The sequence below is a fragment of the Telopea speciosissima genome, chromosome 1 (assembly GCF_018873765.1).
Source record: "Telopea speciosissima isolate NSW1024214 ecotype Mountain lineage chromosome 1, Tspe_v1, whole genome shotgun sequence".
Taxonomy (NCBI): domain Eukaryota; kingdom Viridiplantae; phylum Streptophyta; class Magnoliopsida; order Proteales; family Proteaceae; genus Telopea; species Telopea speciosissima.
Window position 1 is genome coordinate 27,545,798 of NC_057916.1, and position 71,942 is coordinate 27,617,739.

The 71,942-nt window shown below is 39.0% G+C and overlaps 4 protein-coding genes across 8 annotated transcripts in view; 1 reads left to right on the forward strand and 3 right to left on the reverse strand.

Moving 5' to 3' along the window:
- Positions 1–1,471: 1,471 nt before the first annotated feature.
- LOC122639229 lies at positions 1,472–44,046 on the reverse strand. 3 transcript variants are annotated; one of them, XM_043832059.1, is made up of 4 exons: positions 44,029–44,046; positions 18,167–18,751; positions 2,594–2,710; positions 1,472–2,414 (listed from the first exon to the last, which is right to left on the reverse strand). In XM_043832059.1, the coding sequence occupies exons 2-4, from the start codon at positions 18,737–18,739 to the stop codon at positions 1,725–1,727; spliced, it is 1,380 nt and encodes a 459-aa protein (XP_043687994.1). In that variant the 5' UTR covers positions 18,740–18,751; positions 44,029–44,046; the 3' UTR covers positions 1,472–1,724. The 3 variants fall into 3 exon arrangements, with proteins under 3 accessions (XP_043687994.1, XP_043687998.1, XP_043687988.1); XM_043832063.1 differs by lacking the exon at positions 44,029–44,046 and having other exon boundaries at positions 1,472–2,082; positions 2,278–2,414; positions 18,167–18,787; XM_043832053.1 differs by lacking the exon at positions 44,029–44,046 and having other exon boundaries at positions 18,167–18,787.
- LOC122639209 (ribonuclease II, chloroplastic/mitochondrial) lies at positions 29,063–41,393 on the reverse strand. 3 transcript variants are annotated; one of them, XM_043832038.1, is made up of 15 exons: positions 40,985–41,393; positions 40,513–40,672; positions 40,249–40,362; positions 40,063–40,140; positions 39,860–39,991; positions 37,555–37,776; positions 37,299–37,481; positions 36,953–37,015; positions 36,733–36,839; positions 36,487–36,636; positions 35,315–35,474; positions 33,856–34,251; positions 31,289–31,513; positions 30,129–30,314; positions 29,063–29,990 (listed from the first exon to the last, which is right to left on the reverse strand). In XM_043832038.1, exons 1-14 carry the CDS (start codon positions 41,245–41,247, stop codon positions 30,195–30,197), a joined length of 2,373 nt encoding a protein of 790 aa, XP_043687973.1. In that variant the 5' UTR covers positions 41,248–41,393; the 3' UTR covers positions 29,063–29,990; positions 30,129–30,194. The 3 variants fall into 3 exon arrangements, with proteins under 3 accessions (XP_043687973.1, XP_043687967.1, XP_043687979.1); XM_043832032.1 differs by having other exon boundaries at positions 40,249–40,365; XM_043832044.1 differs by lacking the exon at positions 29,063–29,990 and having other exon boundaries at positions 30,151–30,322; positions 40,249–40,365.
- A 750-nt stretch (positions 44,047–44,796) lies between the features above and the next one.
- LOC122639250 (RHOMBOID-like protein 1) lies at positions 44,797–55,675 on the reverse strand. Its single transcript, XM_043832070.1, has 6 exons — positions 55,212–55,675; positions 48,467–48,630; positions 46,512–46,675; positions 46,141–46,400; positions 45,440–45,566; positions 44,797–45,127 (listed from the first exon to the last, which is right to left on the reverse strand). The coding sequence occupies exons 1-6, from the start codon at positions 55,529–55,531 to the stop codon at positions 45,005–45,007; spliced, it is 1,158 nt and encodes a 385-aa protein (XP_043688005.1). The 5' UTR covers positions 55,532–55,675; the 3' UTR covers positions 44,797–45,004.
- Positions 55,676–71,860: 16,185 nt separating this feature from the next.
- LOC122657014 (respirasome Complex Assembly Factor 1-like) overlaps positions 71,861–71,942 on the forward strand; it is a 9,892-nt gene continuing 9,810 nt past the window's right edge. The window contains exon 1 of the mRNA XM_043851753.1: positions 71,861–71,942. This exon is cut by the window's right edge and continues 254 nt beyond it. The gene's annotated coding sequence lies outside the window, so the exon portion shown is untranslated.

Genomic DNA, 71,942 nt, shown 5'->3' on the forward strand with positions numbered 1-71,942 from the left:
GAGGGGGACAGATGAGTTTTTTCAAAAACCAAATGGTGACGTATAATGTACCCTAAACTAAATGACCCCAAGGCCGTACGTACCATGCTAGCTACAACGGACCCAATTGGAGGTGTTAACCCATGTAATCAGAAGGAGATGACTCAAACCATCCGAGTACATTTTGGAATTAAAGACACCTGCTCTGCTGGATTCGACCTCCACCACTGCGTACCCCTTCTTTACGCTACTGCAACCCCTAGAGCAAGACTCCTGACTTCGGCCTTGCTCTTGAGTCTTATCTCCTACTGCAACCCCATAACCAAGTCTGGGAAAACTAAACTGTCTTTGATGAACAATCAAACTTGTCCATCCAGTCTCAGAAGTGCCACTATCAAAAGAGGTCCACACAAACCACTGGAAGATCCAATACAAGTAAACTGAGAAACAAAGTCATTTGGTCTATAAAACCCATTGCATTAGTTTCTCATTATCTCTAAAGATTTACAAAATATTCCCAATACAAAATAATTCCATTTCCAAAGAAGTCTACTCAAATCCGATAATTTAATTTACTCATCATATTACAATCATCAACAGATTTCCAACTGGTAGACAGAAATTGCTTGGATCCAGAGTGGTACATCAAGGCAACCTGAAAATGAAAATCTTTCTTAAAAGATTGAAAAATATTTGCAGTCGATAAAATCTTGAGAAAAAAGACTAGAATCGAAACACTCTTTGATCAAGTTGGGTTTTTTTGGCGATTAATCCAAGTAAATGATGAACCCTACGATCTGATCTCTTCAAGGATAGAAAAATAACAGAATAGACCTCAAGTTTTGGCCAGAGAGAAACCTAGGGACAAAAGGATTATCTAATTTATCAACTGAATCAAAAACTTCATTGAAATCCCCAAAAATAACAAAAGGATCAGACTAAGCTGATGAGAAACACACAATCCTCCCTTTAACCCATTCATTCCCCCTCCACCCTCCCCCCTCCCCCCTCCCCAATGGCACCAATAGACTGAAATAATTGAAAAAAATTTAGGAAGCAGAGTGAAATGATGAGAAACACACTTCATTTCACAAAGAAGTATATATCAGGATTTTGTTTATGCACATTTTGAATTATACACCTCCTAGTCAAGGAGGAGTGAAGTCCCCTTATGTTTTAATCGAAAACAAGCATTGAGAGCAAGAAATCAACCTAGCACGAAACCAGAAGAAAGATCTGTTAAAAAAAACGAAGTCAACAAGGAAAACTATAGTATACAACCAAGACCAAGAAAAAATCACAGAACCAAAGTTCATCTGGAAGCCTTCAACAACCAATCCAAACTCATAACTTGAGGGGCTTACAACAAACCTTAAATTCAAAACACCAACCACTTTAGAGTGAGCAAGGGCAAGGAAGATTCGGAAGAAGAATAAAAACAATGGTTGGCATATACGAACTACACTGTCATAATTCATTGACCACCAGTACATTTTGCATTGTCCTACCAAAAAGTACCTGCATTGCACATCTAAGCTGAGTACCACACATTAACAACTACTTTCTTAAAGTCAAAAAGTCATTCAATTTGAGGTCAGGTCAAACTATGGCATATTTCGAGCTAATGCTGCTGGCCCAGATAATCGAGCAAACAGCGCCAAATAAAAGAAACCAACAACAGTATATAAACCCAAAAATCCAAGGACAATTAAGGATACAAAGTTTTCGCTAATCAAGTGCAAACCCTAATAACGATATAGGGGAGGTTGGGTTGGGGGAGCCACAAGCTGGTACGCAGGTGGTGGGGCCACAGAATACAATGAATCAGCATTGTACGGAGGAGGTTGCCTGTACACGCTGTAGCCATCACGATATTCAGTAATCTCCCGGCGTCTAGGCTCCAAGTCAAAAACCTGCTGACTATGATGCTCAGGGTGTGTCTCCCTCCTATAATAATCCATATCCAAAGGCCTCTCATGGGCATAGGGATGCTGCTGTGGTGGCAGCAGCAAAGGTGGTGGCAAGGCTTGAGGTGGATATGCTTCTCTTTCATACATGCTGGGGGGCTCCAGATACAGTGCGCTCCGACCCAATGGAGAGTGCCTCACTCTATATGCTTCCCTCTCATACATTCTGGGGCCCTCTGGGTACACTGAGTTTGCACCCAACGGAGGAGAGTGCTTTGGTCTATCATGACTTAGCCATCTACTTCTGCCTCGTTCTGGCGATGGAAATACCTCTCTTTCATACATGCGGGGGGCCTCTGGGTACGGAAAGTTCCGACCCAATGGAGAGCGCCTCACATCATCTTGACTTGGCCACCTACTTCTGCCCCTTTCCGCAATTGTGCGGGCTTCTCGTCTGCTAGGTCTACCAACTCGTTTTGACTTGGCGCCCTTGGTAGTAGCTCGGAAAAGCTTGCACAAGTTCTTCACCTATTGACCAACATATCATGAGGCTGCTCGAGATAAGAATTTTCATCAATGGAAAGCCCCTATTATGGGTCACCCATTATAACAAGTTTACTAGTGATATTAACTCTGGATATTAGTTATTTTATTTAATGAAGTTGCAGCAACGAAAAGCAACACAGAAAAGGAAACCAAAAACTGACCTGCTCAGAGTTCAGCTGGCAGTTGAATTTGTTCTTCCCATAGTAGTTATCCTTGATGATTTTTTTGAATTTTTCCTCCGGCAAGGGCAAGCAATCATCCAAAACAGTGAAACGAACCTGCATTGATGAGATTCCACTTTTAATTACTACCTCGCATAGTATAATTCCAGTAGTGCAAATCAAAAAACAAAATTGAGGTCAGCAAGAAGTAATAAAGCAAATTATATAAATAAAAATTAACTAAGAGATAAATAATGTAGAGCTAGGTCTCTAGTAGGTAACTATCAAGTATCAACCCTGTCCACAATAGGATCGTCCAACACTGATAGAAGTACAAAGAATCACTAGTTCCCAGAAAGTGAAACAAGAGAAAAACCTAGACAGTAGGGCTCTGTATGGTAACATTCTTTTTAAGCATTTTTAGTGTTTTTTCGCTTTTTTGGAATAGAAACACGCTAAAAACTGTATGGTAAGTCTGGTTCGTTTTTTTGTTTTTTTTAAACGAACCGGCACTTGACACACTTTCAGCACACATTTGCAAAACACCAAATTAGTGTTTCTCACTTGGTAGAAACACTTCTACCAATTTTCAGAGAAACAACAGTCCGACTTAAGTTAACGGGGGTAATATTGGAATTTGGTAGAAAAACATAACATTTGGTGAAACTAAACCTAAAATCGCAAAACACTCTCATTCTCACCTCTTCTGTGCAGGAACGACGACCATTGCCCTCACCCTCTCCATCTTCTCAACTCGCCCTCACCCTCTCCATCCTCTCTCTCTCTCTCTCTCTCTCTCTCCATCTTTTGAACTCACCCTCACCCTCTCCATCTTCTCTCTCGCGCACGACCCTTGCTGCACTTCGAGACTCTGCTCCTCATCCCAAGGTATGAATTAGAAGGGTTAATTTGTTTATGTTTTATTTCAACTCCATTGAATTGTAAGAGCAGAAAGCAGATGCTGTTACAGATTCTAATCGAACTCTGTTATGGGAGTGTGAAGTTCAACCAGAAAAGTTGTGTATTGTTTCTGATGAATTGATTGTTAGAGAAGTTTATCCATCTTGCAAATCTGATGAGATTGTAATAGAAACAGTAGGGGCCTCTTCAGGAAATAATGCAACAGCTCTGTCATCAATTGAACCACTAGATACCAGGTAAAACAAAGTGTAGAATGATCATTTATTCTTAGTATTTCACAATTTATCCTGATGTTGTTGTGTCAGCTGCCATACCCTTGAACCAATGTGTATATTTGTTGACAGTGCGCATCCGATGGCACAGCAGAGGCCATGTGGCACACATGGCCTCTGCTGTACCGTCGGATGTGCACTGCCACCCCGCCGGTACTGTAGAGGATTTTAATTTGCAGCTGTCCTTGTTTGGTGCACTGGTCACATGATATTTTGGTGTTGAGAGCCAGCTGGAAGGTGATTTACGCCTTTTCATTGATCTTTGTTTACTGGCCTTACCGTTTATGTTTCTCAGCCATGCTCTGCTGTAAGAATTTCTCTCCAGTTTATCTTATCTTTCTGTAGTTCTTCTATATTGTTTTACTATTCTTCCCTAAGCTTTTGTAATAGGACCAGGTTTTGTATTATTTTTTATGGAATGTCTGTTTCAGTGATCCTTGAAACTGGGACAAATACCGGAGTTTTTAAGAGAAAATTGAAAGACTGCTTCTTCCAAATATTCCAGAGTTATACACCTCCATTTCATGAGTTAATCATATCTTGTTACCTGCTTGTAGCAAAATTATAAGTACAAAAGCCATGGTGTAGGTGCCAATTACATAATTTTTGGTAAACAACAGAAATAATTCTGTTAAGTGCGATCCATACAGATTTCTGTTTCTTCTAAATTTCAGAAATGTTTTATTTTTTGGGGATACCATACAGCATTTCATGACTCAGAAACGCTCAAAAAACACAGAAACACATAAAAGTATACCGGACCCAAAAACACTAAAAAAAAAACAGAAGTGTTACCATACAAAGCCTAGGTAAACAGCAAAGGTACTGTGGTTATTCACAATGTCGAGCAGTGTCTTAAGATTATGCCAGCCACCATAGAATCAAACAACTTCAGTTCCAGGAAATAGATGGGCTGGAATGGATGACTTGATCTGGAGTTACAAGTCCCCGAGCTTTCTGTAGAAAATCTCCAGAACCAGAGAGCTGCTAGGAAGAAAAGTATGATCGGTAGGTCTCCTTAGCTAGGCTTGATGGACTGGTATTCAAACATGAACAGAAACTTGATAACGTCTACAGCACCTTTGAGTGCTTAATAGTTGCTTCATATTTGCAGACTCAACAAAATAGAAAGTAGAAATCAATGGAGGGTGTTAAAGTATGTACCACGGGGGTACATTAGTCATGTGTGTGAACATAACCACAATAAGGGGAGTGTCCCCATTGTGATCTGCATTAGGTGATAGATTTAGGTAGTAGTTAGTCTATCTAAGTGATGCAGCTAGGCATCGGAGAAATTAGAAATTATTTTATTTTCTTTATTTCAGCCATAAATAGAAGTAGAGTTTGAGTGAAAGTTTGTTTCAGTTGAGTCCATTTCTGTTTCAATTAGGATTTCTTTGTTTCAGTTTTAGAGTAGGAGTCTTCAATTGCTCCCTTTAAATACTTGGCTGTAACCAACGATTGAGATGGAGAATTTTGAATAAATTTTATTTTGGGTTTAACCTATGGCTGCCATTGGGTGTGCGTACCTCTCTCCCCTCTTCTGATTTTGTTCTTCTCCTCCTCCATCTTCTTTCTTCTTTTTTCACATCTTCTAAGACCTCTGGCTTTGATGCTAAAACCTGCAACAGATCAAGCATCAAAAGAGAGCCTTTCTGATTTATCAATCCTGGTCAATTGGCTCCAAAATCTGGATCGAAGGAAGCACATCTACTGGCGATGGTAGTCCCCGAATCTTGGCCCCAGATACTTCTCCCTTTGAAAGCTTCGAAGTCTAGTTCAGAATCTGTTTTACTGCCAGATCTGATTTCAGATCTCACCAATCAATTGCAAGCAGAATTTTGAGGCTATTTTCTCATTGAGATCAGCTGACCTTGGCACTGCGATTTGTTCCAGAAATTGCAAGGAGAATCCTCTTCATATGAGGGAGTTTCCTCTGCTGGAACGACTCCAGTTCACCGCCTCTATTTCTAGCGTGTTATTGCAAGGTTGAAGAAGACATAACAAGTCTTTAAAATTGCAAGGACAACTCATATTATTTACACAAAAACCACATGTTCTCTGATGCTATTCTGTTTATTCTCATCTTATGTGTCCCATTCCAAGTATACTCCTCTTATTAACACGTTATAGACCATTCACTTGTTTCTCTTTTTGTGGTAGATTCCATTAAATTACGGTTCTGCCACTCCTTTACAACATCAGATTAATTACAATAAGCCATCCTATTATAAAACCTCAAGTTATTTACTGTTTTGCCACTAGTGCTTGTGATTGAATTTATCTAACACTTGAGTGGGCCCATAAGCGATCCAATTAGGGTTTCCAACCCCTGGGATTGCATCACTAAGTTAGTCTTTTCTATTCCTTATCCAACTCTTCGCTATTGTAAACTCCTACTCCTATTCAGAATGTTTATCTATAAAAGTAATGTGGAAGGTAGGATACTCTATGGACTGTTTCTTCTATACCAGTGATAGTCCTCCTCTCTCTTGCCCTCCATTCTTCTTCTTGGTATCCTCCTCCTCCTTGATGTTAGTACTGGTTAACTTATTTTGATATTATCACATGGTATCAGAGCTCTCTTCATCAGTACTAGCATCCTCTCCACCAGTATTTTGATAGGCTCTCTGTAGGTTTCTCTTTTCAGGTGTGCAGCCACCCTTGCTGCAACTAATTGTTATGGAGGCCTAGTTTTATATCAATGGAAAAGGAGGTATTTTTTCGATTGGGATGATAACTGCCTGTTGTAGGCTCTTAATGAAGGATTTCATCTACAAAAGTTGGTTTCTATTCATATAAAAGTTATTGCCTGTTTCTATCATGCAAATTTGAGGATGAGAGTGATTGAGAGTAATTAGAAAATCTCAACTCAGGATAGAAATCTGGGAAGAACAATCAAACTGAAGTTAAATCCAACCAGATTCCCCCCAACTTCAGATCGGGATCTATCCTTAATATGTCCCATCAAACCCCCAAATATTGAAACAGATCAGATGTCTGATTAGGGAGTAATTAGATCAACAATAAACCTAAAACCTAAACTCAATAACCAAAACCCAGAAGACCCACCAAACCTGGATCGACTGCTATCCTAGGGATACTCTCTGATATCCAAAAGTTTAGGTGCAACTGGATGTATGGGAATTAGATTTAATTGATAGAACACTATATGATGAAATAGAGAACAAAACAGAGCATACGCAGGTTCAATAGAACTAAAATAAAACTCTGATTTTATCATACCCGATGTTAGGAATGTAATATGAGATGAAGGAGTAATCAACCCTCTTGGAATCAGGTAGCAAACACCAGCAGCAACTATAGATCAAAGTCAGAAATCAAGCACAAGGACCAGTTGGCAGTAAAACAGATAGGGGGAAGGAATCTCAAGATTGGTAGCCTATCACAGGCTTGGGTCTCTCGCCCACTGTGTCTCACAGCCGCTTAAGGCCAAAGGCAACTCAAAATTTCATTAATCAAATCATGAAAGAGGCTTAGCAGCCTTACATTGCTTAAATAGACTGAAATAAAAACTTCTAATCAAACTAGGAAAGCTGCAAATCAACTCCTATTATGAGTAGGAGTATTACAATGCTGCTGAATTTAAAAAATAACTAATAAGTAGCAATCCTAACAGTATTAGGAATAAACTAAAGCCACTAAAATAACTTAGAAATATTAAATAGCTCATGCGAGCTTGCATAACCAGCCGGCTGGCTCAAATAGGCCCAAAATTGGACCTCGGTTCAGCTGCTGCCCTCCTTCCCTTCTTCTGCAGCTATATTATAGCCCAGTGTGTGGATCTACATCATAGGATTCTTAAGATTAAATCCAAATTTCACAAAAATACAACGGCTGGTTTGCATAATCTCAAAAAAAAAGTGCTACATATGATCTTCTAGAAAGTAGGGTTCTAGTTGCAAGAAAATATAAAAATACTTAAATGTTAATGGATAAAAAAGATGATGGAATAATAAGAACAGCAGAAAATAACACCCGGGCATCACACCACAAGGTGGTTCAATTGGATCAAACACCAATCTACCTTGATCGCACACAAGGGGTTCCTTGATCAAAGACCAGGGATCTTCAATAGAGAAGAAAGCAGTAAAAGCAGCACATTTATTTATTAAATTTGTGTACAATGTTGGCCTTCCTTACAAACATAAAAATAGGCCCCTACACTAAAAAGGTTACCTAAATTGACTAATAAAATAATAAACGAAACAAACTCAAAACAGAACTGGACTTATAGAATCCTAATCCAGCCCAACTAAAACACTTAATAACAAAAACTTGCAACTTAAATTGAACAATATAGAACAGGTTCAATTGAATAAACCCAAAACAACTTAAAAATAAACTAAGTCCCAATAAAAGAACTTCCACATGCAATCTTACTACCCATGCTTTAGGCCCATAAAACGTGTATAAGAAGGTTGCTAAAGAGGTCCTAGCGGAATCGAAAGGAAAACGTCATGCCCCTAAGGAGATTTGGAGGTGGGAAGACGAGGTTCAAGCATCCATTAAGACTACGAATGCTAGTTTTAAGAAACAGCATAGGACTAAGAATGTAGAGGATAGGTATAAATTTGTAAAAAATGAAGCAAAGATGATTGTAGGGAAAACAAGGGCAAAGAAATATGAAGATCTTTATAACAACTTGAGCACAAAGGAAGGAGAAAAATCTATCTATAAGATAGAAAAAATGAGAGAGAGGAAAAGTAGGGATTTCGACCATGTTAGATGTATTAAAAGGGAAGATGGTAGAGTACTAATAAGGGATAAAGACATCAAGGAGAGCTAGAAAGAGTATTTCTACAGCCTACTAAATGAAGTCCTTTGGAGGGAGTAATAGTGTCATGGAAGACCGCACTACTTATCAAGATACCACATGTCATAATTATATACACAAAATTAGGGTGTTTGAACTCTGAAGTAAAAGAAGCTTTAAGAAAGATGAAAGTAGACAAGGCACCTGGCCTAGACGGATCCCAACAGAAGTGTGGAATATAGGAATCTGTGGTTTATATTGGCTAAACAAATTGTTTAATAAGATTATGAGCACAAGGAAAATGCCAAATGAATGGAGGAGAAGCATTATGGTTATCGATTCACATAAATAAAGATGATATTGCAACCATCATGGAAACAATCTCTCCATGAAGCGGGGGTAAGGCTGCTTACAGCAGTATTAAAAGGGAAGATGGTAGAGTACTAATAAGGGATAAAGACATCAAGGAGAGCTAGAAAGAGTATTTCTACAGCCTACTAAATGAAGTCCTTTGGAGGGAGTAATAGTGTCATGGAAGACCGCACTACTTATCAAGATGCCACATGTCATAATTATATACACAAAATTAGGGTGTTTGAACTCTGAAGTAAACGAAGCTTTAAGAAAGATGAAAGTAGACAGGGCACCTGGCCTAGACGGATCCCAACAGAAGTGTGGAATATAGGAATATGTGGTTTATCTTGGCTAAACAAGTTGTTTAATAAGATTATGAGCACAAGGAAAATGCCAAATGAATGGAGGAGAAGCATTATGGTTACCGATTCACATAAATAAAGATGATATTGCAACCATCATGGAAACAATCTCTCCATGAAGCGGGGGTAAGGCTGCTTACAGCAGTAGCAGGAGCCTCACACACTAGCAATAACAATAGCGGCATAAAACTAAAGACCCATACTATAAATTTATGGGAGATGATTATTGAAACCTACTTGAGAAAAGAGACTACTAAGTCATAACACCAATTTGGTTTTATGCCAGGAAGATCCACGATGGATGTAATTTTCTTATTTACGAGGCTCATGGAAAGATGTAGAAAGGATAAGAAGGATCTCCATATGGCCTTTATTAACCGAGAAAAAGCCTACGACAGAGTCCCTAGAGATTTAATCTGGCATATATTAGAGAAGAGAAGGATTTCAAGTAAATATATGGACATAATTAAAGATATGTATGATAGGGTGGTGATGGAGATTCATCACCGAAATAATCTTGTTTTATTAAGAATAAGTCTAGGATTGGGTTCTATACATGTTGGGCCTTTGATCCCATGGATTTCCAATGTAATAGGTAACTTTTATGGACCTAAGGTATGGGTAATAGGGTTGCATACGTGATTAGTTGTTTTAGTTCCATACTTAGTTTGGGTTGGGTTCTATACATGTTGGGCCTTTGATCCCATGGGTTTCCAATGTAATAGGTCACTTTTATGGACCTAAAGAGTTATAGGGTTGCATATTGGATTTGTTGTTTTAGTTCTATAAGTTTTATTTTGGTGTTTTTGTTCATAAATTGGACCGGTTCAACCAATGGTGATGCAGACCCGGGTTGGAATAACCCTTATTGGGTGGCTTGAGGGCCTACCCAAGAAAAGAAACACTCAAATGCAAGGTTTAGTGGCAGAATAGTAACTAACTCAATGTCCAAAAGGAGGGTGGCAATTCCGTAAATAGATGGAAGTTTAAACATGAGAGAAAAGAAAATAGGGACAAACAGAAATAAGGATGGAAGGGGTATTTATGGAAATTGGGTAAATAAAATAAAAGCACAAGAATCGTGAGAAAAGGGGAAAGAAAGTACCGTCTCCTACCTCTAACACAAACCAGAGGCGGAAAACCAGATTTGATTTTAAGGAACTCACTCGATTGGCTTCAGTATACCTTGAGACTTCAATCGATGAATCATAACTCAAGACCTTTCTGAATCCCAGTAATATCAGACCTATTCCAAGAAGGATTGGCTGAAACAGATCTGGCTGAAAGCTTAGATTCAGATTTGATTTCTGATTAGAACTTCAAACATATAGCAAACTCTCAAGGCTGTGAAGAGTGAATCATTTCTATCGCAGGGATGTTTTTTTACAACCTCAAACTGTTCTGAAAAAAACAGTAGAGATCGATGTCAACACCTGGGCTGAGATCAGCATAATAGGGTATCTTTTAATGAAGGTAATTAATATGAAATTAAAGGGAAGTAGAAGAAGAAAGAAGACGAAAGAGGAGAAGAGGGGCTCATACGAGCAGTCAAACCACAAGAAGTTTCAACCAAACGAATTAATTTCATTCTTCAAAATCTGATTATTGTTTGATTACATGATAAACTCACTAATAAAAACCGTATCAAATAAATAAATTAAATAACCTACTGAACCCGTAGACCCAGTTGGACCCGGTTCATCTTCAAATGGATACCCAAATGGGTTTGGGTCGGTCAAAGGCAGTGCACCTGCATCAAATGGTTCAATTTAAGTGATTTTAGTAGTTTCTTTTAAGTGTTTAGTAGGGCTAGATTAGGACTCTGTTTTGAGTCTATTTCAGTTTCCTAGTCAGTTAAGTTACCTAATAGGTTAAGGATTGGATTAGGCCTTTTCTTTTTTGTGTAGGAGCCTATTTTTGAGTCTTTTATATAAGGTTGCAAAGGGGGCAAGTATTGAACACCAATTTTGATAATGAAAACGATTTTTGCTACTCTTTATTGAAGATTTGTCTTGTGTTTGATCAATGCTTGTGGGATAGGTGTTTGATCCGATTGATACCTTACAGTGAGAAGCCTGGGTAATTCGCTGAAGGAATCGATGCTTGATCCGATTGACACCTTGTGGCGGAAAACCCAGGTGTTTGTTTTGGTTCTCTTTTGAAGCTCTCCATTATTGTTCTACTTGATTTTGAATCTATGGTTGAGGTTTGCGGTAATTCTTCTACTAACAAAATCTATGATTTATTTTATTACCCCATCCCTAACCTAATATATTTTGGTTCCCATTGTTCTCTTGGTTTCACAATGTGTTATATAAATTTATGTCCCACTGTTCTCCTGGTTTTATCCTAAAACTGAGTCACCTTTTGACAAAGAATTAGTAAACCTAATACCTAACCTAAAAACCCTAGAAACCCTAACTCTAAATTAGCTATTTTTCTCCTGTTTTAACCCTTAAAAAAATCATCTTTTGGTAAAAGATCCTGATTTGGCTCCTAGTTTGAGTATTTAAATCTGGGACTACATTAGGTGGTGACTAGTGTATGAACTGTGGGAGGGTTAAGGTAGCAAATTCCCAAATTAAAATTAGGTTACATCAAGGATCAGCCCTTATTTCTTAGCGGTTATCATGCATGATCTAACCAAAGACATCCAAGATGAGGTTCTCTAGTGTATGTTTTTCGTTGACAAGACAAAAGCAGAGATTAACGCCAAGTTAGAGTTATGGAGATCAAACTTCGAATCAAAAGATTTTAAGATCGGTAGAACAAAGACAGAGTATACAGTGTGCAACTTTAGTTGCACTAGTGACTATTTTAGGTATCTGAGTTCAATCATAAATAAAGAAGGTGACATAACGAATGATGTTGCTCAGAGAAATAAAATAGGTTGGATGAAGTGGAGGGGTGCGTCTAGAGTGTTGTGTGCTCGATGTATTCCTTTAAAGGTTATGATGTATAGTGTAGAATGTTGGGCTGTTAAGAAGCATCATATAGATAAACTAAGGGTAGCAAAGACGAGGATGTTGAAATGGATGTGTGACAAAACTACAAAGAACAAAGTAAGGAATGAACACATTAGAGCTGAGTTGGGAGTAACTCCGACTCATGATAAACTACGAGAAAGTTGTTTGAGTTGGCATGGCCATGTTCAACGGAGGCCTAAGGATGCTAGAAAGATGTAACTTCAAATAGAGCTGATTGGAGAGCAAGGATCCAAGTAGCCACTAGCCAACCCCATTTAGTTGGTATAAGGCTATGTTGTTGTATATTTTGATGACATTCATTTTTTATTTTTTTTACATTGGATAGTTATTGGTGTCACAAGTGTTTGTGACATTTCTAGAAGCCACTAGACAGACCAGAGCCCGTCGATTTTCATGGTTTTGTCAATCTAAACCATCTGTTCCTACTCAAAGTTGAAAGAGTGTACAATAATGGCCATAGTTCTGGTACGCATGCATTGACAAACACGAGATGCATGCTAATACATAAAAGGGGTATTTAATTGAATTAGACTCTAAAATATAACACATGGCTAATTTAGACCATGTACTCTCTATCCAACAGTTGGAATGGACATATAATCCGTCCATGTGGCAAAATAGATGTCTTGTGAGCTTTGGAAAATAACAGACCCATGGGACAATACTATTTCACCATTTACATTTAAATTTTTGGAAGCTGTATACTTTTTGCATTACTGCTTGGCAGCATTTCTTTACTTTTTTTAATAAAAGTGGTTATTAATTTTTTTTTTTTTAAAAACTACTATCTACGTACTTATTCAAATCCCAAAAAAAAAAATAGCATAAACAGAAAAATATGCCACAACACATTTTGAATGACAAAAAAAATTAGCCTAAGATTTATTTCAGATAGTTCTCACTCCTAAGCATAATTCTGCCCTCATAGTCATATAGTTCATTGTGCTTCAACAGAACTGGCTAAAATATTGGTGTTGGTTCAAGAATCAAAATGCATAATTCACTGGCATTTTGTTTTAAAGCCAGCACAATTTCCAGCCATTCAGGCTCATTTTAGGCATTTGAGTTACTCACTAATGCAGATAATTCAGCAAAAGTGGGCTTGTTTCCACTGAAATAAGCCTTGGGTTGGGTTCTATGCATGTTGGGACTTTGGTCCAACATAATTTTACGGTATTAGGCTGCTTTTAAGGTGCCAAAATATGGACAGGAATTAAGACAGAATTTACTATATTAGTTAGTAAATTTAGAGTCCTATTTCTTTATTTTATTCATTATTAAGTGTCTTAATTAGGCTGTAATTCAGTCTCTTTCCTTTATTATTTCGGTTTCCTAGTTAGTTTCAGTTACTTTATTAGTTCAGCTAAAAGGAAAACAGATGAGATCCTTAAATAGAATCTTTAACAATTGGACTGCAGCTTTTTTAGTGGTAGTGGGCTATACTTTTAATAACCTAAAAGGAAAACAGATGAGATCCTTCTTTTCAATTCAATAAATCCTCACTCTCTCAATTGTCTATGACAATCAAAGGGTTCCAACTCCAATCTTAGTGAAGCATTCTCATTTTTAGGGTTCAATGTGCTATCCTAGAGGTAATACAAATGATGAATTTATGTTATCTAAATGATGTGCCATAGGGTTCTTAAATTTTGTTTTAGTTTAATTCTGTCAAACTTTATTATCTATTTTTTGTTTTTTTTAGTATTTTAATATTTACCCAAGCATTTCAGAAAATAATAAGCTGCACTAACTATAGTACTGATGCAAAAAATCATTAAGCACTTCTTTTTTGGAACCAATAGAAATGGCCAGCAAAAGGGGTTTTACAACTGAGTGGATCCAAACATTGAATCAGGCAAGAACAACAACTCATGCATTCTTCAATGATGATGGATGAACTTGATTCACAAAAGATGACTTTAGAAAAATGAATTCATCATAGCACTCCTAAAGAAAGGTCGAGTATCAAGACCTCGAAGATCTTGTAAAGCAGGTGGTTGTGGATTCCTTATCAAACTTAAATATCAATATGTTGGTCAAGTAACATGTCAAGCCTAGGATTCCGGACAGACAGCTATGACTGTGAAACTAATGTAGAGGGGCTAGGCTGCAAGAGAACAGCTCTAACACAGAATCTCAGCAAAACTCCTTGAAAACTGAACCGCAAGAGGCTTTTGTATCCTCTGATTAACAACTGTTGCAGCCACAGCAAAATACTCTGCTCAGGAATCAATGAGGTTCCCAGCAGCAACAAAACACCTTCTGTAAGATCTCAGGTATGCAAAAAATAGCAGAACAGCAGTAGGGTATCGATGAAAGATAGGAAAGAAGATAGAAAAAATAGATGGATGGATCAAGTCTCTCACTCTCACCTGAGGTATCTCACATCTCGTGAAGTCTCTCACCTCTCAGGAATTTCTCCCACTTGACTGCATCTCACAGAGCTCACGGTTGCTAAACAACTTCTTTTACTCCTCAAATCGTTGGCTGTATTCAGCCTTGTGCTTTATTTATAGAATCAATTACAACCTAATGCAAACTCTAGAAATAAATAAAACACCAAATATTAGTGGGAAACTAATTCCTAAACTGTATCTAATTACAAGACTGAATAAATCCTAATTATAATAAATATCTAACTATCTAACAGCCCTCACACAATAGCATAAAATTCCCTAAAATCTAGGACTAACCTATTAGCTATTACATAGGAAATAACTGAATAAGATAACCCAATATAACTCAATTTGATTCCTTGTATTAGTCTTCAAACTTGATCTTATCCAGCTGGCCATTATCTCCTAGAAACATTTTCAACCCAAGCTGTCTTGGGTGATGCGGATCCGGGGTCTGAAAAACCCTACTCGGATCACTTATAGACCCACCCAATTATCAAAAGTCCAAATAATAGAAGGGCAATGGCAATCTTGTAAAAACCAGAATTTTTTTAAGGGCTGTTAGGTAAGTAAAGAAGAAAGGGCTCAAAGGGAATTCCTATTTATTAACTAGGGGCAAACTTGGAAGCAAATATAAGGTATGGGACATGGGGGAATAAAAGCTGAAGGAAAGGGAATACTTGGCAATAAAGCAATAAATGCCAAAAAAATTAAAGGGAGAAGGAATCATGAAGAAGAGTCGTCTTCTTCCTTGATAGTTCCTCTTCAGTGGCAAAACCAGCCTAAGCTCACCTAATCAACTGCTGTTGGGCTCAAGATTTCAGGTGAAGGTTTCTACTCCAAAGCCCTACAGAATTCAAGCCTTAATGGTGTTAAAGATGTGCAACTGAGAGAAACAAACCTCTCAAAGTGACTCTGGCAGTACCTAGAGTTCAGGTCTGAAACTTTGACTGGAATCTCAACGTAAAAGAGGGGTTTTGGAATGAGATTCAAGGGCTCGAATCGCCCTAGGGTGGACACTTCATGCCTAAAATCTTAGGCTGAAAGAACCATTATGCAAAGAGTTCATAGGTGATGAATAGGGCTGCAAGTGTCGCCCACAGCAGAACCAAAAAACGAAACAGAATAGGAAAAGGCAAAAATAAAGATAAAGAACAAGGAGACAAGAAAATAACAGATCGACAAGGAGGGGAGAGAAGAAGAAATGAGAGAGAAAGGAGAAGGGGTCTCACAACCTGATTCGTACCATTTTGGTAACAAAACCATTCAAAACTTTAATTCCAAAATCTACTATTCCAATCTTCAGCTACACATCTATTTATAATACTCAAAAAAATAAAGACTCCAAATTACTTCCTAAAACCTAGACTAATAAAAATAGAAATTGTATAAAACTCAAATTGGAAACTTCCCTACATGTCTAACAGCTATCCCAAAATAAAAGATTACATTATCTTTCCCAAATAAAATAAATCCTAAATATCCTACCGAACCTAAAAACCCAATTGGACCTGGTTCGTCTTCATATGGGTCCCCCAACAGGTTTCGCCCGGTCCAAGAAATTGTTCTTGCATCAATGGGCCCCCCACAGAGATTTACTAGTAGCCTCTACAGCAAGGAAGAAACTACTCCAGCAAATATTCCACGCAAAAGCCTGGCTGATATCCTGAATTATCTTCTCCATGCGAGCTGGCCATGCGACCAACTGAGGCTGTCAATTTCTCTCCAAATGTATCCACGCAACTGGCCAGAATGGGCCCACAAATTCTGGAAAATAATCCTCACTTAAATCAGCAATCTCAGTCTCTTCTTTGGAAAAAATTGATGGTTCAATGTGACCCAAATTATGGGCCAGGTACATGCTAGTTCGATGGCTCAGAATATGGGCCAGAATTGAACCCAAATTTGATGCCCAATTATAGGACCTGATCTACATCAGAAACCTTATGTCACCTGCCTAAGTATGGTTAGAGCCAGGACAAATAATTCCCAATCATACAATCAAGAGACTCTAATCCCTTGACACAAAAAGCGTTGGTGTTGGTTCAAGCACCCTTAGGACATGCTACAAAATCTTTATGGATGCAATGAATGGGATGCTAAAATATTCTCTCAGCATTGCAGTATAACACAGAGATAGAAGATAGAGATTATAGACATTATTAAAGTTTAATAGTGTCTCCATTCAAAAATAAATAAATCTAGAAGTATTTGTTCAGGTACAGTTCTAGACAATCAACATTCTATCCTTAAATATTGCAATTTATACCATAACTAAAATGTAAGTACTCCAGAGCAATAACTTAAAGAACAATACACAGATGTTATTTGATAGGAATAATATCGACACATGAATTAAATATTAAAAAAAATGTGCATTTCACAAGTCCACAATAAAAGAATCTACATATAATTTCAATATAGCAGAGATTTTTTTTCTCACAGAAAGTCCACAATTAAAATTATCTACATTTAACTTTAATCTACCTTCTGAGATTTTTGTATTTTTTAATTGCAGATTTTTCTAACCAGAAAAAATTTTCAAATTCGGATAAGAGTTCTGAGGGTGAGCTTGCCCCATGTCTTGCAATTGGGGGAGAATGAGAGATACCCTGTTACTAAAGAATACATATACATGTTGTATACACACACACACACACACACAGAGAGAAAAAGAGAGAGAGAGAACAACGTACATTTCAAGTGAACCAAATTCCATTCTAAGAGTACTAAATCCTTGATTTGGGTTCTAACTACTGCTTTTGGAGGGCATAAAACACATCTAATCAACGTTCCACACCCTGATCTGTGTTCAAGCACCCAATATCTCCAAATCTCGTTTCTTGTTTTTAAATAGTTAACAAATCTCATTATCTCCTGTTGATCATCACTCTGGTAACTTAAATTGTTTCTGTGCAGTATCTATTATCAAGCATCACTTTGGAAAACGATTCTTTCTTCTCTTAGTTTGGCTATTTAACCTCCTAACTATCTATCTATCATGCAAAATTCTTTTCTGTTTGTCTTCTTAAACGTCATATGTGCACTGTATATATTGCAATACCAAAATAAAGAACGGAATACAGAAGACAAAATCGTAATATTTCAAATTTTTTGGTACATTAATATTTCAAATATAACATCTTGGCCCACTACTAGCTAAAAAGCGCTAAGGTTATTTTTCCAGAATAATCTGTGGCATGTAAAAGTCATAGCAACATTCATTACTACAGATTAGCCGTATTTTTTCATTAGTGCCACCACAAGATTTTATGCTGATACGCAAGAACAATGTAAATTAAAAAAGGGTGCCCATGCAGCAAGTAGACACCATTGGGTGACTAGCATTGAGATGGATGCAAACAAGAAGTAGACATCATTGGGTGACTGGCATTGAGAAAGATGCAAACGAGAACTTTGGTAGTACTCTTTAGATTCATAAATGTGCACCATGAATCAAAATACAAATTCAAAGTAAAAAAGAAAAAAGGGACCAAACCTAACCTGAGAAGGGAAAGCTGATTTGAAAGCTTTGGGTTCAATATTATAACCCCCTCGTCCTGCAGCCTTATAGATCCCATACATCAGCTTCAGATCGACATCAAACAAAAACAGCCTCATGCCTTTATAAATCTCAGCAACCGTATCCTTCTTGCTAGCAGGCAGCCCCAGAACCTTGTACTGGTAGCAATCTTTCTTTGTCTTGGAATTGCACATAAAAACCATCCCCATGCTCTCAGCCTTGTTTGAAGCCTTATCTCCATCTGAATTTTCTGGCTTATCAGCATCTTTAACAGTCGCTGTGTTAGCAACATTTTTGGTCTTCCTTCTGATTCTATTTCTCTTCCTCGACTTATTGACCGGTTTACTTGTTTCTTTTCCTTTTTCTTCCTTCACCTCTTCCCCCTTATTCTCTTCTTTATTCTCTTCAACACTAGGAACTATGTCAAGTGCTTCTGCATCTGTCTTTACCGGCTCAGATGCAGTTGCTACAGTTGTAGCACTGGGAGTTGCATTTTCAGTTTTGCGTTTTGATTTGGGAATACGGGCTTTCCCCTTGCCATTGGCTTTCACCATATTCTCCAGTTGAAGAAAGTCAAGACAAACAAACCCCTAGGGAAACCGGAAACCGGAAACCGGAAACCTACAGACAAGAAAGGGATAGCAGGTCAGCCCAATAGAGCAAAATCTTAACCGCTCAAATTTGGAAAGACAAATGAAGGGCAGTGAAGGAACCAAAAAGGAGAAAAATAAAAAGGGGGCCGCCACACTCTTCAATCAAAGTATAAAGGCAATTAGAAGAGCAGCAGCAGAACTTAAAAAACAGAAAAATGAATTCCAAAATGAGAAATCCTAACATTGCATGGAAATGGAACTGAACAAGAAGACTGTTAATCGAGAAAACAAAAACTACAATAAGAAAAGGAACAAAACTCTAAGAGTAACAACGTCTGCTCCCATAGAGTGGCGAATATGCCAGACATATCAGAATGGCAAAACGATAAACTTAATGGCACCAAATCTCTTTGATCTTTGAAAGCTAATGTACCCAAACTACAGCTGGAAGACAAACCAGAAAAAAAAGAGAATCAGAAACGACTTGGACAAGAGACCCGTAATCGATGTTTGCACCGTGAAACATAACCGGAAGTAGCGAAATTTGCCAAAGGTATCTACACTCGAGTATGCGAGGCAGAAAATTCAAACTTTAAGTCGCGAAATCAAACAGCGGTACACTGCTTGTTCAAATCCAGGCCAAAATGAAAAGAGACTTTCAGCGAGCAAATCAAAGAAGACAATATTTCAAAAAATTCCAAGATAAATCCGAACTTTAATGTTCGGTTCTTGGCGATGTTTCATCACTTCATGCTTACTTTAAAATAATCCGTAACTCGAATCAAGAATCGAAAAAAACAAACAAGCCGATCTATAGCCACAAATGTACATATGCAACAACCCTAAAAACAAACACAATAACTGAGCAGAGGAAGAATTTAAACGTACCGATGCAAGAGACTGAGCCTCGAAGAAAACCCTAGAAAAAAAAATGTAAATAATTGTACTGGAGGTAAGGAGAGCGGGGAGAGGGAAAGCTGCAGTAGAGACAGTTCTCAATTCACAGGATCCCAATAAACTTAAGTCCAACCATTTTCTTGCGGGGGTTAGGGCTTTTGGGGGTTTTGAGGATTTGCTCTCTCAATCGATATCGGTTTTTTTATTTTTATTTTTTCTCTTCTAACCACTTCATTTTATATGGTTAGCAAAATATCACTTGTAACTCGTAAGGGTGTAGCGCTTGCATTTGTGCAGTAGGGTTATCTAAACAATAGAACCGTGGAGGATCTAGATTCGGGTCTGGATTCGGATATGGATACGAATCGTAAGAACCACCGACGCCTCTGAATGTGTGTGGGTCTCACCGTCTCAGAGTGCGGGGTGATGGCAGCGGTAGCATCCCTGCACTGACGCTGCAATGTACGGTACCTATCTAACGCCCCTTGTAACGTAAGATATGACGTTAGGTTGTTTTGGTATGTATTTCGGAATAGATTATGAAACATAATTTTTTTTTGCTAGTTTTTTGCTTGATAATATGTTCTTGATCGAGGATATATTCTGATAATGCATACCAAACATGACCTAAAAAGTTCAGGGATGTGCATTTTCATAACTAAATGATTCTCCAAATAGGATGGATATAACAGACCTTCGTGTAATTCTATGTTTTATTATGTGATAATTGAATTGATGTTATTAATACTAATCTCACCCACAAAAAAAAAAAAAAAAACTGTTTTCATATACATTTTAACACTTCAACCATCAGAAATATGCAAACGCTTAAGTGTCAATTTTGATTTAGTCAGAATTGGCGTAAACTCTAGAAATTCAATATGAATCAATAAACTCAGATCGATAAAAATCAGCATCTATTAGCCAGTCTCAATGGAAGGAGTCTCGTTCATTCGAAAGTTTTCCATAACTTCTGTAATTCCTCATCTAAATCACATGTTATATAAAATCTTCTTTGTATAGGAAGTTTATATCACATGCGATATGGTTTCTTTTATTATCTCATTCCTAGTTTATTTCTTCCCTAGTTTATTTAATTGTATCATTTGTATATATATTCATCATCGGATCTCGATAAAAATTATTCCAAGAATTCCAATCAATCTCGCTTTCTTTACAGCATCAAGATCGAGCTCAACCCATTCTGATTCAAAGCAATTGATTTAACCAATTTTATTCCGATTTAAAAAATCTCGGTTCATGTACAGTCATGTATAAAAATCTTTCTTTAAAAAAAGGTAGGCTACATAATATTTTTTCTTCTTCTCAATGACAATTTACTATGTTTGGGTAGAATGCAATGATCAAAGGATCTCTAATCTTTAGGAAATAAAGCAAAATATATTAAAAGCTAAGAAGGAAATCATCTATATTGTTCCATACAATAGCTCTATTTTTAGATATTCTAGCATGATTAGCCAAGATATGAGCTAAGTTAACATACTCTCTAGTCTTCTTAATAGTATAGACTTTCACAAACCATTTGATAAGTGACATAATATCATAAACAACTGCCTAGTGTAGTTGGTGAGCCGTGGTGCGCTTCATGCCCATGCTCTCCAGGAGGTCTCGAGTTCGAGTCTCTTGGCTGGTACCTTTACCCCTCCCTTTAAAAAAAAAATGTCCGTCAAAATGTCTACATGCTCAGCGCCTAGTGACTTTGTTTGTTCCAGACCTTCAAGCATTCCTTTTGCTTCAACTTCCAATGCATTCCATACATAACCAAAATCCATGTACGCAATCAAGGCCTTTCAATGAGTAATAATAATGAAGGCCCATCCTACTTCATTGGCGTCATGTTCAAAAGTCTTGTCACAAATCATAGTGGTATGATCAGGTTGAGTAGATTCAAGGATATCTCGTAAGGAGAAAGATGATACTATGCAAGGATCTATTTTAGGTGTATAAGATCAGCTTCAAGTAGATTTTGGTCTCCTGTCCACAGGTAGATATTAGTTTTACTTCAACTTCCAATGCATTCCCTACATAACCAAAATCCATGTATACAATCGAGGCCTTTCAATGAGTAATAATAATGAAGGCCCATCCTACTTCATTGGTGTCATGTTCAAAAGTCTTGTCACAAATCATAGTGGTATGATCAGGTTGAGTAGATTCAAGGATATCTCGTAAGGAGAAAGATGATACTATGCAAGGTTCTACTTTAGGTATATAGGATCAGCTTCAAGCAGATTTTGGTCTCCTATCCACAGGCAGATATTAGTTTTGCTTCAACTTCCAATGCATTCCCTACATAACCAAAATCCATGTATGCAATCGAGGCCTTTCAATGAGTAATAATAATGAAGGCCCATCCTACTTCATTGGTGTCATGTTCAAAAGTCTTGTCACAAATCATAGTGGTATGATCAGGTTGAGTAGATTCAAGGATATCTCGTAAGGAGAATGATGATACTATGCAAGGATCTACTTTAGGTGTATAGGATCAGCTTCAAGCAGATTTTGGTCTCCTATCCACAGGTAGATATTAGTAATGATTCCGATGGGATTTGGACTGCAAGGAGTTACGAGGCATTGATTTCTTGCATGCCAAATAAAGTAACAAGTAAAAGAGAATATTGAAAAAAATAGAGTTATGTCTTTAATTGGAGAATCATTAGAACAAAGAAGGTTGCACATAAGATCATATAAAGATAAAGCTTGGAGCCTAGATTCTTTTGGAAAAGGAACAAGAGAGGAATAAATGCAAGTTTGTTTCCATAGTGATTACACTCCCATTTCACAATTTTCAGAAGAATAACCTAAATTTTGGGAGTAGCTTGGCTTTCCAAAATAATTTCCAGAAAGGCCTATAACATTGCACCATAGTAGAAACCATTGGATCAATATGTACAGTTTCAAATGTAAGAAACCTAGTGGCTATCTTTGTAGATAACAAACAATTTTAGTGGCTATCTTTGTAGATAACAAACAATTTTTTGATAAGTGATAAAACGAGAAATCTTTATGAACATTTTCAACCAATGTTAACTTAACAATAAAGAATGCAACAATAGGTGGAAAAAGAGATGTAATCAAAGAATATTTCATGACCTACCAACTAATAACTCACTTACCGTCTCAACCAAAGGAACAGGATTCATAACATCGCATAAAAAGATATGGGGTCATCTTGGGATCTAAGGCTCTGTCCAAAGTTGATGGATGATCCACTCAACCTTCCAGCAGAACAACTTTTTCGACTTAGGAATGATATGCATAATACAATACAGATGAACCTCTTTTAGGTTTGAAATCATGAGACAAGATGCTAGATCTTGAGAAATATTTGGCTTTAAGCATTCTACACCATAAAGAGTCAAGATTAGTCAGAAGTATCGCATCAAGATGTAAGAGGAGTGGTTCATTATGAACCGAGCTAACCCTTAGCCCAAAACCTCCAACAATTTTCAGCTTACACATATTCTTCCATGAAATTAGAGACAGGTTTTTGCGCTTATTAGAATTACCTCTCCAAAATTGAGCATTCATTGAATCCAATTTGGAGGAAATATTTTTAGGGAAGAGAAAGCAAGACATCAGTTAAATGGGAATAGAACTTAAAACATATTTGATCAATACTCACTAACCTGCTAGGGAGAGGAGAGGAGCTTTCCAATTGGCCAATTTTCCTTGGACTCTATAGACCGCCTTCAATAAAGCATTAGCTTTATTCTTAGTAGAAACGAGGGGAGAACCTAAGTAAATGGATGACATAGATATCATTTTCATACCTAACTTTTGACAAATCTGTCTCCTTAAAATTGGATTAGTATTTTAACCGAAAAAGAGTTCACTTTTATTGATGTTAATATGTTGGCTAGTTAGGTCTTCAAAGAAGTGAAGAATAGCTTGAATTGTACAAATATCATCAAGATTCAAGACTAGTCCTACAGAAAATGAAAGTGTCATCTACTAAAAGCAAATGAGTTGTCTCTGGGGCAGATATTGTTAGACCCGCACCCAAGATCATCTTTTAATATTAATATTTTATGCCACATAGATGGAGCTGGGGTCTATGCCGGTGAGTTGTTCGCAATGGTGGTCAAATCGAGTTATAAGATCTTTGACCAGTTCACTGGCTTGGCGATTGAGAAAAGGTTTCTCAATCGGGATTGGGGAAAATTCGTAGACGAAGACTTCATGGACTATCCTCTAAGCACTAGTCCCAAGAGCGAGGAGTACCGAAGACAGCACCCAGTGTCTTGTCACATCGACACGATGAGCCCTGGTGAAGTGAACGTCGAAGTAAGAAAACTCTTCGGGATCCCGAAAGTCAATCCTTGATGGGGCAAATGAACTATTTTGGGTACGTTCTAAACTTGTTTAGGAAGTAGTTTGATTCCCTTGGTAACCCTCAAAAGGTGGGCCAAACCCGGGGTTTATTGCCTTAGGTTTACCTATTTTAGGTGAGCTAGACCCAGTGGTGAGTCCACACCTGCCATATGTTATATTGTGGGAAAGGTGTCGTGGACCCCACTCACCTCTTTTGTAACTTAGTGATTTGGGTCTTAAAATATCTTAAAAATCCACTAGTGATTAATTGGGGACTTTGGAGTTTTGTGGATTAATCTAAGCTAATCCACTCACCTAGCCAAGTGGCAATCTAAGCTAATCCACTCACAAACCACTCAGTAACCACTAACTAATCTCTAACTCCTCTAACCTAGCAAAATCGTGGAGGTGTGGAGAGAAAGGAAAAAAAAGGAAAACAGGAAAAAGAAAGGAGAAGAAGAAGGGAATTGAGAGATATTGGACTTGTGCACTCTACCTTAGGAGTCTTCATCTTGGCAAGGTAGGTTCTTGAACCTATCTCTTTCTCTCTTCTTTAATTTCTTTTAGGGTTTGTAGGTGAAGCCATTTAGGTTGGGGGTTTTGAATCTAGGGTTCCATTTGGAACCCAAGGATGCTTTTGTATTGGTATTTCCCCTACTTGGAGGCTTAAAGCTAGCCTTGGTTTATCTTCTTCCCTTTGTGGATTTAGGGTTCTTGGTAGAGAAACCCTAGATTTGGGATTTTGATGAAATTATCCTTTGAACCCAACAACCTTATGATAATGGTAGGGTATTATGACCCTAGGTGGCTTATAGACCTTTTCCCTGAGTCCTTGTGGGCTAAAATCCTAGAGAAATCGCGTTCGGGAGCTTGCTTGTATTGAATTTCGGATTCTACAGGGTGCTGGACTCTGTGGTGGACTTAGACCAGAAACCACAACCAGAGTCCACCCCTTCTCTGCCTACAGCTAGACTTTGTGGTGGACTCAGGTCAGGATCCACCCAAGAGTCCAGTCTTAGGTTTTAGAGTAATTTTGCCCAAGGTGGACCCAGGCACTATGCCTCCACTCAAGAGTCCACCTAAACTCTATTGTGTTACTTTTAAGCCTAGACTTCAAGACTCCTCTTACCTCACCTAACTCACCTTGATACGCTTCTCTAGGTAATATTACTCATACGGTGGGACTTACGCTACGTGGAACGGCAACAAACTTTAGTAACGGATCGTGAACAAATAAGTGAGTGGGGTTGGGATTTGACTTGATTTTGGGAGTGTTTATTATATTGTGTGATTTGAATGCCAATTATCATGCATCTTTCATAAATTGCATATTTATAACTATGATTGTGGATATGTTGGTGATGTGGTTTATGTAGATCTATTTCAAATGCTTGGTTGGGATACGGTGTCGGATATGCCGACATCAGATCCCCTTGAATTATTAATCCTTGCTTGTCATGTGCCGTGTCGTGCTGGTACCCGGGTACTAGATGGTATGGGACGTCAATGTGCCCGGAATACCTCTCGATATGATAGCCTCATATAGTATTATTGTGGTTAGGATATTCGATCCCCTTGCTACGACCCTTACCAACAGGGGTTTAGGTGTTGGGTAATCAAGGCTCCCTGTGTGCCTGAGGAGTGATTCGAGGCCAGGTCAGGGATGACCATTGGTTATTGGGGTTTGCCTCCGGGTGACAAGTGGCTTCTACCGATGCAAGCTCCCTAGTAACAATTGAGGTCTCATCTTGGTGATAAGATAAGTGATCCGCGATGTTGCCCGAGTTGTTGCAGTAGCAAGTACCTAGTGACTTAGATGTGCTTGTTAGGTGGATAATTGGATAATAATTAATGCATCATGGACTATATGTTATTGCTTGCATGTTCCCCATCCCCGCACTGGGCTCAGTGGAGCTTACCCCCTTTGTGTACACATTTTTAGATATGACTACAGATGATGGATTTGTGGCAAACCTGGACGTTCACTCGTCTGAGTATGATTCTGTGGGTGTGGAGGACCCAGAGCTGTTGACAGAGGAACACGGTGAAGGGTGTCCATGTGATGACTGTGCCTATGGGGCATTTTGATTTCGAGACTTACTTCTGTTTCTTTTTTAGCTTTACACTATGCTTGTACAAACCATATTTTGATAGTTATGTAATGGTCATTTGAAGTATCACTGGATTACTGTATAACCTAACACATAGGCAGATGAGCATTATGTAACTATTACTTAGACGCTTCTATAGTTCTGTTTCACTTTGAGAATGTAATATTTCTCTGTTTCCGTTTACTAGTATATTTGTGATAATTATATTAGTCCTAACTGTGATTCAATACACTGTAATCGAGATCCTGGTAGTGAGGGGTGACACGTGTCATCCTAGTCATACCCCTCTTATTGTATTTTATTCCCTTTCGGAATGGGGGCGTGACAGATATAGCTATTTTGATATCCCTAAACATTTTTAAATTACGGAAAACTTCAAGGAGCCGAGATTGACCTTCAATAAAAAAGATATTAATATACGGACTCAATGGACAATCGTGTCTTATTCCCCTTAAGGGTTAAAAAAACTGAAATATTTCTCTCTATATTTTGATGGAATATGTAACAAAAGAGAGCAAATAGCTGACAAGGTCACACCAACGATTAAAAAAAAAGTCTAAAACAAGTTAAAAATTGCACACACAAAACCCCATTTAAATCTGTCAAATGCGGCAGTGGTGAGAGAAGTCCGGAAAGGAAGGTTAGAGAGGAATCCCAATCGAAGTAGGTCTCTACAAGAAAGGGTGGCGAGAATATTCCGTAATTTGCTCTGTCCATGAGAGGGGGAGTAAGGGTGGAACCTATTAAGGCTTTATCTTCCACGTCTCACCTAAGTCCATTGTTTGAAATGTAAGAGGACTCTAAGGGCTTGCAAATTGCGGCTAATTCAAATTATGTTAATGTGGAAATTAAAAACATGGATGTTGTGACTAATTTAGTGGAACGTGAATTGCATGGTGGAGTGAATCAAGGAGTTGGGATGAATCCAATTTCTTCCCAAGACGGTGGGATGGAGTTGGTTATAGATAATCCTTTATTAGTAGAGGTGGAAATTTAGAAATTGGGACGATTACGACTCATCCGTTTTCGAAAGGTGTGAGAAATAGGATTGAGAACTCAATCCATGATGAGGTGGCTAATGCAGAATTGTTTCTATTGGTCCAAGGCTTTGATGGATCGGCTTCGGGAGCGAAGAATGCATCTGGGTAGAGGTTGATGGGTTGGAGCAAGAGGGAATGGAGCAGGATGGTTCAACGGGATTTGATGATCAGGATTGTGAATCGGCTAATATAGGTCACTCAGGCTCCAACGCCGAGGTTGACTCTGGTAACAGTGAGAATTTCGTGGACTCCCCGGTCCGCCTTGTGCTTTTGTCAAATTTGCCCGATAGTCTTCTTGCCTAGGGAGAGATTGGTGGTCGCAGGAAACGAGGTCAATCCAAGGATGGTGAAGGTAGTAAAGGGGGTAGAGGTTTTTCTCAGGGAGGTCATGTTCCAAATATTGAGTGATGTCTTCTCTTCACCCTAATAAAAAAACAATCAACCTCTTAAGGGTGAGACTTCAGTTGTGAACTCTTTCCCTCCATCTTCAATGCAGGGGGGGTCGGTGGTGGTGCATTTTGTTGTGATTGTTATTGATGATGCTGCCCGGGAGAAGGAAGGAAGAGGAAAGAAGAAGGTGGGAGAAAGTCAGGCTTCAAGGTCTGACAAATCGTCAGATCCCAAAAACATATTGATGCGGCCGGTGCTCTTTGGGAATGTCAGAGGAGTGAAGAAGGCACATTTGGTGCAAGATGTTTCTCATGGTGGATGCTCATTGTAGACCGAGATATTGTTGTCGGGGTCTGAATTTTTTTAGCCTATTGCTTGCCCTCTTCCTTGCTGATGGGAATGACGTAGGTGGGGTTTAAGCATTTTGTCTTTCAGTACTATTTGGATTGTAATTATTTTGTTCTTTTTAATACAAATGACCTTTTAGCGGGAAAATAAAATTGATAACCTGAACAAATTTTTATTTTTTTTGGAAAAAAAAATGTTGTCTAATTGTATGGCTCTTGCGCCCAGACACACAGGAGCATGCAGAATTACCACTCCTGACCCATGTGAAATAAAAATTACTTTTCACATTGATGCTCTTGCATGCACTCTTATTCGCCCCCACACTGGTGTGTGGGCCACGTGACCATGCATCAATCTCTTGTCCTTTTTGTGTAGTAAATCTGCCGAAAGGAGCTCATCAGAGCTTAAAAGCTGGAATCAAGACCCGGTTAAGTCCCAATTGATAAAATCAAGAGGAATAGACAACAAATTGCTCTAACCGAGTCAATTGACACCCTTAGCCTCAAACGCCTAATTGCACCAGACGTGAGTTTGTATATAATTTATAACTACTTAAATTTATTACCATATTTAATAATAATATTTTTTTTAATAAATAATAACCAAATATGGAATGATTTGACGGTAATAATATAATCAAACGGGGTAATGATTCCAAAATTTTCTTTTTTACCAACCCTAACTTAGTTAGTGAGCCGTAGTGCGCTTCATGCCCATGCTCACAAGGAGGTCTCGAGTTCGAGTCTCCTGGCTTGTACCTTACCCTCTCCCAAGGTCACTCCCTCCCCCCCCCCCCCCTCCTATAGATAAATATATATAAGCTCCCAATCCCATAAAAAAATAAATTTTTACGTTTGAAATTTTCAGTTACATTTCCTTTAATTTCCCATGCAATAAAACGGGCCGACAAGACAATATTAGTTCTCCTTGCCCCAGGTGCAGCAGACACTTAACCGATGCTCTGAGTAGAGAGGGAGGCAATAAGGAGGGGTCTCAAAGTGGCTGCTGAGAAGGGGGTTCAGTCAATTAATGGTTCCTCAAGTTCCTATTTTACAAGAAAGAATAAGTAGAACATTCATCAAGTTCTTATTTTACACGAAAAATAAAAGCATGGAATTTAACTTGTGAAGATCCCAGAGAACCAAAACTAAACGGAAACATACAGATCACAAGAAGAATTATAGGAAAGTAGATAGCTTGATGAATTTTATAAACCTACACAGGGTACTATATTGCTTCTTGACGCCCCCTCCCATACAATACAGGGCCTACATATAGTTCTTGACAAAGGATGAGGTCAAAAGTAGATGGCTTGTTTGCTATGTACCAAACCATGTCTCCCAAAACCTTAAACCTGTTAAACTTTCACAAAAGAAAATTTAACAGAGACAGATCATCCTAAAGAGGACATGCCAGCTTGACTCTGATAAACAAAGTATCAAGCCGATAGTTACCACAAGTATCGATTCACATCTCAGAGCCCAAAGAGTCCAAGACAATGGTATCCTTACATAGCTACACGCCTACCACTGCTCTATCATCCCCCATCACATATCTTACGGTGATCAGGATTCCATCACCAGCATCTGGAATCTGGATACCATTCCTCCTGGGAAGAGGTTAAGCTTATGAGAACATTCCTGTTTGACGAGTAATTGCAACTCTAAGAAAAGTCGAACACCAACTTTTGGAAAAGGAGGATGTCACACATTTACTTAGTGGAAGCAATTGTTCTATATATACAACTATTCCTCGCATCAGACTTCAGAAAACAGTCGAAAACTTTGAAACACCACATTATCTATGCATGAACCATGCTAAATAGAGTAACCAAAATTGCCAGAAATTATTAGGCCAATAAATCATTCATCAGTTTACAAGCTGAGCTACTTGGGGACCTGCATGCTGATAGCAGGAGTGAGTTCTTCCAGTGGGGCCAGTATGTAGCAGCAATTTGCAGGGTTAAAGAGTCGGTGTATAATGTGACAGTAAAGGTGCTCTTATACCCAGGCCAACAATTACGAAGATTCTCTCTCAGCAATGATGTCTACTCCATTGCAGATCATGAGCATCTAGAAGATGGACAACCTTGCACAGCACCAAACATTTAATACCTGTTCATCCCATGCCATGTAAAGAAAGAAGATCAAGACCTTACCCGAACAACTTCCAAGTGAAGCAAGGGATACCTCATTAGAAGGAGTCTCCGATTACCAACATGGTTATCTCAGCAGCATCAAGGGCCAATGTCCTTGGAAGGCTGGCTTTTGGAATTGAACGGTCCTTTTAAATGCCTCAAATAACTTCCTTGAGTGACACAGCATCATCACGTGGATGAGCTTCTTCCACCTTAACTTCTATTTCATCTCCAATTTGTACACCCACGGATACCCAAGAAGAAGCTTGAATTCCAACCTACATGATTGAAAATTTGACAAATCATAAGTAGCGTATGGCAGTCAAAAAAATAATAGCACCGTTCAAAAGAAAATGTACAAAAGCTTCTGTCAATTTTGCCCCGTGTGCATCTGAAGCCCCACGGTGAATGGATTGCCATTCACCGTGGCTTTAGGAAAATTCAATCCTAAGTTTTAATGAAAGACTTTAACTCTGTAAGAGAGAGGTACCATTGGATTCTCTATCCATGTAGGAAAGAACTATCAAAGAGAGACTCTTTAAATGCTTTCTTAACTATTCCAATTTTGGTGTAACACACTAACTCATAGGTAAGTCAAAATATATCTCTGCTTTCTTAATTATTCCAATTCAGGTGTATCATGTATTTTCTCACTACCAAAAACAAAAGTACTCCTTACAACCTGCAATTTCAACTCCCAAGTACATCTCTACTTCCTCCTAGAGCTTGCATATGTTAAAAATCAACACACACATACATATGCTAGTGCTCATGCATTTCATGCAGACACAAAAGCATCAGTAACCCTACTGCATTTTTTTTAAAAGACACAAAGTTTAGTTTGATTACTTATCCACTCCTTTATTTTGGATGGCGAAGGAATGGAATAAGGCTCAGTTGACATGACTACAAAAACGCTATTGATTTTTTAATAATAAAAAGTGGCAAGTGTAAGGGCACAATACGGTTCTGCAGCTATGGTGTATGGGGATCCAGAGCCTATATTTTGATTCATATTATTCTGTGTGTTCTGACTATTGTTTCATAGATTTATCAAGTAGTTAATGTTTTTTCCCACTAAAAGGTTCGTCTTCTCACTGCCAGTTATTGTGGCCTATGACAAATGATATTGCTAGTCAATTTGTGAAATGCCAACCATGAGCTGATGCTACTGGAGCTAGAATCTTGATGGCCATTCTATGCATAATGAAAGGATACAATCATAAACTCCCAAGCCAATTTTAATATTCACCTCCATCAACAGTAAGGCTGCCATTCGATCTTTGATAAATCTAAGGATCAAGGCACGGAATTTCTTTTCTTTGGGTTGCCTTCTCAGGAACTCTAATAACCAATACCGAAGGCTGCTGTTGAAGAGTCTCTTCGCTACTCTAACATGCATGTTTATCAGTGATGCCATCCCTTCCAACTGACCAGCTGAAAAAGGAGGAGCATCTCCTCTAAGAAAGCCTTTCACCTGCAAAAGAGGCAAATAAACCAAAAGATGCTCACACCCAATCAATCTAGGAGCATAATCCAAAACATGGACACTGGGCACCATTAACTGAGATTTTGAAATTTTTTTTTTGAGAAAATAGCAATCAAGGCTAGGAATACCAGAGTGAGGCGAACTGATGGACTGGATGTATGAACAAGAAAAGAAACTAGAATGTGTATTTAAATAAATAACCTACATATAAATTCTAAAAGTTATGTCTGATGACAGGGAAAAGCAGCTCATCATCCACTTTCAGAATTACACATTTCATGTCTCGAAAATTAAAACAATGAGAATTCGTAGAAAAACCCCGAAGTAATGACAGCTAAATAATGTATAAAATTAGGCAGAGGTTTCCTATAGGGTCTGTTTTGGCAGATCTGTTGGTGCTCAAATTTTGTGGACATATTGTCCATGTTCAACGCCTATCAGTCTGCAAAGCTTCAGCTCCACTTAATTTTCCCACAAGAAGAAATTTTTTTAAATTCAACCTTGGCAACTTTGGGCAACTTCAGTTCAACCATTGGAATGTTAAGGTAAAAGTCCTAACATGGTGGGGCATACGTTAGAGATGGGACCCAAAGCTAGATACATGGTTTTAATCCCCACATGAGGGGTGTCCCATCCAATGGTTATGATGTAAATCGGCAGTCTAAAACCAGCCGCAGGTGTAGGGATTCTTCCCTACACCAACAGTAGGATAGGTGTAGGGATTTCCCCTACACCAGCACCAAATATATGTTAGGATTTTATTTAGACTTTTAATTAGTTTTTTATTTGTTTTTATTTAGTCTTTCGTTTGAAGTTGTAATCCTAATAGGACTCCTATCATTGTTGGGAATCCTAATTAGACTTTGAGTTTTAGTTTTCTTGTTCAGCCGTTAGGCTATATATATGTAACAACTCTTTAGAGCCACCCACAATTGAATGAATACAAAGTTTGGTTGAAGCATTGTTGAATCCTGAGATAGGTTAGTTGAGAAGCATAGGGTGAGATACCCATTCTATTCCCCATCCCCCCTCCCCCCTTCTATCGAATTCATCAACAAGCCCCAGTTCTGCCCTAGCCGATCTCTTGAAGAATCATTCTAGTTGCTGGAAATTCTCTGCAAGTTTCAAGAATACTGTCAACAGATCTGATATTTAGATTCAGTCATTCAAGAAGGCCATTCGATCATTGTTTGAAGAAGGATCAGTCCACAGCATTGTTTAAAATCTGGTTTCCTCCATTGAAGAGTTGAACTGCTTGTTCTTCAAGTTATTGTTGCTGTAAATTCTGATTTCAATCTTCAAGCTATTAGATCTTATTTGGAGCACAGCTTTCTGTCAACATCTTCTCTTCTCACTCCAAATCTGATATCCAAATGCTGACTGGTTTGTCTGAAACCCTAAACTTCTAATTTCATCTTCTACCTTCTAATTCTATGATCTAGCATTACGTTACATCAGACCATCAGAACCAGCACTACTTTGGAGGGTTACTTCACACTGTTAGGGCCTACACTCGACCTAGGTTACACTCCCATTAGTTGGTTAATTTCTGATTTTTTAATCACTTTTATAATGTGACTTGATAACCCTAATTGGCCAGCCGATATTGGTTGGCTTGCTGCCTGGGTAATTCTATTGCTGGAGTTAGCTATTTTTTAGTTGGCTCTACATTAGGTTAGTTTTGATCAGAAGAGTCTTTCATATTGCAAATATTAAGCAGGCCGTTTTGGGATGTTTGACTCAATGGACCATCAAAATTCTCTCTATTCCTATAACTTTAAAACCAAATATTATAAGATAAAATTAGGAATAATTTAATCCCCCCAAAAACAATTTTAAAAATAAACAGAGTAGGAGTCATCAGGATTTTCTAATCCCTCAAAGTGTAATGCAGAAAACTAAGAACCATATCATATAATTTTGCTCTCTTCTTAGCTAAGGTAACCTCCCAAACCCAGGCTTATCAACTGTATCCTATTGATAGGTTCCTCACCAGGCCTGGGTTCTTGCCTCTGTACTGAGATAACAAGACCAGCATCTTTGGTAAACTGATCATGAAAATGTTTCCACATTTTGACAGCAAACTGACAATATAGAATCACAAGTTTTGGTTTGCTGAGATAATAAATGTAAATAAATAAATAAACAGGAATCTATCAATTAAGAGGTCATAAGTTCAAAGAGGGTAGCTCATTTGGCAAGGTCCAACACCTCGCAATTGAGAGGTCATTAGTTCAACTTCCCTTGGGGCCTACTTATCCCAAAAAATTTAAATTAAAAAAACAAAAAACTTGACATGTATAGTTTTGATGAACATATAAAAAGCACACCTGATAGTGAGCAAGAAGATCCATGTATCTGCGGATTGGAGATGTAAACTGCACATAACCAGGAATCCCCAAGATACCATGGCGTATAGGACTCCTGAAATTCATTTCTGCTGCACGCATAATTTTAACATATGCAGAGCTTCTAACAGGTCCTTCTGGGAGATGGGCAAATATAGATGAATCAATGTTTGACTGAGGCTGTCCCCTGTAAGGTAAAGGTATGTTGTTGGAAGAACCAAAGGTGGCTATAACTTCTCCACACAGTATCATCATCTCTGAGACAAGTCGCATAGCAGGATCTGCTTGATTTTCAACATAGAGATTGATGGATGGCTCTGGTTCATCTGGATTAGCCACCTTGACACGTGCTTCTATTGTGGTTGTGTCAATGGCACCCTAGAAGTTCACAAGAAGTATCATCACAAAGAGGTTTATGCAACAGAGAAATATAGTACAGAAACCTACCTAACGAAAAATGAAAAGCTTATTGAAAACTACATTGACATAGTTGGCCACAATAGAAGAGGCAATGAAAATCAAGAGACCTTCAAATAAACATTAAATGACCAGCCAAAAAGATATCAGTTGCAGCACTTGTTTCAGAAGAGGTAGAAAGTAGTTGTACACAATAATTGCGCTCGCCATAATTCTAGTAATAGACAATCACTGACACCATAGTGTGTGGGGTCATGCAACCGATGCGATATGCTTTTGAGCAGCAACAGTTCATTTATGACGTTTCATGTGAACATATAATATACAAACGATTTATTATAATTATTTTGAACTATTGCTTCTGCCACAGTAAAATTGTACAAACTATGTGGTATATATTAGCTTTTTAAAATCTTGACTTATAAATTTACAACACACCTACAGCACCCAAAAGCTCTATTCTAGTAAAAATCTGGAAAAAGGGGGGGGGGGGGACAGGTTCTATCATAAATTGGAAGAACACAAGCAGCAAAGAGAGGGTCTATGATGAGACCCAGGAAACCAGGAACAAGATGATAACTCCAGGTCAGCTCCTCTTCAACTGCATCATATCGTAAAATCATGTCCATTAACATTCCTTCCACCACCCCCCCCCACCCACCCTTCCCTTTTTCAGGGTTTTTTTCCTCCTCTACAGATGAGAAATGAAAACTAGCAGGGTCCAAACCCCACCCCCACCCCCTTATACATGTCCAGGTGCTCTAAACTTGTATCCACCTGTGCATCCATGTTGATATGTGCTTGACCAAAGGCGACAATGCCCAAGAGATCAGATCATACTTGATGATTATGAAATGCCCTAAAAACTAGTTGTTCCTGTTCTTTAAGTCCCACTATCTCTAAACCTAAACTCCTATTGTTAAGATCTCACAGAACTTACAGTAAAGGCTTTCTGAGTCGGCTGTTCTACAACAATAAGCTGCATGGAAAATGTAAATTTGGTTTGTCAAGGTTAAAAAAACACCTGTTGGCGTCGCCATTGTAACCGGAGGGCAGCAGCCTCGGAAAGAATTCTCAGTTCAGCCTCCTCTTCCAGGTTCAAGCGAAGCAACTCAGATGCACTCTCATATGTTAACATATAGGTAGGTCTGATGATTGAGTTATCTACTGTGTATTCTGCAATGCTAATTCCAATACAGAGTGGAAAATATATTAAACGAGATAATAAAATATGGGCAAGAGATCGCTGACTGGTTGTGTGGCCCCTGCACCAGCACGGAGGCCGATGAGAGTGCACGTATGGTTATCAACCTGGATGGGATTTTTTATTTCACAGGGGGTGGTGGTGGGGATGTGGGGCGGTAATTTCACGCACTCCTGTGTCTGGGCGCAAGGGCCACACAACCCGGCAGCATTATTTGTCACATAAAATATTCATACAACATCAAAATAACCATTTGATGAAATTATCATTTATAATTGGAATATAAAAACACCATGCACATCCAAACATCAGAACACATGCAATGGGTCTGAGGGTGTAGTGCTCACTGTCCTATGTCAAAAATCAAGTTAGCTCTTAATTTCCCCTATATGCTTCCAAAATCCTCCAGACAGTTAAGAAAATTTGTATCAACAGTCTGGAACAGAAGTTATAAAAAGGTGGCTATGAAAGGGGGACTGATTACTCTTGTTAAAGTGTGTATCGTGGGATAGGTTCGCTCCATGGAACCGTGCACCGTGGGATTATATTTAGTCGTCGAGTTGTTATTAGCTTCTTATGTCACTTTAGTTATTTCCTATTGTAATTAGACTTTTGGTAGTTATTGCTTTCTATTGTAATTAGACTTAGACTCTAAGTAGGTTTCTTACTAAGAGTTGGTTGCTTGATTAATATAAGGGAGAGGTTGTCCAAAATAGAGGTATTCCATTCCATTCCTATCGTGTTCACCCTCACTCCTCTTTTCCATCTCCATCGCGCTCTCTCTCTCCTTCTACCTTTCTTCTTCTCTTCTCTTCTCCTTCTTCATAGATTCTAGTTTATTTGATTTTGCTACAATTATCAAATGGGAAACCTTGTAGGTGACCCATTAATGGTAGGATGCTCATATTCAATTCATAAACTATAGTTTGCAAACCTACACTCACTAACAACTTGCACCAAAGAGAAAACACAACCAGGTATTAGCAGCTTACCTGCCATCAGGATGCAGTGTAACAGATACTGTGACAGCATTGCAAACTTTTCCTTGTTTTAAGCTCATTCCCTCCATTGCAAGTTTCTCCGGGAACATAGGAAAAGTGGCAGTTGGCAAGAAAATAGATGTCCCTCTTCTCATTGCCTCTCTGACAATAATAATTAAAATATCTATTATAAGAGGAAGAATTCCTACACACAACATTGCCACATTATACATATATATATATATAACTCAAAAATACCTGTCAATTATGCTTCCAGGTTGAACCAAGCTAGTCGGATCAGCAACATGTATCCAAACTTTGATCTGGCCATCTGGAAGCCTTGTTGCACTTAGGGCATCATCAAGCTGAAATATAATGGTTAATTAGAACTTTGACAGCAAGGTTCAGTTCAGCACAACAATTGAATAAAACATTATGCCATTGGAATTCAAATCGAAATGAAAAGTTTTATGCCTACCTCGTCAGCTTCATCAACATCAATAGCATAGACCTTCAGGTGTGTAACATCTTTCCGGACCATCTGAAAAACAAGTCGCACCAAATGGTCATAATGCAATAAAAACATCGATGAGGTAGGCAAAAAACCTCAAGATATGTCAGACTTGTTAATAGTTTCTTGGGAGGGTCTGAAAAAGAAAATGCAGAAATACATCCACAAAGAAAATCAGAATATCATGAAACTTCTTTCCTCTGTGCAGTACGTAATTCCTCCAAAGAATTGTATGTTCTCCTAAAAGTATCTAAAATGACATGGTGAGAGCTTCACTTGATGATAGTGATTTGCAAGAGAGGAACAGACCTACCATGTCCAGATCAGGTGAGTCTGACAAAAGGCTTTCAGCGGCTGACATAATCTCATCTGAATATTCAGTACGGATGTTGAACTTCAAGAGATCAAGGTTAACATGTACAGGGAAATACCCAATATCAATGAGGAGATTTAAAGCAGAAGATGACATCTTCGGCAGTCCCATCGCCTTAAGGATCTACCAAAACAAGCAATTAGTCAGAATAACCGCCATGTTCTACTTGCCCAGATTTTTAAGAAAGAAAAATTACCACTCCAGCCATTTTCTTTTGGTCATCTGTTTTGCATGCATCAATAGCATAAGCCTCGAGAGATTCAATCCTTTGACAAATATTCTCTTCCACCATCCATGACTTCTTAGGAGGTTTAGAATGTGAAGGCATTGCCTTGGCAGATATCAATAGCTGTACAAACTCCTGAAGCTCCTTTTCAGCTGCCTCCTTTGCATGCTTCCGACTTAAAAGTTCTTCTACCTAATTTTGCAAACCATATAGCATTAAAATTTTCAGAAGAAATATGGAAAAACATAATAAACCAACAACTTTGCAGAACATCAGTATTGGATTAAATTTTAAAATCTCCTAAAAAGCAAACCAAAGCAATCTGTTTTTAAGGACATTGGCTATTGGAGCCTTTGTAGTTTGTATATGATACTAGGTTGTAAAGGATAGGACTTACTTTGGTACCTCGTACACTAGAACTTGCAAGGACAGAGATACAACATCACGCTCCTTTTGTTTTTACTTTATCGCACCTAGTTACACATAATGATTCCAAATCCATAGGCCTAGTCATCTACAAGCTTGGAAACCATTTCACTCATGAACTTCTTTGAAGCATCAATCAAACAGTTGCCAATTCAACTAAACCAAAAATAATAGTTACTAACAAACCTGTTTTCCCCATGAAATAAATGTTTATTAGTGTATATCTAATTATTTTATCATTTATTGTGAGTTTGTGTGAGTGTATACATGTGCCTTTGCCCCTGCGTGTGAGCACCTGCATGTGTCTACATATTAGTCCATGTATGTTAGCCATGTGGGGTGGAGTGATTGACTCAGTGATGCAGATCTGGGTTCCAATAACCCGATTTGGACCACTTTGTGGGCCCACTCAAATAGTAAGTGGATGGCAATTCTGCAACTTATATGTAAAGTGACAAGTGAAGGGGTCAAACGGTGAGAGAAATTCTATGTGAAGGGATTTTCTGTAAATAAGATATAAGGACCTCTTAGTAATAAGAAGAAGGAAGCTTCTTCTTCGTCACGATAACAGGGGCAGTACAACAGCATCTATATCAATGGGGAGAGTTCTTTCCTATACTAATCAATTAAATAGAAATTTAAGGAGCTTGATTCTAATCCAAATTCCTCTTAAAATCAACTGATAGCAATCCCAAATATAATTCCAGAAGCAAGATATGGGTTGCTGAAACCTAACTGGGCGGAAATTGAGGGATCAATCCAGAAAAAAAGGATTATTTATCAGTTCAGGAAATCGGTGATGGGCTCAAGTTCTGCTAGATAAATCGCCCTAAATAAGGGATTCATACTTCCTGCGTCGGGATTGAAAGATGGAAACGAGAGATCGAACTCTCTCAGGTTGAGCTAATTTAACGTAGAATAAGGCAGATTATCCGCAAAGGAAAAAAGAAGATTAAAAACTGAAGAATATATCACTTTTCTCAAAAATTAGGATGTGGTACTAGGAATCTAGGATGGTCAGAGGGGTGACTTGCTTGCAAGGTTTTAAGTATCCTACCGTATCCACCGATACTAACCAATATAGGTATCTTTAGCATTTCCATACGTTTCTTGACCATTCCCATGTGTATCTTTAGTGTATCTTGCATCTCTCTTGTACGATACATCTCTTAAAATCCTTCTTCCGATATGATACCCGATACCGATACTATAAACCTTGCTTGCTTGTATTCTTCACTTCATATCTTTGACTCTTTGTAATGAACCATGTATAACATTTGATAATTAATGAAATGGTTTATAATTTTACGTTTATTCATTCATTATGCATATTTTAGTTGTTTTAATTGAATTATGTGTGTTCTAATACTAAATTTTGTATGGAATAGGCCATATTAGAGAATGTATACAGCAACATACAACATATACTACCAACCTAGGGTCCGTAGTCAAACTATCATTTTGGGTGTATTTTTATACAATTACGGGTTCCACTATATTTAGAGGGCCTAAAATAGGATGTCCTAAAAGTTTCAAAACCTAATTTGATCATTTGGGCCTTGAAACCATCCACCGAACTGATATTTCACGTTTTCGCAAAATATTTCGGTTTACTGAAACCTTGAACCTTGCCATGCTGAGATGAAAAGCAACAGAGTGTTGCTTCTACTTTCTCAATTCTTACAATTATCTTGTATATCCCCGCCTCACTAGATAAAACCTTTTTTTTTGGGGGGGGGGGGGGTGGAGGGGATAAGTAACCAGATAAAACATTTTCAAAGAAGCGTTGTAAAACCACAATTTCCAGAAAATAAACAACCATTACAGTAAGTATGATAACAGGAAATACCTGAACAGTTGGACGGGGCTCATAAACAGAATGGGAACTTTTAGACTCCACGGTGCTGAAATAAATTTCATCTCTTGATAGCAACAAATGGGCACAGTAACTTTCCAATGGATCCATGCTACCAAATATAATCTGCATTTTGTTCAACAAGTTCATTAAAGGAGCAATAGCACAAAACATTTGGTACTTGGAGAAGATTTTACCTCGGCAAGCTCTTCTGGTGTCACTGACTTGTTCTTTTCCAGAAGCTCCATCCAAGCATATTCAAGTAATGATGGGTCCTATGTTACATGATAAATAATAAAAAAAGTTAAATAAGCACATGTACCAAGTGTGCTTTTTTGGGGAGGGTGTACTTTTCTCGACCACAGATCCAAGAAAGAACATACCAAATTATCATGAGCTTTCTGAATAAAATTTAAAATCTCTGCCTGATCAAAATTTTCGACACCCGGAACAATATATGTAATTTGTTGGGGTTTAATGGAGGATGTGATGCCATTCTGCCACAGCCAAAGAGAAAAAAGGAAGTAAGAGAGAAGGAAAGAAAATACAGAGTCACCATAACCGATAAGCTGTAATACAGAAAACCTAATGAGTTTTAACACCTAGCAACCTATTCAACAGACTGCAATAGTTTTTCCCAATAGAACCTGATCGGAAACCATCCAGTTCTTCTTCCCATCGGGTTTCTGAGCAACTGCCAGCAATACCCTTTCAGAATCTTTCCGGAATTCCAGCAGTAGCCCTTTCTGCAGCACCTGCTTCTCAAGTTTATCTTCAACAAGATCCTTGCTGCTTATTAATCCCGTTCTGCCAAATATACTGACCAGTTAGCTCATAGAGGGAAATTTAGATTATTAAAAATAGCCATAAAAAAATAGTCTTGGCATAAAGATATAAGGTTCTCCAGCTAAAACTCATTGACCACAGATGGAAATTAGGATAACAATAAATTCATTACTGGTTGTGGACGTTAAATGATAGGAGAAAAAAAGCCTAAAAGGTATACTGAAGAGTATATGACAATTGATAAACTCCAAAATTGAAAGTTACTACCCCAAGTAAAGAGACACTCATAGAATTCTACACGAAAACCAATGATGGAAAAACGGGAGAACATACTTGCTGCTGGCACGGCCTCGCTTCCTTGTGCGAATCGCTTCGAGCTCTTCAATGACGCTATCGACGAGGCTATGAACAGAACAACGCAGAGTGTTGCCACGAACTATGAGCTTATCCGAAAGCATTGCTCGATGCCCTAATTTCGGGTTTCTACTCACGTGCGAGGGCCGAAAATAGGATAAACTACATCGAACTACGGAGAGAGAAGAATTAGCAGAGCGAAAGATTGAATAGCTGTTTGCTGCTCTCATAGCCATTGCCATGGAGGAGACTTAATGGAGCAGAATTGCAGGTCTCATTAAGATGAACAGTGAGTCAATGATGGTAAAGTGGATAAGGGAAAATCGTTGGAGAACCCTATTATACAGAGTTCCAGACTTCAGAGAGAAGAGAAGGAAAGGAACAGGAGAGAAGATACACTGAAACAGATAGGCTACTACAGTGTCCACGGCGGACGGCTTTCGTCAGTTCTTTTACTAATGGGAACAAAAATTTGATTTCCACGAAATGGAGAGCAAAATAGGAGGAAAAAAAAAGAAGGGAAGAATAATAGAGATTTAATTTTCGGACAAGTTCTCCTCCACCCATAGGGACGGTTCATGCATTACCCTATGGTTCACAAACCCTTCCTAAGGTTTTGGTATGTTTTAAAATATCCTCCTGATATTCATTTCTGCCCTCTCCTGCCTCAGATTGAATGAGATCATAGAGGTATCTTATTTTTATCTTTTTATTATTTCCCACCCACCCCTTATCCATTTCTTGCAAACCAACCACAACCTTGGAGATGATTAGATAGGAATCTTGAATTGTTAGGCTCCTTTTGTTTAGAGAGTTATTGGTGAGGTGGGTTTTAAGGAATGGGAAAGTTTTACTCATATGAGAAATTGAAGTATTGGAAGTGGAAAATTACCAAACAATCTCTTTTTTCTTGTCTATTAAGGTGTCTTCTATTCCACCTTCTTCCAAAATTTCACAAAATTGGTAGAACTTTTGCTCTTTTCACTTAATGGAAAAATATACTATGTGCTCCACAATACTTCCTCTCCCCCTCTCTCCATAGAGCAGTGTTTATGGGAATTGAAAAATATACTTTGCCTCCCATTTCTCATTCCTAACTTTTACCCCACCAATAGGTACAAGTGTACAACTCGTTTGTCGAGTTTTCCAAGCATATATTCCCATCTAAACAAACAAGGCCTTAATGAAATTCCACTTCCATTCACATTTGCAAAAACACTTTCAGTATAACACTTTCTTTTTTTCGGTAAACAATGATGATGATCTGTTAAAAAGATATGCAGAAACATGCTTCTAAAGTCAAGGAGTGGAAATAGACCAATCTATCCTACACATTAGGAATAGTACCATTCGGACGAGAGATAATACCATTCGGGTGAGAGTCAGTCGTGTTGTTAATCTCTCTAGAAATTAAAGAGAAAGAAATGGATTGAACATAAGAACGAAGGTGGGAGATGTCATTTGCAATGGGAAGGATTTCTGAAAGAGGAGGGGGGGGGGGGGGGGAGATCGACCAAAGATCACCAATCGATTGGAGCACATCTAATATGATGGGCATGGCTTCACCTCTTAAGAAGGAGGTAAAGCTCATTGGCTCAGATGCTGCAAGAATCAATTTACCCAAGTGGTCTCTAATAACAAAACCCAGCTCCGGCCTGTAGCCTTAACAAGGGGAAGACAAGCACCACAGTTTAACTTAATGGAGGATTTGGAGGCTTCCACGTTGATGAATTTGCTGAAGGAGGATGATTAAGGTTTCTAATTGGATTGGTTGAGAGAGTAGACCTCAAGGAATTCACAACATGATTGCTGAGCAATAAGTAAAACCTCATATGGAGACCCTTGTTTGCCTTTAATAAGATCATTTCTAGCTTTCCAAATGGCCCAGGCAAAATTCTGGCTATAACACAAGGGTGAGTGGTAGTAGCGCTTAGCCATTCTAAAATGGTGCTTGCAGTGCTTCAGTCAATATGAGCCATTGATCTAGTGGTAGGTAATCTGAACCGTCCAATTTTTTGAAGTGCAAACAAATCCATTACCATAGTAGCGCTTAAGTGCTACCATTCTATAATGGAAAAAAATCCTCTGCAGAGCGGGGCTAAGAGCTCGACATGTGGAAGATGCGACATCCAACAGTGCCAAGCTCAAGAAGAAAGAAAATAAGAAAAAAAAAAAAAAAAAAAAAACTGTCTTGCATCAAGGTTGCACCGTTGGATGAAGCTTCTTCCACGTGTTGAACTCTCAAGGCCGCACTGCAGAGGATTTTAATCCAAGCGCTTCAATCAATATGAGCCATTGATCTAGTGGTAGGTAATCTAAACCGTTCAATATTTTAAAATGCAAACAAACCCATTACCATAGTAGCGTTCAAGCGCTGCCATTCTAAAATGGAAAAAAATCCTCTGCAGTGCAGGGCTGAGAGCTCGACACATGGAAGATGTGACATCCAATGGTGCCAAGCTCAAGAAGAAAGAAAAGCAGAAAAAAAAAAAAACAAAACTGCCTTGCATCAAACTCGTACTGGTGGATGAAACTTCTTCCAAGTATTGAGCTCTCCGGAGCTGAGGATTTTAATCCAAACACTTCAATCAATATGAGCCATTGATCCAGTGATAGGTAATCTGAACCGTCCAATATTTTAAAGTTCAAACAAACCCATTACCCGCTCTTACCCACAGAGCAGGTAACTTGCTCTTCATCCTCTTCTTCTAGCTGATTGGTAGGCTGGAAACACTTCTTCAGTGATTTAAACACCCTCTTCGAATACCCTTAGCCTTCCTCTTCTTCACTTATCTAAAAATCCTCATGGCATTTCACTCCAACTTTCCAAACGTAAAATAGAAACCTAATATTAAAGATAGAAAGAGAGACAGGAGATACACTCTACCCATCACAAAGCAGAGGAAACTCATCGGCATCTCTCTCCAGGCTTGATTTAACCGAACCCTCCTTAGTGAAAGGTCAATCTATCTCTGTCACTCTCTCTCTCTCTCTCTTTCTCTCCTCATTCCGTATCTCTGCAAAATCCAATTAAAAACCACACAAAAAAAATGTAAGTGATATTTATAAATATCATGTACCAATAGGCAAGGAACACGTGGCCAAGATAACTCACAGCTCGCGAGATATGCTAAATTGCCTTGTTATATCGAGACTTTCCTTTCACCTCGCATAGGGTATCGTGCCATATCAAGAACTTTCCCTTCTTCAGGTTCCTCTTGGGACTCTCAATATGATCTTCCATATCAGACTCCAACAAGGATTCAACATCCTTTCCCTGGATACCTGCCAATATTAGACTCCCAGCACTAACTCTCAGGATTGCCTCTCGAATCTCCTTCTATAAACACAAGGGTAAGCACTCTCTTGTGTAAATTGATCTATTAATTAGTGTTGCTAGGAGAACTGACTTAAGCATCAAAGAGTCTCCCCCCCCCCCCCCCCAAAAGTCGGCTCTGGTCCTCTCTTATGCCCATTACTCTTTAGTCTTGCAAAGAAGCTCATCCAAGCCAGCCTGGACGGTTTTCAACGACAACAATAAGGACTGCATATATGCAGGGATTTGCCATGCAGTTCAACAAATTTTGACCAAGAAATGAACATTCTAATGCTCTGGTGAAAGCACCATTGAGATTAAACCACAAAACTCTCTTTCCCTTGCTCTTTTCACCCGGCTGCTCTACACAAAGCTGGCTACCAAGCCAAAGAAATCAGAACATCGAAAGGTTTGTCAGTTCAGGTTCGAACCAGTTCGATTGTCCAGTCCATTGAAAAGCATGGCAAGACAATCCAACACAAAGTGATCTAGTTTATTTACTGAAACACTCTAGGGATTACTTTGAAAATCCAGCTTATTATTAAATGGAATTTGAATAGGCAGATTATACTACTCCAAGTCCCAACATGTACACAATAAACCACATACAACACAAGCAGAAATCTATAAACGAATGTGTTGTATATACCAGCTTAAAGCCAACCGTATATACATGAGTACCATCAACTACATAGCTGGGAACATAGCGCCTTGATCTGGGAGTCTGATACATTTGACAATGGGTAAGTCTTCGTCCTCCCGTTTCCTTGGCACGTTAAGTTCAGCTGGTTTCCATTTTGACTAGACTGCAACACCAGATTTAATTCATGTCAAGTTCAAACACACACACACTGAGGCAACAACAAGAGGAGATAAGGGTTAGGGTGAGAAAGAGGAAGAGAGTCAAGCATTTAGTTCAGGGTAATTGAAACCCCTACAGTACATGGATTCCACCTTGGGAAAACTTCAGAGTTCAGCCGACAGTGGGCACCGATCAAGGATCGGGATCAACAAACAGAGCAATACAACTTCACCAGTTCAGCAATGTAATTTGTTTACCAAATAAACAGAAGGCAGAAGGTCCAGATCATAAAAGAACTAGAGAAAGGGTATATTACCAAACAATACATGGCCTCTGTCTTGCAGCTCCACGACGAAGTAGGGACACAGCTCAAATAATGGCACCAGGAACAGTGGTCATTTCCATTGACCCCTCGGAAGAGCATAACCGAACCGACAGCAAACCTGGCAAGACAGTGACTTCTATTAGGATTCTTCCAGTCAAAGTTTAAAGTTAGACCAGGCACCTTCAAATCTAGTATTAACACTCAAATTCTACAAATTTGTATTACTGAATCTATATTTCAAAAAAAAAAAAAGAAGAGGTTTCTATCACTGACAAACCCTGGAATGGTTTGGCACCTATTTTTCTGCTAGTTAGACTGAAAATTTGGTCAGTCTGACAATTGGATAAGTGGGGAATTCCTTGCATATTCTATATATAAAATTTGGTGGCTAATTTCAACTGTACTGCCTAACTTGTATAGGGCTCTTCCTCCTGTTGTTAAGCAAACTGCCCAATGGTAGTTATAGCTACTGTGCTAGAAACCATTACGGGTTTGACTATGCCAGAAACTGCTTCCCTGAAAAGAAAATTTTGTTTCTTCATATATCAGAAGAAATCACAATTCATAAAAACTCAGAAAAAGCTGGTGCAATTTAAAAGAACGATAATTGTCAAAAAGCTACATCCAAATGCCCATGAACCAAGATAAAAGGAACAGATTTAGAAGATGAAGATTACAAGTCAAAGGCTTACCCAATAATTAGAAGGATCAAAGCAAGGACCAACAATATATGCTGATACATCATGTGTTTAGGTTTCATTGAAGATGTGGGACAATTCGGAGCACCACTTCTTTGGCTAACCCATGCAAACTGTGGGCGAATGAGAAACACAAACCCAAGGAGAAAACCTGAAGCAAATCCTCCAAGGTGTGCAAAGTTGTCAACATGTGGGAGAATTCCCACCGCTAAATTGACTACAATAATGAAGAGGAGGGTCAACAAGGCTGCAAACTGGAAATACAATTTTAAATTGTCAGTTGCTAAAACATTGCAAGAAGACTCATTCCACAGAGCTAAAGTATTTCCATTGTAAGCCTGGTTCAATTGAACATGGTTCCATACCTTATTTTCATATATTGTCCAATTTGTGATGAGTTCAGAAAGCATGGCTCCAAGTAACCCAAAAAGTGCACCAGAAGCACCAACAGAAATACTTGATTGGATAAACAGAGCTGACAACAAACTCCCACCAAATCCAGAGATCACATATAGCAACCCTATTCGCACTGCGAAAGGATCACACAAGCATTAGATATGAACCTCAAACCACAAGCTAGGATATATGCAGAAAAGTTAACACACCTTCAAACATGATTTGAGATGTACAGCCAAGGCACTTAGAAATCCACACATCTAACACCAAGCTCGCATTGGCCCAGAACAATTAAACCCCAGCATTAGGTTTTAAAGTTAAATATTATTTTATAGTTTAGGACTTTAAAGGTAAATATCCTTTTGTAGTAGTTAAATCGTGTCAAATGAAATAAAACTCCTAATATTGACAAGCGAGCAAATTTTCCTAGGTCACTCTTTTGTGTGTGTTTGTGTAGAGAAGGTCACTTGACCATCATTGGGCTGCATCACTCTTCAGTCCTATACCTCACTACATATTGGATTATTCCTCCAAAATCACCAGCATATTCAAATTATTAAAAGCATTGTAAAAGAAACAAGGCCTCCATTCATCACATGAGAGGAAACTATTGGCTGCAATTTTCCAGTTTCACAAAAGGAGAAGGTGCTGTAGCGAGCACATGGAGCACTATTGAGTTTACCACCTAAGCAGCACATGTAAGATGTCCTGGTCATGTATCAAGTAGATCCTTTTGCTTTTCACAACTAGTCCTGCAATCCTTTACAAAACTTGAAATGCATACAAAATATAATACAGTAGATTCCCTTGCTATGATACACTAGATTTTGTATAATTTGTAAACAAAAATAAGTATATTATCAGGAGTGAAGAATATAACCAATGTCCATGCAGTATTGCACCCCAGTGTCAGTACAGTATCATGAGTGTGTCATAGACGGCCAGTTATGCCCAAAATATCTCTGATATTAAAGTCTGGTGTGATGAAAGGAAAGAGTATGATTTGTTTACAGGGTAGAACTGCACTATCTTTCTCCATTTTTGTAAGAACTGAAATCATTGAATGGAGAATACCAAGAAAAAAAAGTGCACTTCCATGCAATTGACCTAAAACTCATAAATAATCTCTTAAAGAAAGACAGAAAGAAACGGATGCATAGTCAAATAAAGATGTATTTGGGGCTATTGCCATGCAGGAATCGGAGACAGCCACTCCAGCAATGGCATCTAAATGATAGCATGAATGGAAGTAATAGCTTGAGTTGCTAATCTTGGGCCAGACCATTAAGAATGGAGAATCTAGGATTTAGACTGTTGCTACCTGCTTGATACTGCACCATTTACCTACGTGTCCATCTATCATCCATCTTGCAATCTTCTATTCTATGCTTCAAATTCTAGAAAGAAAATCAATGCATTCTTCTAACCATTTATCGCTATTCTTAAGGTTTCCCGAAACTCTAAGTTGATCATCTTACCACTCAATCCTTTGAGTGTAACTATGATCATTATTTTGATGGATGATTATTTTTATATTTTTTGATTCAGCATGTCAATGTTATCAATGCTTCAATGTTTTGCTTTCCGAAAAACCTTCTAGCACATCAGGAGGAAGCACTCTGGAGAAAAGCAACTAGGTTGAATGCTCACATCTTTGACTCTTTTTAACTTGAACATCTGCCTGTCAAACTAAAAATAACGCTCAAGAAAAGACAAATGTTGATTAAGATCTAGATCTACAATGTACATACCTATAATATGCAGTTACGACTTATGAACATTTAAGATCCAGGATCCAGCACTTGATCATCTTAATATTAACATTTATTTGCTTGTTGCAAGTATTTGACAGCATAATCTCCAAGAGAGAAATCAAAATTTTGCAAGTAGGGATAATCTTTGAAACTTGAAGTTACATACATACCAAACCCGAATTCTTGCTCTAGCCGAATTCCAATAAACAGAAGACTCAACATATTGGCAAGCACGTGGAAAACCCCAGCATGCAACCAAATGCAAGTAAAAAGGCGCCAGGCCTGGTGTTCATGGACCACCTTACTCACTTCTAGAGCTCCCATCTTCTCTAGCCTGAAGGAATATAACAAATAACTGCAGCTCAAACTTTATCCCTCTTAAGCAATTATTGATCATTATATGTAAGAGAATTAATTTCTAGGCATGAAAGGCATACAGAGTTTAGGTTAAGATACCATAAATCACAAGAACTAACATTAGCAGACCCTCCTTCAGAAATGGGATGTCAAGCCAACTTTAGCAATTATTAACTATACGTCTATCAACAAAATTCACATTTGACGATGCAAAATTACCAAATACATACACACTACCTGACCAGTGATGCAAAGAAAACCAAGATAAGTAATAGAGATAACATGCAGTACATATGATCACCATCCCAAGATGAGAGAGAGAGGATCTAGGGCTGCAAATCTGGTTATTGAAGGGGGGGCGGGGAAACAAAACAAATACTCCTTTTATAAAATAATATCCCATAAAGCAGTGTATTAAAGGGTGCTTGCCAAAACGGCCGACAGTGGCCTTGCCCATCCATGCGTTTTTGGGGTATTGGGATGGCGGGATGCATCCGGGACAGTAAAAACAATTAGCGGCACCCCCACCACCCTGAATTTTAAAAAAAAAAACATTTTTAAGACCTTGACATAAAGTTTAACATGAATCAAAGTGATATTTATACCAGACAAATGCCTAAGACTTCTGCTAATCCTTGTGTCCCTACTCAATGTTGACCAGACAAATAAATAGAATTAACAAGTATTAACTAAGTGAAATGAAACACCAAGAAGTTAAACAAAAATAAAAATAAAGACATGCTAACATTGAAAAGCTGAAATGACCACAGCAATGCATGTTAAGACACCTTTAAGAAGCCTAGTTTCCATGCTTCTAATCCCAAATACAGCTGTACTAGGGTGCAATCAAACCAGCAAATGCACCGGGTCCCATCAAAACTCAGCAGTTAAGAGTGCTTGGGCGAGTAATACTAGGATGGGTGCCCTCAAAAAAAAACCCAAGGGGATATTTCAGTTGGTAAAGTCCAACACCTCACAATTAAGAGATTATGACTCATCATTTATAACAGATGCTGCCATCAATTCCCTCAGTTTGGAGAGATCTGAGCCCACTAAGAATACATGTAGATATCAATCATAGACCAAACTGCTTCCACTCCTCAGAAACCAAAGTGCTTTTGCATTGTGGTTTAAAGAAAACTAACAGGGGGGGGGGGGGGTCAGCACCAATTGCAATTTTATGTTCGAGCATCATGCTCGACAGAACATCTTCTATAATGTCCTATGGCTTTCTCAAAAGCTGGCCACCCAATCTCTTAAGGTCCTGGCCTTCATCTCTAGAAAAGCTATAGAATTATCAGATAAATTTAGGGGAATGAGATCACTGCTTGGTCACATGGTCTCTACACCAACATCTGGGCCAATGGGGAAGCCTGCCTGGGTATCCACCCAGGGGGCAGGGGCATCATTTCACAGTACCCTGTGAGAGGGCATAGGGGACACCACCAAGCAGGGATCTTTTTCCCTAAATTTAAACCACATTAAAGATTTCCAATTCTATCATTTCTATTCCTTCATCCACCGCAACATCCTTATCTTAGTTACACTCATTTTATGTATCTGTTTTTGAGTTTTTCTTTGTTTGCCAATATCCAGCACCACAATAGCACTGTTATAGTCATAAAATCTAACATTTAGTATTTATGGAATGCATTAAACACCCAACAATCAAGAAGGTCTTTTTCAGCTATCTTGTTTTAACTCTATGCGCAACATCTTTAAATCTCTCCCTCCTCCACTTCTGATTGAACCAAATAGGAAACTGGTAACTTCAGAGCAACTCTTGATCAATGAATCCTAACCATTCCATTTCTGTTGCTATTTAAACATAAACATTTACCCTGATGTTAAAAATCTAGAATGGACGAATTTCCCTGCGCTTTGTCTTATGATAGGTTCCAAATGGAAATCTTACCTTCCTAAAGTGCATTATAACCCAAACTTTATTTTTTAGAATTGTTTGCTTTAAAATGTTGATCAATACCCTCTTTATGCTGATTATTACCTTACTTGACGGTTACGTGTACCTCCACTTCTATTGATAAATTCTGCAAAGGCTTTGGTATCTTCATTGAATTTCACAACAGGGAGTAAAGAAACTAGATAAACTACATGTTGTGGCTTATGCCCTTATGCAGTCTCATACAAAGTCTTCTTCATGATCCAATTGACAAATTTCTCTAACCAAATTCTGCCAGCAATAATTTATTTATTTTATTTATTTTGAATTTAGGACAGTATAGGAAATCAAGATCTTAGGTTTTGCAACCACAAGGAAGCTGTAATTGGAAAATTCTTCTGTTCAGAGATTCATACTCATGGGCCCCTACGCAATATATCTTTTAGGATTGGAACTTCTTTCACTAGATATGATTTTTTAAGTTGCATATAGGGTCAAAACAGTTCTGTAATTAGGCTTTGGGCTTGGTTGGATTCGAGTTTTATTGATCCATTGCATAGTTATCAAGGTGTCGCCTAGGCGTCCAGGTTCCTTGGTCCACCTTGATTTTGGACCCTTTCCAACCATAGTTGTCAAGCCGTCGCCTAGACACCTTGCTCTCATCTTGATTTCTGGTGTCGCCTAGGCGCTGCCTTGCCGCCTTGTTGGTGTCGACTTGTTTTTTTCCCCCTCGACCAGCTTGCTTCGCCTAGGCGCCGTAACAACTATGTCTCCAACGCCTTTCCGCCTTGATAACTATGAACCATTTTTTCATGGGCTTTTCCAGGCTGGGATAGGGATATTTTGCAGCTCAAAGCTTCTAGAACTGCCTAGGATGTTACATAAGAGTAGAGTAGTGGGGTTTTAACACACACACCCCCCCCCCCCCAAAAAAAAAAGGGGGGGGGGGGCAGAGATTTTCATTACTTGCTTTAGAAAACATATTCAAGTGTTTATGTACAGTCCTCTACAGTACAATACAATATTGAAAATACTCCAAGGGATGAAAGGGATTTTCATGACTTGCTTCAAAAAATAAATGCAACAGAGATAATCTTTATCATAGTTCTCTACAATACACAAGGAAAGTAGATTCAAAACACAATTAGTCCTTCAGAAAACTGTATGTCTGGCCATTCAGAGAACAGGTACTTGACTTCAACACAAGGTTCCAAATTTCGGTTTTGACCAGGATTTCAACCTTGGTCGAACCAAAATATACTAACGAAATCTGCATAATAGGCACAAAATTTGGTCCATTTTAAAGGCCAATTCAAAATGGCCATTTTGGGAGCCACATGATGGAATTTTACTCTGAAACTTCTTGTAGTGCCTATTTAAGCATGTTTACACATGTTCAAATCATTAGATTGAGAAGAAGAAAAAATATAACCAAGGTGGTAGTTTGGCTTCAAACCCTATGACATATGATGACCATATCATCCTCTGCCTAAAGAATTTCTCAAAGTCCATCGCAGCAGCCCTATAGGTGGGAAATTTGAAATTTAGAAAAATTTTGCCATATGATGTTTCAAATCCATCTAAATGTTGAAGTGAATGCTCCACATTGACCACCAAGCCTTGACTTAGCAGCAAAATGAAGGCTTTTGCAAAAAAAAATTTGAGGTTTTCGAGCAATTTTAGAACTCCCGGGAGAAAAGGAGTAAAATCTCGAAATTTAATTGAAATATAGACTTCCCAGTGTTCCGCATAGGATTTTGTTTCGACCTGCTATATTTCTTCGAAATTTCGGCATTTAAACCAAATTTCGAACTATGCTTCAGCCAAGTGCTGTCCATCAGCACTCAAAGAGTCCCAGAAGAAAATTCCACATGGCATTAAAGTAAGACTAGAAACTGAATAGGTCTAACCCCAGGCAGGATCAAATAGAAAACCCTCCAATAAATAAGAATTTGTACGAGGGAACCAAGAGAACAATGGGAATTAAAATCATATGAGGGAACCAAGAGAACAATGGGAACTCAAATGAGGGAACAATTTCCTTGGTTGAAATAACAAATAAAAACCCACAAATTTGTAACCTGTTGAAGCAACAATGATCTTGATGTGGTAATCTTCAAGAAATTGATGTTCAGCTGAAAGAAATCCCAGCAGCTTTGAGCACTCTTGAACTCGATTTGAACAAAATTAGGGTTTGGATTCAATAACCGATGGAAGGGGGATGGGGGAAGGGAATGGCTATCTCAGCCTGGGCATCTCACCCATCCTATCTCAGGATTTTCACAAGGCTCAAGCTAATATTTCATTAATCAAATTCGTGTACCATGCTGGCCTCCCTTACAAACTTATATAGAAGACTCAAAAATAAACATAGACACTAAAAAGGAAATGCCTAACCCCCTATCCTTAACTAATAAGGTAACCTAAACTGACTAAGAAAGTGAAATAATAAAGAAAATTGACTCAAAATAGGACTCTAACTAAACTGATGAAGTAAATCCCGTTTTCCTACTTTCTACCCATATTTTAGGCGCATTAAATTGGTCAATGACAAAGTAAAGCCATGGGATCAAAGTCCAAATACATATATGACCTAATCCAAAGTTTATTTTCAATAAAATAAACCTTTTAGGTGACTTATCTACATCAAGCATAACCAAATCATCCGAGAAAACATAAATTGCAGTTCTCTCCTCCATACAAAAAAGGTAGCATCTTCGAGCTAATTTGGCCCTCTGTTCTTAAAGTGTTCAAGAGATGGTAACTTAACAAAAAAGATGCCAATGAGCGAATACCAAGTTTTGAACTTTCGGATTTTGACCCCATTTTGATTTTGTCGAAACCGATCTTTTGGTGAAATTTCAATGCATTTTGACATTGCAATTTCGATTGTCGTTTCATTTCGATTTCGGTCGACACCGAAATATTTTGCGAAATATTTGGTCAAAATGGCCGAAATTTCAAACAATGGCGAAGACAACAACTTTTGGAAGAGACAACGTCACAATATTCAAGAGTAGAGGCCCTTATCCCTAAAATTTCTGAGCAAAATAAATCATAATAAAATTTCAAAGATAGTAACCCCCTGAATCCATCTTTGGCAGCACTGTTTGTCCTCAATGTTGTCGTTCTCAGGACATAGTCTGTATCCGTACTCTCAGTACGTAGTTTGCTACCAAACCTTACTCGGTAGGTGCACTCACTACAAAAGCTGTAGCGTGACAAACTCATTTTATGGACGGTAACACTCAAAGCGCTTCGCTTCACTTGCTTCATCTCCTTGAATGCTTTAACATTATGTCAAGCTAAACATTGTGCATTTTTCATTGTAAGTCAGAAACAGTCATCAATTCCTTAGTCAACCGAATTCCTCCGGAAATTCAAAGTCGCTGCAGAGGATCCATCTATGATTTTAAAGAACTGTTCCACTGCAGAATTCTTTGCGTTAACCAAATTCATGCAGCCAAGGATGGATGTCCAAGAGCTTACCATAAATGAGCCACCTATCCTTCAAAAATCATATTCTAAAACATTTCTTTTTCCCTGAAAGTTGTTTGAGTTAATTCTTTACCCAAGACACCATGAAATGTCCTCATATCCTAAGTATTAAAAGATAAAGTCCTTGCCTCCTTAGAATCTCAAACCATTTGCCACTTCCTACTTACAATGATCACCACCTTGCATGGGGCCATAGACTCATAGCTGAAACGCCAAATCCAGTTCACAAAAAAGCCCTTACTTTTCTACCAAACAATAAAGAAAAAGGGGGGGGGGGGGGAAATAAAGGCCTTATTCATATTCCTAGACAACCAAGTGCATAAACATCTTTTTATTTTCTGGCACAGATAAGAAGTTCCACTCAACCAAATGGAATTTTCACTATTCTCTTGCCAATCGCTACCAATTCACAAGAAATTTCTAATAATTTCCCCCATTCTTTTTGGAAATTGAAGCTTAACATAAGAAAATTTTAAAAGCTATTAGAGGTATTCACTGCTAAAGTCAAGCACCCACCAGTTGACAAATACTTTTTTCAACTCAATAGTCTCTTCTCCATCCTCTCCATTGTAGGGCTCCTGAAACGAGGGTTACACCCGATATAAACTCTCGAATAATCGTAAGGGATATGCCCAAGTCCACGCTACATCGAAGAAATAAAGCTACTTACCCCATGACTTCCTAATCTACATTTCTGACCACTTGAGAGTAGTCTTCTCAAGTTCACACTCAATCTGACACAGCTCCAATAGTTCTCAAGATGGATAACGAATCAAGTGCATCCTCAACCAAAGGGTCCCAAAATAATGGAGTATCATCAACATATTGTAGATGAGTAATAATAGATGGATATGCATCCTTAAAGAATCTCATCTCTTTTGAATCAGCCCCACCCATATTGACACCTAATACAAGCAATCTACTAAGAATCTCTTCCATGAAGGAAGATAGAGGATCCCCCCCCCCCCCCCATTTGCTTTTTTCAACTGGAAGATCAAAATGCCCAATGCATTCATAAATAAAGCCCGTTATCTAGAAACAACAACAGATACATAAACCAAATTCAGTTCACAAGCAATTCAGGGTCCGATGTTACAAACAGACACCTCAACTGAAATGAATCAAAACCTATTTGTCGGAAACTGAGGAGAACAACTTACGTGGTTGCGGAAGGTCCCAGAAGAGGATTCTCCTTGAATGGTTGAAAGGAGAAGCGCCCCAGAAACGGTGCCACACAATAAAGCGAGTTCTTCGGGCAATTGTTAATGTACATACTGATAAAAAACAGAGTAACATTGACGAGAACAAATGTAGGTATCAACCAAGGAAACCATCTCCCGAAAGGTTGAAATTGCCGTTGCCAATACAAAGATAATGCCGACGTCTCTGCCTCCACCGGATGAATCACATTATCTCGTCGCCTCAGATGACCGGAACCCTTTCTTTCGATGTCCAAAGGAGGAGGATCTCTCCTCATCATGGCTGAATTAACAAAAATGACCAATAAGAAAATGGGTCGATCAGCAGATAATAAATCTCCACTAACAGGTCCAAGCCCAACTTTGAGTTAAGAAAGAACAGAGTTCAAATAATCGATTCAAAAACAGGACGATTTGTGAATGAAGAAGGAAAATTTGAATAAACAAAATTTTCCAGAAATAAATTTGAAAGAAATGTGAATAAGAAAAGCAAGAGAGTTACAGAAAAATTGATTAAGGTCCGGCTTTGGCAGAATAATGACAATTCTCGTGATAAGCTCAAGAGTAGGACGAAAGTAAGCAAAGACGTAAGGTAACCTTCTTCACTAAAGATGGAAAAAGTTTGATTTAGCGAATGTCGGTGCCGCTAGATTTAGCGGAATGTCAACAAAAGAGAGAGAGTGTGTGAATGGGCAGAAATAATCAAAATATGAATAAACTTATTGCAGTTTTAGGACTTAAAGAAGCATAAAAGGGATTAGGGAATGCTACAACAAGCGCTTCGTCAGAAAGCAAGAGGTTTTCCTCTTTTTCTTGAAAATCTATCTTTACTGGTAGGAGATTCTCCTATCTGGATTTCCTGTTAATGATAATAGATGTTTCAGTTCCAACAAAAAAAAAAAACACTAGAAAGCGAGTGGTTTACCTACTTACTTTTGTATTCACAAATATGTTCACTTTCAGGCTTCGACGGCTCTAACTCCCACCGTTAGCGTATACAAGTATTTTACTTAGAAAGCGAGTGGTTTACCGGATCTTTATCACCTCTAGTTTGCTGACCGGCCCATTTTCCCAGTTTCTCTAACAAAGGGGGGGCTGAAATGACCTCTCTACCCATGCCCAAACACCCTGCCCAGGTGGGATCCACCATCCTCCTATTAGAGGAACTGGGGAACTGGGCCGGTCAGCAAACTAGAGGTGATAATTTTCCTGGTTTACCTACTTACTTTTGTATTCACAAATATGTTCACTTTCAGGCTTCGACAGCTCTAACTCCCACCGTTACCGTATACAAGTATTTTACTCGCCCTAAATATTAATGGGAGAAACAATGCTATTTGGTTGCGTGGTGCGCTGGCGGCTCTAACTCCCACCGTTAGCGTATACAAGTATTTTACTCGCCTTAAATATTAATGGGAATAAAACGCTATTTGGTTGCATGGTGCGCTGCCCTTGCGCTGGCTGGCCGCCAACTCTCATGGAAAGGTGGAATTTTATGAGGATTTGGCAGTTATTTCACCTACCCTTATGTCTTGGTTTAGGAGCAACATACGCACACGCCCAAGTAGCATTCTCTTTTATTATTTACATATCAAATTACCTAAATTTTCATATTAAAACATGAACATGTTTTATGAAAAAGAAAATTCATAGCAATTACAAAAAAGATCAAAAATTTCCCACCATGCGACAATTGGTGGTGGTGGCATAGGTGGTCATAACCTCATAGGTAGGGATGTAAACGGATATTCAAAAATCCAAATTCGATCCGTGTTTGTATCCGTTTAAGAGAATCCGAATCCGTCCGAAACTAATCGGATATGAATATGATAATCCCCCTATCCGACCGATTATTATCCGATTCGTTTAGCAATCTGAAAGTAATAAAATATCTTATCTCTGTGATCGTCTATCCTTTTAAGTTACCTTATTAGATTTTGTTATCTTATTTTTATAAATTTATAAGTTAAGATAATTTGATTCTTTTTTTAGATTTATTAGTTTATATATATTGTTTTATACAATGTTATAACATGGAATCACATATCTATGAAAATAAATACAAGAGAAAATCAAAAGTAAAAACGTAAGAAACTCAAAGACTAAGAAAAATAGAAAAAAAGGGAATTGGAACTCTAAAGTCTCAACCCTAGCCCTCATCATAAAAACGGTAAAGATGTCAACAGATAGTCAAAAATTTGTATTCGATCCATGTTCATATCCATTTAGGAAAATCTATATTAAAAAAATAACTATTCGAAAATTATCCGAATCCGTCCGAAAACCCATAGGATATTATCCGAATCTGCCCGAATATAATCGGATACGAATATGATAATGCCACTATCCGATCGAATTCGATCCATTTACATCCCTACTCATAGGTGGGGCGACGCAAGAGGCGGTAGAAGAGGGTGGAGGCTCCACTACTCTGGCCCCACCCAACTGAGACATTTGTTGTACGTGTTTGATACTAAATAAGGTAATGGTTAAGCATTAGGTTACTGCGCGTGATTGCTTCCGTCCGCCGCCGTGCGCGGTTGATTTCCGCCATTGTGCGTGTTGCTGTCTCCGCCCAAAGTGCGGGTTCCCTTCTCCTTTTCCTCCTCACTTTCTCAGCCATGATCAGCGGCCTCGCCAATGAAGAAGATGCCGCCGTCGCCGACGACGATGACGATGGTAAACCCGCCACCCACCCCCTTCCCATATTGCTCCACCTACCTTACTTTGCTTCGTCAATGGCGGAGGAGCAGCGTTGACAAAAACGCGCTTGCTATGCATATGGCATACTCATTTTGGGCGAGATTAAGCCTGCAGAAGACGATAAGCTCTTCTGCACTGCTTGCGACACTCCTTGGCATCTGAGGTGTTTATCCATTTGTCCTGAGACCCTAGCCTCTGCTGTTCAATGGGAGAGTCCAGACTGGGGACGACGATGTATCGCACCCCACCTCCGCTTCGAGGAGGAACAGACCTCCTTTGCCAAGCTCGCCGCCGCAGCCTCCTCTTCTTCTCCGTTGTCGTCACCTTCTATCTCTGCCTCTCCGACGACAGAACCTCCTCTATCCCCACCCAAGCTGGAATTGGCTTCGTCAGAAGTATGCTCTGGTCAGATTTTGGATCTGATGTTGGTCCTTCGCAGGTTTTCCTTGGTGAGAGGTGATGAAGATGTCATAGGTAGGGGGCATGAAATCGGCGCTGGTGGGGATTGTGCCGCTGTAGTTGCCAGAGATTTTAAGATCTGCATCTCCATCGGAGTCATCCTCCACCTCAACCTCCGTCCCAATGCCTCCTCGTTCCAGCGTTTTGTCTGTCCGCATCTCGCTTGGAACCTGAAGGAAGCTCCAAGCGTTTGGAGCCAGGACCTCACCGTCGTTCGTAGGGGCTTTCGCGTCATCAGCACCGGCAGTAAGGGTACCTCCATAGTTGACCCCTTCACTGTTGAGAGGCGCATCACCAAACTCCAAAATGGGGAGGGGTCTGGGCTCATGTCGGTTCTGCTCAAAGAATCTGCCACCTACAACTGGCTCTCCATTAATGGCACCGCAACCGACGTTTGGCCGGAATACGATGGTTTTGGTTACGAGGTGGGCATCGGGGAAATAGGGGACCAGACATCTTGGTGGGTTTTCCCATGGCTCTGTCTGCCATGCCCTACCCTATTCACAAGGACAAATGTCATGTGTTGGGTGGTGGTGGTGGCTGTGTTTACAGTTTTGTTTTTAGGGATACTGTTGGGCTTGCCTTTGCCTATACCCTAGTTTGAGAGACCTTGTCAATAGCATGTACGATAGATTAACCATTATCTACTCCTTGGTTTTGGATACATTCTACCCAAACTTTGTGTATTTCATGTTTTTTATTTGAATGAATTTATAATTACCAAAAACAAAAATATTTCCCACCACAGCCATCGATACCGTTGGATTGTAATAAAGAAGGATCCTTTCAACTTTGTTAATAGGAATAAGAGTATAACGATGATTGAAGTGTCCAATCAAATGATCATTTCACCAATGGAAATGTAAAAAGAATTTGTTCTCTATGGGTGAAGAAAAACTTTCATGAAAACAAAAAAAACTCACTACAATCTCTGAAATCGTGCAACACCTTTCTTACGATATCCTTGTAGGGTGGGGGTTCCAAATTCTAACTGAAGTTTGTTGGAATAGCATTTGAATTGATTTTGATGTCAATTGGCAAGGAGCCATGCCTCTTAAAGAAGGAACCTAACTTCAACTCCTCCTGTGTGAGTATGATGTGTATTGTGTATATCCCCCATTTTACGGTCTTAAAAGTCGATTAACCTTTTGGGATTGGTGTATGATTTGTGTGATTACACTCTCATCAAAAAAAGAAGAGGTGTGTGTGGGTTTAGTCTCACATCGGATGTGTGAGTGTGATTACACTTTCATAAAAAAAAACTTCAACTCCCCTTAGAGCTACCAATGTTGTATGCACAGGCTGTCCCCAAATAAATTACGTCCAAGAAAAAAATGATTTTATTTTAAATTGGAGGATTTGCCATGACGTCCAAGTATTAATTCGGGTGTATGGGAGTCCTCCATTATGAATCATTAAATAGGGGGTATTTATAGAAGAGAGAGTGTGTGGGTCCCTCATTTATATGAGAAGATGTGTCAAGGAATCCAAAAGCAAACTGTGTGTGAATCTTTTGCCTGTATTTTAATAACGGGAAGTAGTTTTCTATTAGGAAGTGTGGCCTACGCCAACATTCTTATGTGTCTATTTCTCTCCTCCTCGAAACAATGGGAAGGAGAGAGATAGACTCATGGGAGTATTGGCATAGGCCACACTCCCGAACAGGAAACTTTCTCCTTTTAATAACATAGCAATGTTTGATAAAGTCCAAATTTGGTAGTCATATACTCATATTATGAAATTCATATTATATATATATATATTTCAAACCTATTTGACTTGCTCACATGTCATCTTAATGCTTTTTTTTTTTTTTTTTGGGGGGGGTGTAAAATCATCTTAATGCTTTAACACTTGTATGAGTACGTGTTGCACCATATATATTTAAAAATCTTCTTAGAATGATTGATTTGAACCCAAAAGTACCATCACCACCTAATAGCATTGTGTCACTAAAGCTCTATAGTTTTTTTTTTAAAGAGAATCCCAGAATTAATCAATTATCAAAAAAAAAAATTTCTTAATTAATCCAGAGCAATTTGAAAGAGATTTTTTAACTAGAAAAATGTTAGTTAAAACGTTGGAAACCTATCAATCTATCATGAAGTTTTCGCAACTCAATCATTTATGATAGAATCATCGAAGTGTTTATCTTTCTCTCTACATCATTGAGGTCCATATCTATTTTTTTTTTGTTTCATTTATTTTCCTTCTCCTGTTTTAAATTAAACTTTCAGAAACCCATGAAACCTTTGTACTTTATTTTACCCATACAAAGAGTCAAGGAAAAAGATATTGATGGGTTCCACCAAATTCATTATGCCTGTAGTATTATATTTTCTAAAGTCCTAACCATGGTTTGATGTATTGGTATCATATCGTTCATATCAGACGATACATACCAATTTTGCAAGTGATTGATCCCAATACCATAGTAGTGACACAGTATACAAACAAGGAGTAAAATGATCAGAAATCTATTTTTAAAAGATAATAAAGGGTAAATTTGTCCAATACGATTAATCCATGCCGATAACGATCCAATACCATATCGATTTTTGGGTTGACCGATACCCATTCAGATACCATACAATATTACTTAAAAATCAACCTGATGATTCTATTATTATTCTTTCCTTTCTGGTACGTCAAAGGATTTGGTCACCTGTCCTATATATCTGGAACTGAAAGTCTTTGAACAGTTTCCGTGCAACTGAAGTCAATACCAACCCTAACATCTAAGATTAGGTATTCTTCCCTTCTTTATGTAGTTCACATTTATAAACATCTTATGAAGATAAATATCAGATCGGCCATCAAATTTGATGGAACTGTCAACCTAACACTTCCGTTGCAGAGAATGAAACAGAACCTTTGACATAATTAGGGAAAGAGAGCAGTTGGGTAGGGTATCCCAAGAGAAAGAGGAACCCGGATCATCAACTACTTACTTTCATGAATGTATCTCTAAACATGTTTGTAGGAGTAGAAAGAGAGATTGGTGTACCAGAACACCAAAATAGAGCAATACTTTGAGAATGATTGCTTTTGTTTGATCTTACTCGGCTTAACTTGATGTGTCAAGCACTCAACCTCCCGGTTGCAAGTAATAATTCTCCAACCACAACTCAAAATACTTTTTTCTTGTTTAGTTGGATTACGGTTTTAGGAGTCGATATCAGATCAGTCATGTTCATAGATTCGTATTGTGACCCGTCGATATGATATGGATGTGATATTTTTTGATTAAAAAATATTGTTTTGATCTAAATCGATATTAGTACGTACGATCTATGCCGCTTGCTTAGAGAACCCTCTCCCTTTAATTTTTTCAGGTTCTATAAAAATTTCACATTTTACTTCCCAAAATTAGAGCCTCTATATTTTTTGGATGCATAACTTAAAATTATCACATAAGTAAAATTAATTTAAATTTTAACTATTTAACTGTGATAAAAATAAGATAATAAGGCAATAAGCTATAAATAGTTTCAAACATATTGTAATAATTCATAATAAATAATGCATGTATATATATGTAAATATGTAATAATTGATAACAAGAGAGAGAATCTCTTCAACTATTATAATGAATCAATATTGATTGCCTAGACTAAATAAGTTTCATTCAAATCAAAGTTGGTACAAAATCTAGTATTGAAAACTTAATGAACATGGAGACTTGAAGGGGTTGAAGAACTCTTCTTGAAGACTTGAAGGCTTGAAGACATGAAGACTTGAAGAAGAAGAAGAAGAAAAAGGAGTAGTCATGTGATGGAAGATTACTTAGTTTTTTACCGATGGATATGGATCATTTTTCCACCACGATAGTGTGCTCGTAGTTTTTTCCTCCCCTGCTGTTGGAGTGATCTTACTTCTCTCTACTTGCTAATGGCTTCAAAGGCGCTGACGATCTCACCCTCCCCATCTACTACTGGATCATCTTCCTCCCCCTCTTCCAATCAGGACCAGTTTTATCAGCAACCGATTGTTTCTGACGAGGAAAACTCTGATGATGAAGATACTTTCACTATCGATGAAGAGTATGAGGCCCGTCTCTCCCACAGTGAGGCTCACTCTCTTGCAGGTCGGATTCTATCGGGAAGGAGATACAAAAGACAATCGGTTACTGAGGCTCTGGTCTCAGCTTGGAATACTACTTCCCCAGTTTATGTTTCCCCTCTCAAACCACATACTTATCTTTTCAAGTTTAAGCACCCCATGGACCTGTACAATGTCCTGAATGAAACTCCGTGGTCGGTCGCGGGAAACATTATTGTCCTGGAACATTGGAGAGTAGCCATGGACTAGACTTTTTCTTCTACAGTTATGTGGGTTCAATATCATGAGATCCCTGAAGAGCTGCGAGATCAACAACTTGTATCTAAAATGGTTCAGAAAGTTGGTGCGGTTAAGAAACTTCTCTTTATTAATGGAGTCCGTGGGGGGCAACGAGTGCAGTACTACAGAGCTCGAACCACGGTGGACATCACCAAGCCTCTGAAACAATCCTTAAAGCTGAAGCGTAGAAATGGGGTTACCCAGGCTGTGGAGATACGATACGAGCGCCTCCCTTTGTTCTGCTACTACTGTGGTCGTCTGGGCCATGATGAACAGCGGTGCTGCACCTTATGTGAAGAGGAAGAAATCCATCGTAGTGCACATCACTGCGACAAAAATGTGACCTGTTCACAGTTCCCTCGAAGACGCTTTCAGCCTCACCTTCGTTGCCCGGCTCCAAATGCTCGTTTGATTGAGCAAGCTCTGGTGATCCTGGCTCAGTCTGAAACCCATGCCCCTAACCATGGTGTAGCTCAACGGCGGCGACATCCTACAGGCTCGGCAGCAAGCTCAGGCCAAGCAGCAAATCCGGGTGGTGTACCTGTTACCCCTAATAATTTCCTGATAACCCCCTCCATTAATCCCACCCATGACCCCCGCGTTTCCCCTGTATCCACGTCCCAGTCCCCTTCTATTATGGAAAACTGCCATATTGATCCTTCTTACATTAATCACCCCTCCACCTACCATTCCATGCCACCTCCCCTTACCATTTTTCCTTTAAATGTTTTTCCACCAGCCCCCTACCCTTATCTTCCTCTCCTATTTCCTTTAACCCTCCCTCCATTACCGATAATCTAGGGAGCCACCTTCTTATGCTCCTTAAAAATCTCCCTCAGACCCCTGAGATATCACATGCTCTAACGGCCCTCTTACCCCACTTATCCAGCTATACTCTCTCAGACCCTCCATCTGTGATCGTAAATCACTCCCCTCTGCCCCAAACCCACACCCGAAACCACCCTATTGACCAAGGGCTGCACCCCACTCCAAACCCAGACTCTATTGACCCTCTTCATGGCCAGCAACACGTCATACCCCCACCCTCTCACGACTCAAATCACCCTGGCCGACGAGTGCAGGTTTCTAAGTTGCTGCAGTTGTCTTCAGAGGACACAAGTACAGAAGATGATATGGACTTGGCTACTGATGCCTCTTCGACTTTTTTAGGATTGAAACCCGTGGAGACTGGAGGGAACCAGCTCCACGGGGGGATATGAGGCTGCTCGAGTGGAACTATCAAGGGTTGGGGAGACCCTCGACAGTTTGATACCTTAATCATCTCCTCCAAGTTGACAAACCTGAGGTGGTTTTTTTAATGGAGACTAAAAGCAATGGCAAGGCTATTGAGTGAATCAGAAGACGTGGAAACTTTAGTGGCTTTTCAATTGTGGACCCAATTGGTGCATCGGGGGGGCTTGCTTTGTTATGGAAAGAGTCTGTAAATATGACAATTCTATCATCTGATGTTAACTTGTTTGATGCTGAAGTAAAGATTATGGACTTTCCCCCCTTTTACCTGACGTGTGTTTATGGTGACCCGGTGAAACATAAGAGAAAACTTGTGTGGGATCGTACTGTTGCAGTAGGAAGTCAAAGGCAAGGCAATTGGTTATGCTATGGTGATTTTAATTCTTACCTCTCCTGGCACGAAAAGGTTGGTGGTTCCCAATCGTGCTCTAGGATTCTGACATCTTCAGGGAATTCCTGAATGCATGTGATTTCCTTGATCTTTGGGGCCAAGGGCCAAATTTTACATGGAATAATAGAAGAAGCGGGCAGTCGAACATCAGGATTCGGCTGGATCGTGCACTTTGCAACCCTGCCTGGAGATAGACTTTTGAAGATGCAATGGTCTTTGTTAAGCCGATAGTCAATTTGGACTACAACCCTATTGTTATTGACACTGAGGGGGGTTCTTCCCATGGACAAAGACCATTTCGGTTTGAGTCCATGTGGATGCTCCATGAGGATTGCAAGAACACTGCTGCCAGGGCTTGGTCTATCTTTACTACTGGCTCCCCTGCTCACCGTGTTCTAAGAAAGACCAATCACTGCAGAAATGTCTTCAAGAAGTGGAATAGGGAGGTGTTTGGAAACGTCCATGAAATTATTAAAAAACTAAAATCCCAGTTGGAGCATATTCAAGGCCTTCCCAAGTCTGTGTTCTCACAACAGAAAGAGTCTGACGTTTCAAAACTTCTTGAGGATGGGTTACAGAAAGAAGAGGAGATGTGGAGGCAGAAGTCACGGATTGATTGGATCAGGGGAGGCGACAAAAATACTTCTTTCTTCCATATGTCGACTGTTAGAAGAAGGCATCGAAATCAGATCCTAAAGCTGAAGCACCCTTCTGGTCAATGGTCGTCTAATACATCAGAGGTATCTGACATTCTCTATAATTATTTTCAGCATATTTACTCTTCAGAACCTGTGGATGATCATGCTTTGGAATTGGTTCTGGATTCGGTTGAGCCCATTGTGACTAGTGAGATTAATGAGGCTCTGTGCAAAGACCCAACAATGGAAGATGTCAGGCTTGCACTCTTTGCAATGGCTCCTCTTAAGTCACCTGGACCGGATGGCTTACCACCAATATTCTATAAAAAATATTGGGATATTGTGAGGGACGATTTATTCTCCCTTATGTTGAATTTTTTTAGAACTGGTCTTATCCCATCAGAGTTAAATCGTACCTTCCAAAGGTGGGAGCTCCTGAGATGGCGGACCAATCTCGGCCCATTAGTCTATGCAATGTGGCCTTTAAAATCATCACAAAGCTTGTTGCAGACCGATTGCATGGAGTGTTGAACCAAATAATTGCCCCAAATCAGTCAGTTTTCATTCCTGATCGCGTTATCTCTGATAATATTATGGTAGCCCATGAGATGTTCCGTTTTATTAAGAAGCAGAAGCGAGGTAAACACAGTTTCCTAGCCCTTAAGCTTGACATGCGAAAGGCATATGATAGGCTGGAGTGGAACTTCATGGAAGGTATGCTCTTAAAGTTGGGCTTTGATCGGCTTTGGGTTGACCGGGAAAGTCACTTATAATCTCCTTATTAATGGCTGCATAAAGGGTAATATCATCCCAACAAGGGGGATTAAACAGGGAGACCCAATCTCACCTGCTATTTTCATCTTATGTTCTCAAGCTCTTACTGTTGTTATTAAGAGAGCTGAGGCTGCAGGGAATCCTCACAGTGTTAGGGTGAGGCATAGGGGGGCTGCCATCATGCATGTGTTTTTTTATGACAACTGTTTACTCTTCTCTAGAGTTAATTTGTAGGAAGTGAACTCTCTTAAGGAGTGCTTAGATCTTTATTGTAAAGCAACGGGCCAGGCCATTAATTTGCAGAAGTCTAGCCTCACTTTCAGTCCAAACACCCATGTTAAATTCAAAAGATGATTTTCAAGGGTGCTAAAGGTGAAATATGGAGAAGGCCCATCAAAATATTTGGGATTGCCAACTGACTTTGGTAGCTCAAAGAAGACCATTTTCAATGAAGTGAAGGAGAAAACTATGAATAAATTACAAGAGTGGAAGGGCAGTTTGCTTTCTCATGCTGGCAGGGAGGTCCTCTTGAAATCAGCTATAAGCCCCATGTCAAATTTTGCAGGATCCCACTTCAAGTTGCCTGTCTCGTTTCACAATGCCATCAAGAGGGCATCCTCAAATTTCTATTGGGGTAATGTTGAAAGAAATAGAAGGATCCATTGGATTTCTTGGCCGAGATTATGCAAACCAAACTTAGTTGGTGGGTTAGGCTTTAAAGATACAAGGCTGCAAAATCGAGCTCTCTTAGCAAAGGCGGCTTGGCGTTTGTGGTAAACTCCAAATTCTTACTGGGCTAGATTTATCAAGTCTATTTACTACCCTGCCACTGATTTTTTGCATGCAAAATTGGGTAATCGACCTTCATGGGGTTGGAGAGGTATGCTGGAGGGGAGGGCGGTGCTTTTGGATGGTTTATTGTGAAGAATTGGTGATGGCCGTAAGATTGATATTTGGAAGGACAATTGGATCCCTTCACTGCCCAACTATAAGGTGCAATCCCAAAGGCCCGTGGACTGTGGGCTCACTTTTGATGCTGACTTAATTGATCCAACTAGCCGCACGTGGAAGACTAGCCTCTTACAGCGCCTGTTCCAGCTTGTGGAGGTTAATGCTATTTTAAAGATCTCTCTTAGTTTCTTCGCTGAAGAGGATATTCAGGTCTGGGGTGCCTCCAAGGATGGACGCTTCTCTGTAAAGTCGGCATATTGGCTTCTTGCGAAGAAGGAGGAGGACCAGAGGTCAAGGGTAGCAACATCTAGAGTTCACAACTCGGAGATGATTCCATAAAGGGTTTGGAGGAGAATCTAGAAGATTGATACTCTGCCAAAGATAAAAGCCTTTATTTTGAGAACTTGCAATGAAGGACTCCCAATAGGCTCAGGTCTTCATGCTCGGCAAATTCCCATTGATCTAGTGTGCCCACGCTGCGAATTTGAGAAGGAAACTGGGGATCATCTGTTGTTGGACTGTCCCTTCGTAAGAGCAGTTTGGCATGAAAGTTCTCTTCATTATTCCCCTCCTACGGATGTAACTCCCACCATTGCTGGCTGGTTAGGTAGTTGGGATGGCGTGTTTCGACATGATAAAAGGTTGGCGCGTGAGGCACTGTAGAAGGCAGCCTTCTTGTGTTGGTACCTGTGGAGAGCTCGGAATGAGTTGTGCTTCAATTCTATCTGCTAGACTCCCTCAGAAGTCATCTCCATGGCAAACAAGGCTTATTTAGAATTTGCAGAGGTTGGGAAGCCTGCAGGTCTCTTGAATTCATCTTAGGTTGCAGATAGAGACTCCCCCCCTCAAGTCTGGACTGTACCTCCAACAGGTATTACTAAGATAAACTGTGATGCTGCTCTCCCGCAAGACAATGCAAAGGGTGGTCTGGGATTGGTTTTGCGAGATCATGCTGGTAATCAGAGAAAGTTTGTTTCCATTCCCATGTGTTTCAATTAAGCTCTTCAAGGAGAACTGTTGGCTGTTCATGCTACTCTGCGGCTGGCTCTTGAGTTAGGTCTCACGCAAGTTCAGGTTGAGTCGGATTGTAGAGAGGCTGTGAACTATATCTTGGATCACTCGTGTACAGCCCCTATCGATTCAGCTGTGGTGCTTGGTGACATTTGGAAGCTCTCTGCTTCCTTTACTTCTATTTCTTTTCACTGTATTTCTAGGGCTATTAATGGTGTTGCCGATGCCCTAACCAGGAAAGCCCTGTCATTGGTGTGTTTGACAGGTTGGCCTCTTTCCACTCAGTGGCTTCATGAGCTCTGTTCTCGTGAAGCTGCTGCTTGTACACACCCCCTTTCTCAGTAAATTTCCCTCTTACCAAAAAAAATAAATAAAATTGATAACAATATATAACACATGTATATGTAAATATGCCACATGCAAGGTAAGCTCTACATAAAAGGCCCAGATTTCGTACGAGTTTTTTAGGGTGTGGGCCAGATGGGTTTTGGGTTACCAAGGCATCAATGTTGGTGCAACCTAACCTAACGCCGGGCTCTATTTTTCAGCCCAACTTTGGGCCTGAAAAACTTAGCCCAACCTCAGATTTTTTCTGGGCTGGGCTTAAGCGGCTTTCAGTGAGACTACATCACGTACCCGTAGGGGTAGGTGATGACATCTGTCTTTTCTTTTTCCTTTCATATATGTATTTTCATGCACTGTTACATTTTATGGGGAAAAAATAACAGCTGTCATCACCTAACCCTACAGTTTAGGGGTAGGTGATCATCTCGACTCTAAAATCCTGGTCCTATGGGATTGGTATCCATAGCGATTTGGTCCTCTGACCTCTGCACCACAAACAAGCGTGCTCACATGGTCCAAGCCTAATCCAACAATAAATGGATTAAATATGTATTTATGACCTACTAAGTGAATTTTAATAGATAAGTCGGCACTAGGAGTCCATTTAATGTTGGTTTTGAGCCCTAAAATAGCACGTTAAAGACAAGGAACTCTGCATGAGACAGATGGCAGCTTCAGAGGGTACTTATTAGACTTTGGACCACCTGGATGTGTATTAATGATTAATTACTATCCTAATTTTTTTTTGGGTACGAAATTACTATCTTAATTGGGTCTCTAGAATGTTAATCTCTGCTTGTATATACAATAAGGTCATCTAATATGAATATGTAAACTAGAAAATCTAATACACGGAAATAAAATATTTACGCAATTTTACAACTAACAACCCCTCCAAACTTAAGATGGCACAACGAGCATATTGGAGCAACTATCTAATTAATTTAATGCGTGAATAAGGGAATTGGGTCTAGTTGCATTTGACCTGCCACATAGTAAATATTATGTAACCAAGAGATACCATTTGGATTGTGTAGTCCATAGAAATCATTCCCAATATAATTTGATAGTAATCACTAAGAATTCTAATTAATAGACAGTTAACACATAAATGAAATTATTAACTTATTTTTGAGAAAAAGAGCGCTAATCCGTCGCATAACGCAACGTGTCCTTGTGTCTAGACACAGCCGTGCATGAAATGATCGACGCATCCCTAAACCTTTTGCCTTTCCAGGGGGTGCGCCAGTCATTTTACACACGGATGTGTTTGGGCGCAGGTACATGTCGCACTGTATGACCAATTAGCTTTGTTTATCCATTTATTTTTATAGTTGATTGAAATTATATTTTGTATAGGATCAAATCATGCCTTCACCCTTATTTTTCTAATCCCCTAACCATACACATCTCGAAAACATATTTTTTTATAAGGATAAAGTTCTTTGGGGCTTGGGGTGTAGGGTATGTCCAGACACATGGGGTGAGTGAAATGACCAATCTGCCACCCTCCAATGATGCAAGCCCCACTTTTGTCCCACCCCATATGTCTGGATGCAACCTGCGTCTAGATGAACTATGAATACAGAACCTACACTCTTTTTTATAATATTCATATAAATTAATAATTAAAAAGGAAAAAATAAGGTAAGAGTAAAAGTTAAAGATACCATATAAAAAGTTAAAACATAGGTAAAATATAAAAAATATCCGTTCGTATCAGATCTCCTTTGATACTTATCTTCAATTTTTAGTTTAACTACAACATTTTTAGGGGATCTGACAAAGGACACCATTGTGAACACTGCATGTGCCACCCACACTATGGCATGCAACCTTGGCGACTTTAACATAAATGATTAATCTATTATGTAGTGAGGCAACATTCGTGCTTCTGTTTTTTTTTTGTGTGTGTTCCTTTTGACTTTTCCTACTCTATAAGCACTACAAGTTCCAAATGCACACTAAAGGGAAAGAGGAAGTGAGATGGAGGTGGGATTTGGCCCTTTGCTACAATTACAAAGCCAGTGACTTCTTCATCAACTTGGCTAGCCAGCACCTTAAGAGGCGTTTGGCTTTTTTAAAACTTCAGTACATAGGTAGGAATGACAACAACTAGGCTTTTTTAACTTAGCTTTAGTCTTTCCACTACCCTCACCCTCTAAGGGATGGAGAGGGGTCTTTACACTTAACCTCTTCTAGGGTAGGTTAAAAGATATGTTTACTATAGTTACCAAAAAAAGATATGTTGTTACTAGGGTGCAACCGGGTCACGTTGGGCTGGATTTTTTTTAAACCCTAGCCCGCCTAGGTCTCCTTAATTCAACCTAGGCCGGCCTGGTATATTGCAGCCCAGGCCTAGTCCTATTGGAGTAAACCCAACCTAGTTCAGTCCTGATTGACCCGATTGGCTCAGCCTGGCTTGGATTGGCTGTGATTGACCTTGGCAGCCTTTATTTTGGTCATTGTAGGATTAGGCAAGGCTGGGCTAGTCCTGTTTTTTTATGATATGTATGAATTTTTTTTATATGAAAATATAATCACACATACCACACACCAATCCCAAAAGGTTAATAAACTTTTAAGATCGTGGAATGACGGAGATACACAACACACACCACATGCACACACCCGATATAACCATGATGTTATTATGTATAATTTGTATTATATGTATTTATATGGTGAAGTGGATTGGGATCAGCCTAGCCTAGGCGTTGTCGGGAGCCAAACTTGCATCCCTAGTTGTTACCTTTACACTACCACTCCGTTTGGTTGAAAGGAAAATGGGAAAATGAGAAAAGAAAAGTGAATGAAAATATTTTTCATTGATTGTAAAATAAATTTCATTTCTCAAACAATATTTGCATTTTTCTTGCAAACCCAAATTAAAAATGATTTTTTTTTCTTGTAACATATATTTCACTTTCAGGGACATAGTGCATTTTCCTTGCAATCAAACCAAACTGAGCTTTTTACCACCAAAAAAAAATCTACAATTGTACTTGTGGGGGTAAATATCTTTCATCACCTGACAGGGAAATAGGTAAGAGGTAAGACACATAAAGCATCATTAATGGAACTTCAACCTGTAAGTATCAATAGTCAAGCATCATTAATGGTTTTTGTGTCTGGGAACCTATGGCATTATAACGGATTAGATGGGATGTATATAGCAAGGCCAGGCCAGGGTCGGGCCTAACTTACTAGATTAGAGCCTCATCCTGGCCCCACTTTCAGGCTTAAGCCCACCTTATGTCTGAGCCAGACAGGGGCCCAGGACTTTCATACAGTGTATTTTCAACAATTCAATGTCCCAAATCCAAGCCCAGACCCGGCCTTGGATTGCACAGGTCTGCTGGGCCCAGGTGGACCGGCTTAAGCATTGCCATCCAAGTAGGTCCGGTGAACAAAACGGGCCTTGGGTCTACCTCACCCAAATTATTGTTAGATCCTCATCGGACGGTTGCTAAGATTGTCCAACCTGAACTCGTAGGAAACAAATAGTCTCGGAATGTAGAAAGGATTATTCCGTTGTCCGTACTCCCACAGTGCCACCTTCTACCTTCTTTGGGTGCGTGTTAAATGACTTAAATCTCATCAGGTGCAATCATCACAGCTGGAGTTGGCCAGGGAGAGCAATTTTGAAAGGAAAACTCTCTCTCTGCCCCATTTCTCTCCATCTCCGGATCCACCAGCGAAGCGAATTTTTATTGTTATATTAATTTTTTAAAAAAATGTGTTACAGACAGTGATGCATTGTTTCGGTTGATGATCTAACAACGTTTTCTTGGTTAATTCCATTGATATTTCTATCTGGTTCAAAAC

Bases quoted from the DNA above. Each gene is read 5' to 3' on its own strand.
- LOC122639229 (XM_043832059.1), bottom strand. From the start codon at position 18,739: ATGGTGAAAGCCAATGGCAAGGGGAAAGCCCGTATTCCCAAATCAAAA. The intron at 2,711-18,166 runs GTTAGGTTTGGT...TCATCAATGCAG, and splicing joins AATCAGCTTTCCCTTCTCAG to GTTCGTTTCACTGTTTTGGA. The intron at 2,415-2,593 runs GTCAGTTTTTGG...GTTGGTCAATAG, and splicing joins GCCAGCTGAACTCTGAGCAG to GTGAAGAACTTGTGCAAGCT.
- LOC122639209 (XM_043832032.1), bottom strand. From the start codon at position 41,247: ATGGCAATGGCTATGAGAGCAGCAAACAGCTATTCAATCTTTCGCTCT. The intron at 40,141-40,248 runs GTATGTTCTTTC...CATGTAACATAG, and splicing joins AGAAAGCTCATGATAATTTG to GACCCATCATTACTTGAATA. The intron at 36,840-36,952 runs GTAGGCATAAAA...ATTATATTTCAG, and splicing joins ATGTTGATGAAGCTGACGAG to CTTGATGATGCCCTAAGTGC.
- LOC122639250 (XM_043832070.1), bottom strand. From the start codon at position 55,531: ATGATGAGGAGAGATCCTCCTCCTTTGGACATCGAAAGAAAGGGTTCC. The intron at 48,631-55,211 runs GTAAGTTGTTCT...ATATTCCTTCAG, and splicing joins CTGGGACCTTCCGCAACCAC to GCTAGAGAAGATGGGAGCTC. The intron at 45,567-46,140 runs GTAAGCCTTTGA...CTGTCTTGCCAG, and splicing joins TTGATCCTTCTAATTATTGG to GTTTGCTGTCGGTTCGGTTA.